Source organism: Varanus komodoensis, unplaced genomic scaffold, assembly GCF_004798865.1.
Source record: "Varanus komodoensis strain SLA01 unplaced genomic scaffold, ASM479886v1 scaffold17, whole genome shotgun sequence".
Taxonomy (NCBI): domain Eukaryota; kingdom Metazoa; phylum Chordata; class Lepidosauria; order Squamata; family Varanidae; genus Varanus; species Varanus komodoensis.
The window spans coordinates 7,462,743-7,534,831 of record NW_025335505.1 but is presented as its reverse complement, the minus strand read 5'-3'; the positions used below and the strand labels follow the sequence as shown (position 1 = coordinate 7,534,831).

At 42.1% G+C, this 72,089-nt stretch overlaps 1 protein-coding gene across 1 annotated transcript; it reads right to left on the bottom strand.

The window, feature by feature from the left end:
- Positions 1-17,577: 17,577 nt before the first annotated feature.
- Positions 17,578-53,685, bottom strand: LOC123021656 (glutamate decarboxylase 1-like). The gene is made up of 15 exons (XM_044426630.1): positions 53,629-53,685; positions 46,919-47,053; positions 45,778-46,020; positions 42,934-43,024; positions 34,572-34,684; positions 33,373-33,488; positions 31,850-31,929; positions 30,200-30,254; positions 27,651-27,767; positions 25,636-25,700; positions 24,945-25,023; positions 23,789-23,938; positions 22,313-22,420; positions 19,328-19,417; positions 17,578-17,804 (listed from the first exon to the last, which is right to left on the bottom strand). The coding sequence occupies exons 1-15, from the start codon at positions 53,681-53,683 to the stop codon at positions 17,631-17,633; spliced, it is 1,671 nt and encodes a 556-aa protein (XP_044282565.1). The 5' UTR covers positions 53,684-53,685; the 3' UTR covers positions 17,578-17,630.
- Positions 53,686-72,089: the final 18,404 nt, after the last annotated feature.

Here is a 72,089-nt window from a genome sequence, read left to right as displayed (position 1 = left end):
TGTTCCTTTCACATGTGCTTACGCTAAGTCCATTCTGTTGTGTTTCCATGCAAATCTTGAAGGAATGCCTGCTTCCATATTTGCCCTCCCGCCCCTTGAGATCAGCATCAGAGGCCCTCCTCTGGGAGCCCTCCGTGAATGATATTAGGAGGGTGAGTACCCAGAGAAGGGCTTTCTCTGCGGTGGTGCCCCATCTATGGAATGCGCTCCCCAGAGAAGTCCTCCTGGTGCCATCGTTATTTGTTTTTCGGCGCCATGCCAAGACCTATTTATTTAAACAATATTTTAACAATGTTTAATATTGTCTATAAGCTTAACTTCCAGCCAGAATGAATCAGGGTTTTTAATTTGTGTAATTTGTATTTTTTGTATTTGTATTGGGCATTATGTTGTCTATTTATGTTTATTTATGTAAGCTGTCCCGAGGCGTTAAGCGATGGGACGGCGTATAAAAACTCCAAATAAATAAATAAATAAATCTGTAATTTTTAAAAATACATGGAAAACCATGTTTGAGTACAGGTATGCAAACATAGGTTTCCGTCAAAATATGCATCTTTAATAGTGTAATCTTTTACACGTTTAACTCAAGGTAAGTATTGAGTTCAATGTACAGTTATGACCATGTCAAATTTCCCTTGTACAAATCATATTCTTCCTATACAAAACCATGGTGCAACTTCATTTACAACACTGCACCTGAAAAGAATATAGTAGATTTGGAAAAAGTGCAGAAAGGGGCAACTGAAATCCAAAGCATCTCTGCTACAAGGAAAGGTTACATCATCTGGTATTTTAAAAAGCTGAGCAAGGGGAGACATCATAGAGATGTACAAAATTATATGTGGTGTGGAGAAAGTAGGTAAGGAGACACTTTTCTCCCTCTCTCATAATATTAGAACCTGGGGTCATCACATGAATCTGATTGTGGGAGAGTGAGGACAGGTAAAAGTCAGCGCTTCCTCACACAGTTAGATTGAGAAATTATGGAACTCACTTCCTCAAGATTCCCATGTCTGTTGCAGCAATGGTCACCTATCTGGATGAAGAAGGAGATCAGATACATTCCTGAAGGATATGGCTATTGATTGTCTACTAGTCTTGACTGGCTATATGCTACCTGTGCTATTTGAGGCAGTAGGCCTCTATGTTGCTGAAGAATGTGGGCAGGAGTGTCCTATTGTACTCATATTCCTTTTGTGAGTTTTTGTGCGGCCACTGTGTAAACAGAATGCTTCAGAATAATCTGCATATTGAGAATAATCTGAATTCTTGGTCTGATCCAGCAGGGCTCTTTTTACATTCTTAAGTGGGCCTGAATTCATTCATTCATTCATTCATTCATTCATTCATTCACTGAGCTGATAATTATGTAAAATACTTGGGAATCCAAAAACATTGGATACCTAAGTTATAATCCATATATTAATCCAGAAACTACAGGTCACATAAATTCATACCAGAATTTTTAAAGATCAAAACTGTCAGATATCTGTAAAATCCATTGCATGCTTGAGGATTCTGGGGCACTTTCTAGGAAAAATACCTTCCAACCCTTTCAGGCTTTGGGCATAAATTTCATTCTACCTGAAATAAGGTGCTCTGTTTTAATTTAATAATTTATTTATTTTTGGGTGGGGGAGGGTATGTCTCTGGGCATATCCATACTGTAGACAGACTGGGTTCACAAAGGTTTCTTCTCCCTAGGGATCTCTGGGAATATCAGTCTGGAATAGAAGACAAAAGAATTCTAGAATTCTTCACATCTGCACAATTTCCAGTGTGGTGCGTGTGTGTGTGTGTTTTAGGAAAGCTACAACAGTTCAACAAGCAACATCAGTATGCATGTATAGTGAAGACACATCCTGTTCTCTTTCTTCTCCTTTCCAACTTTGTCTTCTGTTCCCCTGCCCCAATCTTCCTGTTCTTTAGAAGAGAAAGATGGAGAGACTTGAGCTACCCAGTTGTAACTCCAGAGGTCTGAAGTTTTAGGGCAGAGGTCTGAGCAGTGTTCTGTCACAGCTCAGAGAGAACAACAGCCCGACCTGTTGGGTCCTGGGCACTTTCTGGCAGGAACATCAAGCTCACCCATGGCCACACACGAGTTCTCTGGAAGGAAGGCTGGATGACTAGCAGTGGCCAATCTATCTTTGTCTGCCATTAATGATTTAAGGTAGCCCTGACGGTTGTTCAAGGAACTGCAGAGTTTCTTAGAATACAGCTTGGAAGTTCCTGCTGCAGTGCCTATCTCTGTGAGAACCCGGAAAACTGATTTGTTTACTTATTCCCATGAAATCCCCCTTATTGGCATGGTTAGTATTTTGAGAAAGGGAAGAAAAAGTTGTTCAATAGGGCATCTATCAATATGAAATGTCTTAGCAAGCAATAGCAAATTTCATTCCAGTAATTTATCTGCCTGCATCAATGACCATTGACTGCTTGAAAATCAAGATCAATATTAATGATAGATTTTCAGTGCTGTTCCTATGAACATATATTAATAAGCACAGCACAGAAATGATTCTTGACCCTGTGGCATAAAGGACAGATAATCAATATCCCCATGTCCTTGCCTAGAGTGAACTCTGTACTTGGATTATGCTAATTAAAAACTAAACAAACTGCTGAGGTTTTGTATAATTAAGAGTTGGAGGAGTAGAACAAGGCAATAAACAGCTTGTGGGTGATTTAGTGTTGGAACCATTTGATAATAGCAACAAATTGTTTTGCCCAACTATTATTTATTTTACTCACCTGGAGGAGGGAAAAGGGAGAACTGGTTGTCACATGCAAGATAAGCAAGACCTGTTCAAAGTTCCCCTTGAATTAACTCAGAAGTAACATCTACCTGGAAAAAAAAATCAGAAAACCTCTGGGTACTTAAGGAGAAAAATGCTCACCCTCTTTTACCCTTTGACAAAGCCTCCATTAGCAAGATAACACTAGCAAGATATGTGTGGATGGACAAATCTGAGGGTGGGTGGAGAATGCGGCTACTGCCCCCTCCCCCATTTTGGGCCTGTTTGTGGTCCTGTCATTCCTTAATCATGTAATGCATGTAATGGGGCCAATATGTTCTATCGAATTCAGCAAAAAGAGAATTGAGAAGCTGGCAAGTATTCTCTGGATTGAATCGAAACTGTAGAAGGATTTGGGGGCTTTTGAAAAACTCATCTCTTAGTTGAAGCAAATGCTTTCAAGCCTGGCTCAGATGGACTTCTTCATTTTCAGCATTTACTGTAGAAATTTGGGTGGGGCTCCACAGTAAGCCAAAGGCCAGTCCACATGGCCCAGATTTGTTAGACGCATGTTGTCATTCCTGAAGACATGGAGGAAGACAGGAACTGAGCAAGGAGACATCTAAGTGAGCGGTTCCACCTGCACCTCTCAGGTTTGCTTCCAACATTACAGAGCCAGAAGGCCCTGCTGACTCCTTGCGAATCCTCCTTGTGCATGTGGCCACTGAGTTATTTGAGTCACTGGATTGAAAAGTACAGCATTTTAATCTCCAGTTTAAATCAGTTCTACAGCTATATATTTAACTCATGATTAATGCATTAATCACACACTTTATCAACTAGATATTCTGGAAATGGCCCTTATTGATGGTGACCCAATACCTGTGGAATTTCTTCCCTAGGGAAAGGTGTATCCCTTCTTTATTGGCTTTTAAGTGGACCTTGAAGACTTTTATTTCAAGCAACTTCCAATCAATGGGTGCAGCGCTTTGGATTGCTTGAAGTGTTATATTTTTAATGTTTTTAGTTTTGCATTTTGGTTTTGCCAATATCTGATAAATTAGATGCTCCCATTGTATGTTTTCAAGAGAAACAAAATATGATTTTTTTATTTTTCAAAGTTGCCTTGGCAGCTCTTCATCCAAAGCTGATGCATTAATAGTTTTAAAAAAATTAATAGACACTGTAGGAAACATGGCCCCATATGTGAATGACTACAATGTTTTCTTTTGCTCTCACCATCAGAAAAGCCACTTAAGGACTGATTGATTTCCCACCAACTGCAACAAAGCAATCAGAATGGTTATGTATTCTAGGCATGTCTTCATAACAAAAATCAAGTAAGACACAATGCAGATATCCTAATCTCTTAATCAAACCCTTATCAGAAATAATAAGGGTTCAATGACGGATTTCTAGAATTGCTTGAATCAGTTCCTTGCAATCTCACACAATAGGAAAGGGCAAGGGAAAATTTTAAACGTTGCCCTGTGAGTTGTTCCATGAAAACCTATCTTTTGCAGACAAACTGCATCCTTTGACAAATATTCACAAAATGTTCTTCAGTTTTGTTCTTTTAATTCAGCAACAGGAGGTTCTCTAAAAATGCTTTCAACTATGTTGAACGTACAAAGTGCTGCATATTGGTCTGATCGTGGCCTATGGAGTCCTGAGGTTGTCCATTTCAGTCCTAATACCTGAACTCCTATTATTGATTGATTAATTAATTAATTAACAGAGCATGGTAACAATTGAACTGAGAACTTTTTGCGCTTCCTATATTTTTCACTACGAAAACTGAACTGTGTGTTAGGGGTGGATGGTGTGTCTCAGTTTTGCATGAATTCAGTGCTAATCCGTTCCCATTAGTCTGAGATTTTTTTTCTAGAGCACCAAAAGCGGCATTTATTTTTGTATACTATTTCCTATAATATATGCATATATGTATAGAACATTTTATTAGCAATTTAACAAGCAACATTCCCCAATATTTGCAGCATTTTTGTGCTGCAAATTCTACTACAACATTTATAAATGTGCACCATCTGAAAAAAAAAACTTGTTCGTATCTGCATATTAGACTAGAAAGGATGGATTAGGTCAGTAGAGACCTGTTCTTCCCTGCAGAGGAAGGCAGGATGCGCTCCAACGGAGCAAACCTCAGGGAACCAAGGTTCCATTTAGATGTCAGGAAGCACTTCCTGACAGTCAGGACCCTGAGAGTGTGGAATGGGCTTCCACGAGAGGTTGTTGAGGCCCCATTGGTGAGGGTGTTCAAAGATAGGCTGGACATGCACATGGTGGGCATGTCGTGAGCGGAGCCAGCTGGAGCTGGGGGTCAGACTACATGGCCTGGGAGACCCCTTCTGACTCGCTGTGTTTCTATGTTTCTGTGTTTCTAAAATTTGTGGTTTAATTTAATTCTTCCCCAACCTTCCTTCAAGTATGTTTGTGTACACTGTTGCTATATTTGAGGAAGGATATTGTTTGATTATTTTTTAAAAAGAACTTACTAAAATTTGTAAATGTCTTAATAGATGGACAGAAACAATTGAGTTTTTTTTTTTAATGTCAATGTGAAGAAAGCAGATCTTTCACATTTATCCATACAGGTAAAAGACTTTGACACCACAGCCCAATAATGAACCATCACCATTGTTTGATGTGATGTCCACATCTGGAATGATGGCTTAAGAGGGGATTAACCATCCACAAGCCATGCCAAGAACCCAAGGCTTGTTGCTGGGTTGTTCAGGCTGGCTTGTTGTGATGGACAAACCTGGCAGCCTGGCTCTAAAGGGCTCGTGTGAAAGGGCTACCAAGATGCTTGAGAGGAGTGGCGAATACTTGGCTGCTCCTAGAAGGGGCCGCCACTTCATCTGACGGAGATTGCCTTTATGATCTTGTGAGCTTCTTGTTTCCATACTGAAACCACCACACCAGCTTTGGAATTATTAAAGAAAAATGACACTCCCCCCTCATTTTTAACCTCCTACCATAGGGAGGGTTTTGGCATGAAAGCAGGATAGGGGAAGCTAATCAGCAATTCCCAGCAACATGGTCTCAATCTGGGGGTGTGCGTGCTTAAGCAGAGGTAAGTTAATTACACATAGCCATGTGAGAGGGAGGGACCTGGCTCATTCCAAGCTCCGGGGAGCAGCTACAAAGGCTGGTATGCTTGGTTTTAAGTGTTCAAGAAAGGAGATCAATAAAACCCACAGTCACTTTGTTCTAAAATGAAAGGGAACCCCCCCCCCCACACACACACACACACTCACGCACCTCCTGCTCTGAAGATATGGCATATATTAGGTTGGGGTGAGAACTGGAAGAATCTGCCCCTCAGGCATTCACAGGCTTGCTCTTGTGCTCAGTGTGGTCTTAGAAAGCAAGCCAAGCTGCAGGGGCATCTGCCAACATTAGTGGAAGGCAGGATGCGTAACCAGTGACCTTCTTGCACAGCATGCGCAGCAGCACAAGGAAGGTCTCCTGGACGTGGTGTGGAAGAGGGATGCTGCTTGCATGGCGCATGGTGCCTAATTCAAGGTGAGTGCCAATCAAATGCTGGCTGCGCTTGCCCGGATCTCAGGCTCAGGGCTGTGGCCAAGTGGCGCGGAGGCCAGGGAGCAGATTCCCATTCCTAAAACAGATTCCGCACACATCCCTCGTGTGTTGTGTCAATGCAGCTGCTTCACAAGGCAGGACAGCTGTGGGGAGAATCTTATTGGAACAGAAGTATAGGTGAGTTGTGCTTACAAGGTGTCTGGGTGGGAGACCAAAGATAAAAACAAACCATGGCATGCTGGTAAGCATAGAAACAGAGAATCTAAGTCAGAAGGGGCATCCTGGGTCATCTACTCTGACCCCTGGCTCTAGCCTGGTCACCTGGCAGCCTTCTGGTGAATAAGAGATTCAGCAGCTCACCAAGGCTTATTTTTAGTGTGGCTTACTGAGATGTGCAAGCCAGCCCTTGAGTGCTTCACTTTTTAAGTCAGGCTTTGAATCCCTGTATATTCAGCTATATTTGTGGTGCTTCATTGGGTTGCCATGTCTTTTCTTCTGACAGATTCCTTGGGCTTAAGAGTGCTGATGGTAGGCAGGTGCATCATGGCCTTCTCTATGCTAAGAATAGCTACACGTATTGATATTAGTCAGGTCAGAGATGCAAGAATTTAACATGAATCACTTCAGATAACTTATCAAAAATCACATATGTCTACATACATGGAATGAAAAGAAAACTTGAAATTAAAAAGTGAATATGGCTAGAAACTGAAATGATAATTTCATTGATCAGCAATGGCCATACATATAAACTTGAGGAGACCATAATTTGCAGATGAAGGTCAGAGGGCATTGTAGGAAGAACCAATCAATATGGTTCTTTTCTTTTCCTTCCACAAACAGTGGGTGAAGAGGATCACATGCTCTCTCCACAATTTCACTCCATGTATCGAGGGAATGTGCGATTTTTCTGTTGTAGGTGCATAAAGTCTTGTTTCAAAAGGATGGATCCAGAGAGAAAACGCATCACAGTTTTGTCTATTTTGCCACAATTGAACTGGCAAATTTGTGTTCCAACATCCAGGCACACGAAATGGAAGCAAACTAGGCACAAGTTTAATTATCACACACCACAGTGTATGTAGGCATATTGTGCCTCTTCCCCCTTTGTGAGGAGGGATAGCACATCAAAGGACTTTGAGAAACTAAGGTGGATTAGCTGAGATCATATACAGGTTTTACTTGAGTAAGAATAAGAATTAGTACATTGAACTTCTTTGTTTCCTTTTAATGCACTCATTTGTTTCCCTGAAATGGAGCCTATCAATGCTACCACGGCGTCCTTGAGCATAAGGTGGTTACTGCGGACTAATTGTGCCACCTGGTGCTCAAGAATGAGAAGTGCAGATGTTTGCCAAAGTTCTGCCAAATGGTGGCTTAGAAAGATGTCTGGACGAAAACTTTTCACTCAGGCAGTGCTGGTCTGGTCAGTTACTGAAAATTCCATCTGGGAAGAAGTTTGGTGGACTAAGAGTGGCGTTCTTAACCAGGAACATTGTGACAAGAAAGTTATGGAAGTCAACACCCATTCCAAAACTTTTCATCTATAGTACCATGCTGTTTCTGTGAACACAGTGGGTTATAACCAGATCTATAGGGAAGCCACGTATATGGTGGGCACATGGAATATTACATTGGATGCAAGCAGGGTTGCTGAAGATATACACAGTACGTTCAAATGAATTTTGATTTCTAGGATTCTGACTTGTGGATCAGTCATTTGGATTCTATGACTTGGTTTTTCACTTTTGGGGAGAATTTATGCTAACTGGCATCAGCCCCAATTTACATTAACAAATGTGCAACAGCACATGAATCCAACTATCCATAGGTGTTAATTATGCAAATTAGCATTAAGAATAACAAAAATAACTCATGCGAATTAGCATTAAGAATAACAAAATTCTGGTGGAAGAAAAAAAATGTCAATGAGAGATCAAGGAAAGGAGAGATGACTGGCAAGTTCCCAAACAGATCAAACAGATTCCACAACATTGGTATATCTGTAGATGGGAGCCAAATGGTGTCCATCTTGCATTGGTGCTCATTTGGTGATGAACCATTCAATATGTTATGAGAGGAGGAACTTGAGAAGTGCCATGCAGAGGACATATTAATGAACTTCAGTGCCCTATCATCATATAGGAAATATTTCACTGCAGCCCTGCAAATATGCGCACTTGTGCACTGCAAAGAACTTAAGTGTTTCTTTTTAAAATTAAAAACCATCTGGCAAAATATGAAGGACTGACTTAAAAAAGAAATAAAACATTGAGCCATTTTCTGCTAATTTGAAGAAGTGTGTGGGTGGGAGGTGGGGGAGTTTGCCAATGTTAAAATTGTCCAGAAGCAGAGTAGCGATCAGATGGTGTGGGGAGCTGTCTCCCTGGGGGAATATAAAGGTCCAAGTTTGTATGCAGTGCATCTTGCAGATTAGATAGTTTTGCAGTAATTGGGAGGGGGCCGGGGGGTGGCTGCCGTCAGGGATCTGAGGCTCTGAGAGTGGTTGTGCTACAAAGGCAGGTTGGAGGTTTGCCCTACGAAGGTGTGAGAACTGACTGCACAGAAGCCACAGCAAGCCACCGCATATCTAAGCATCTGTCACGAGTTGTTCAGTGACCCACAGTCATTCCTCCTTAGGGTAGTTTAGCATAAAATGCAAACTTGTCCAGTGTAAGCTAACAGTGATGGATGTTTGTCATGCAATTCTATTTAACATTTCCCTCTTGGATGCACGCATTAACATTGTGAAGGGGTCTGAGAGTGTTGGAGAAGCCAAAAGCAATGCCACCAGGAGGTCACACTCTCTCCCTAGACTGGTCTCCTAGCAGGGACACTTAGGGCAGAACGGTCAAGGCTGAGAATTCAGACTAAGCTGCTTCACAGAACAGTCAGGAAGCAGCTACAATGCAAGGTCCAACTTAATAATACCAATCAGTATTTGTAGAAAACCTATCACCATGACCATTATTCATGTCTGTGCTCCAACAGCAGATGCTGCAGAAATTTAAAAATTTATACAAGCATCCAGGGGAAAATGGATGGCACACCAAAAGAAGGCCTGCTGCTCATCATAGGTGACTGCAGTACAAAAGCAGGAAACAAAGTAGAATCAAATATGATGTAAGAATTTGGCAAGGGGTCAAAAACAAAGAAGGACAATGACTCAGAATTTTGTGAAGCCAGTCTTCTGTTTATTGTGAATACATAAGTTAGGCAACAAATTAGATGATTGTACACATGGTTATCATGAGATAGGACATACAGAAATCAAATAGACTACATAATTGGAAGCAAAAGATGAAGAAGCTAGATTCTTGCTGCCAAAAGAAGATTGTGGAGCAGATTGTGGAAGTGACAATGAACTCTTAATATCAAATAGCTGTCGTGAGGTCATAACTTACGTCTCCAATTAACTCACACAGCAGCTGGCAGTGAAACTAAAGACTTTTATTGCTACTCACTACAAGATTTACAATGTGACTGATAAGCTCTAATAACAAGCCCCTTACAGTTCAGTTGCTGCTTCCTTTCTGAGCTACCTCAGGAGACCACGTGGCATCAGACCTTCGTGTCTCGTCTTTCCGTTCATGGGTGGGACAGACCACTGTCCTGTTGTTGTAATTGGACTTGTCACTGTAAAGATCTCCTAGCTTGTGCATTTGCCAAATTTCCCATTAACTCCTCTTGTTCTCCTGAACTCTGCTCAGCAGTTTCAGAGTCAGGAGCCGGAGGAGGGGTGGACTTGTTCAGGCAGCTCAGAGCTGGAATGAGAGGAAGCTTCTCTTTCAGATGCCTCCCCGTCAATCTGGAGGGAGGCTATTCTCTGAGAGGCTACGGGGTCAGGCTGTAGAGAGGTTCCTTGCTCAGCAGTCTCGGAGTCAGGCTGCAGAGGGGCTGTCTGGGCACTGGGCCTCAAATATAAGTCCCCTTGTTCCAATGCCTGACTCTCAATGTTAGCTCCTGCCTCTTCCTCATGAATAGACATCTCTGTCACGCCGTCAGGCACGACAATAACAGATTAAAGCTGAGATAGATCACTAACAAGATTGTGCCAAATTCAACTTAAATAACCTTCATGAGGAATTTAAAGTCCCTATAAAGAATAGATTTGTTTTACTGAACTCAGCTGACCACTAGCCAGAAGAAACACTCATGATTGCTAAGGACACATGAGAAGCAAAAGCAAAAGGTGACAGAAATAGGGTGAGAATCCTGAATGACACTCTTCAGTGACTCGCAGGTAGAGACAAAAAGAACTATTACAACAACCAGTGCGAAGAAATAGAAAAGCAAGAGAGGAAAAACACAGGACCTCTTCTAGAAGATGCAAGAAATCAAATAGAAATTCAAACCTAGACTAAGAATGCTTAAAGGCAACAGGGAGACATACTATCTCACTAACAGAATATAAAGAGAAGGTGAAAACAGTATAAAAAGGACTACAGCCAGCCAGGAGTAATATAGAGGTTAAGGGTGTGGGACTGAGATTCAGAAGATCTGGGTTCTAGTCCCCGCTCAGCCACGGAGCCAACTGGGTGACTTTGGGCCAGTCACAGACTCTCAGCCCAACCTACCTTACACGGTTGTTCCTGTGGGGATAAGATTGCGAGCAGGAAGAGCATTATGGAAGCCACCTTTAGTTCCTTGAAAGGAAAAATGGTGGAATATAAATATTATTTAAAAAATAGAGAAGGGATGAGAGGGTGACAGACTCTTTCAAAGAGGAATCCCATGAAGAAGAGCCTGCAATATTAGAAAGTGAAATGAAAGCTGCTCTGAAAGAACTTGGAAGGGGCAAAGTACTTGGAGCAGATAGAGTACCTATAGAACTATGCAGCAGAGCACCTATAGAACTATTCAGCAGAGCACCTATAGAACTATTCCATGCCACAAAAATGCAATTGATTCAAGTCCCAACAAGAATGTGCCAACATATATGGAAAACAGAGCAATGGTCCAGAAAACATTCTAATCCCAAAGAAAGTAAATGCAAAAGAGTGCAGCAGCCCCAGGGCCATTGCACTAATTCCAAGGTGTTGCCAAAAAGAGCATTGTCCTATATGGAGCAAGAAACGCCTGATGTTCAGACCAGATTCTGAAGAGGAAGAGGCACTCAAGATCATATTGCAAATACACTGTGGCTGCTGAAGTGCATTGAACACATCTTAGAAGAAGATCACTCTATGTCCGTAGGTCACAACAAAACCTTTGACTGTGTGGATCATGAGAAGCTATGGATGGTCCTGAAAACCATGAGTGTGCTGCAGCACTTGATCATCATGATGTGCAACTGAACAATGGAAAAGAGCAGTGTTAGGACAGACTATGGAAAAACAAAATGGTTTCCTATAGGGAAAGGCAACAGACTTGGTGGTATTGGTTTATTTATTATATTTATATTTTGCATTTTTTTTCCTTTCAAGGAACTCAAGATGGCTTAAATAATTCTCCTCCTCTCAGCCTCATCATCACAACATCCGTGTGAGGTAGGTTGGACTGAGAGTCGGTGACTGGCCAAAAATCATCCAATGAGCTCCACAGCTGAGCAGGAACTAGAACCCAGGTCTCTCAGGTCCCTGTCCAGCACTCTAGCCACTACACCACACTACACCACACAGACAAGAAGGAATGAAAATTGGCAGATGATACATCAATAATTTAAGATATGCGAATGATAGCATATTACTGGCCGAAAGCGGCAATAAATCAAAATAACTGCAGATGAAAGTGAAAGAAGAAAGTGTAGAAGCAGAATTGCTGCTGGAAAACAGAAATCATGACAACAGTAAAATTGCACAACTTTGATGGCAAGGGTGGTAAAAATATGGAAAATTTTGCATGCCTTGGCTCAGTTATCCATTCCAAGGGAGAGTGCTACTTCTTATTAGAAGACTGAGACAGGAAGGACAGCAGTGAAGGTGCTAGGAAGGATCATCAAGTGTAAGGACATTTCGCAGAAGACCAAGGCCAAGGTCATGTGCATTATTGTATTCCTGCTCACTGCAGATGGGTGTGACAATTGGGCAGTGAAGAAAGCTGATGGAAGAAATTAAATGTGTTCAAAACATGATGCTGAAGGAGAGTTTTGCAAATACCCTGGACTGAGAGAAAGGCACACAAGCAGTTCCTAGATCGATCAAGCCAGAATTTTCCCTGGAAGCAAAAGTAACAAAACTGAAACTGTTGAACATCGTAAGAAGGCTAGGCTCACTAGAAAAGAAAAGCTAGCCAATTCAGAGAGTCCAAAGCATTGTTTGCAGCTGTCTTGTCACAACAAATGTAACTCCATAATGTTGTAGTTGATTTCTTCTCTTCTGGCATAACAGACTCATTCTCTGAGTGTAGCTCCCATCTCTATGAAGAAATGAAGTAGCACTCCTATCCATAGTTACTTGGAAGAAAATGAGTCCTTGTGCACTCATTGAAACACACTAGGAATGTACCGTGGGACTCATGCTTTGGGGTGGAATGTGCGTGGCTGGTATACTGTGTACATTTATTTGGAACTAAAGCCCTCTTAGGAATGTCCCTAATGGCTCCACATGCTCAATGAGAAAAAGGCCCCTTTCAGAGCATGGAATTCCCTGCCCAGAGAGATTCGCCCTACCGCATACCTGATATCCCTCACCAGGAAGGCCTCTTGCTCAAGATTTTATTTAACTTTGCTTGGTGGACTTTTCCTGTTTGCTTTCACTAATAACTATTTATGGCTATAATATGGCTTTAATACACGTATATTTATGTTTGGCTTTTTATGTCTGGAGAATTTATAATAATCAGATGGTGTGTAAGACATTTTAAAGAAAGGAAGAAAGGAAGTTTCAGGTTCCTCATTGTTCTTGATTGTAGTTTATAACTAACTGTGTAGAGATACATTTCTCCGCACTAGCCACCCTTGGCTACCTTGAACTTTCTGCAAAGTGAGGCTTTCAGTTTTTCAATAAATGAATCTCTATTAAATGGCTGGATGCTGCATAAGGGGCAATGCAACAGTCTTTGCCCTCTATGCACCCCAAACCTCCTAGATCCTTGATCACAGAGGGAAATGCCTAGGTCTGTACAAGCGTGTGTCCGTAAGCGTGTGTCCATAGGCATGTGCTCTGCCTTGTCCGTGTTCACCGAACACACAGTGGCCCAGTGGAACTTCCACAGAAGGCTTTTACTGGACTGAGTTCGCTGGTGCTGGCTACTGAGGGGATATGTTTAGCACTGCACTGCACATCAGAGGACAATTTTAGTATCGCGTCAGTAAATCACATTTTACTCCCTTGTTTTTCCCACCAAAACGCAGAGATTCATTAACTAGGCAATGTGTCAGATTAAAAAAAGATGCTATACTGTTAATGGTCAGTTTACAGCTTGCAGCATGAGCACATTAACAAAAAGAGGAAAACTATTAGAGGAAAACTATTTCTAGTGTGTATAAAGGTTCATAGTCCTTTAAAATATCTATGCATGCTGAATTATGTGAAACTATATCTTTGAGGGACTCTTAACAGAGCAATCCTAAACATGTCAGAAGTAAGTCCCATTGAGATCAATTGGACTTACTCTTGCATAAGGGTGTTTAGAATTATAGCTTCACCATCTAAGAGCGAGATGCTCTAACAAAATGTGATGAGCCCTACATTAGAAATGGTATATACTAACTTAGACAAATTAAATACAGGCTGCAATATACACTGGAAAAAAGTAATATACGCACCCCTTGAGATCTGGATAGGGAGTTAATGCTTCCATAATCATTAAAAGCATTAATAAAATTTGAACTGACATGTTTTATCATGCAGAGCGCAGATGTGAAAATATATGGGCAAGTCATTATTGTTCAGAGAAGTTTCGTAAGACCATAAAAGAGCCGCCCAAGGGAAGTGTGTATCACCTATGAGAATGGAAGAAGCCTCAGAGAAACAGTAAAAACTCATCCTCAATTTATTTTATGCCTCATACATGCTATATAGATTCTCCCCTCGGTGCCTCAGCTACTGCTTTGGCAACTGCTGTATTTCATACCCTTATGCTGTACAGGCAAGCTCTCACAGGCCTGACCTGTCCCAGTGTCTGATAGGGAGGATCAGAGAAGCCCAACACAAACCAGGAAAACTACTGACAGGGTTCACACAATGCAATCAGCCATGGTAGCTTCTAGGCCAGGGGTGCCTTGTTGTTTGTTAATTACTCTGGCTGGGTTCAGAAACAGCATGAGCCACCCTGATTTACAGTGATGTGTTCAAGTGTTCTGCTCCAAGTCTCAGGTCACGTCTCAAGTCTTTGCTTTAAAGTCCAAGTGGAGTCTCAAGTCATTGCAGGAAAGTTTCAAGGCGAGTCTCACGTCTCTTCCCAAGTATCAAGAGCCAACTTCAACAGAAAGAAGGGAAGTGGTGGCGGTGCATGCATGAGTGGCAGTTGTCATCCAGCCCCTGCCAAAAAGAAGAGCTGAAGCCTGGCTTTCCCCCTATTGCACCACCTCTGCTTTCTTTGTGCCTGCCTTCCAGCCCATCACAGATGCCTTCTGCCAAGATTGCCCCAGGATATCCTGCCACATGTTGGATGCAGGCAGTAAGCCCTGGAGCAACTTGGATGTAAAACAGCAGAAATGTTGAGCCAAGTCACTCACTCATTACTCCTGAGTGGAATCCGAGCTGAGTTGCTAACGTGACTTGAATGGGGCATGAGAATGAGTGTCTCAACTTGAGTCCCCAACACTGCTGATTTATAAGCCCGCAAGGCTCATCATGTTGTGCGAACCAAATCACCATCCCATAACAGACTAATTATCACCTCACTGAAGGAGCCAACCCTTGACCAGTCTGCAATGTGACCAAATGAATCTTCCATGAACCTTGTCGGACCCTTAATTCTTCTGTGGTGCTTGGTGGCAACTCTTCCATTCTTGGGGTCATACTAGATGAAACATGGAGATCTGTTAGGCTGAGATTTCTAAAGGATGTTAATAGTACCTGTAGGAAATGACCATTTGGCTCACCCTGGCATGGACAGGTTCCCCCAGTCTCCAGATTCTGCCTTGGCTCTGGTCCCAGGTGCCAAATTCCCGGAGGATTTGGAGCATTTTTTGGAATCAAAAATGGACAGCTCTACACACCAAATCAAGAGGGAACGTACACAGATGACCATCAGAGCAGCCCCTTCTCTATTGGACAAGGCATGTTTCACATGGAATATCTAGGAATGAAGAATACTTTACACGGTCAGAAGAGTATTTGTGAACTTGTTGATTTATTAGCATCTCTATTTAAACAACGATAATGTAATTAGTCAGGGTTCCCTGCTTTACATGAGCTAATAATCTGAACTTGATTTATGATTCTGTGCTTGCTGCCCAGGCCCATGTTGCAGTATCCAGTATCAAGGTGGTGCAAAGGTCATGTTCTAATAAATACACAAAGTCTTCCTCAAATGTTAAAATATTAAAAATGTATAATTCATGCAACTCTTATGGGAAGAAGAAATGGATGCATTTTCAATTGTTCATATAGCTTATTTCATTTAATGCTGGCATTGTATATTGTATGCACTGGTCAATTTGGCCCAAGCCAAAGGCAATGAACATTTCATCTTCTTGTATATCGACTGTTCATTGTAACAAAATCATACATGGATCTCAGCCTGTATAACAAACAACATCCCAAATTAAGAATTATGGTTAAGTACACAATCCTATGCATATTGAAAAAGAAAAAAGGCATGAAAATCTTATCGTTCCACAGCCCAGAATTGGCTTTTTTCTTTCTCAACAAGTGCAGGATTTTGCCCTACATGAATCAGTCCTATGAGACTAAATTAATGACCATATAGTGGAATTCTATACAATGAATTGTATACTGCTCATACAGTTCCAACTCTTAGGTAGTATAGACGAGGGGGGCAGGGGGAGAGGGAGGGAGAGAGAGAGAGAGACAGACAGACAGACTGCCTAAGAGTAAGTCCACCTTAGTTTAATTCCTCCTAGAATACTGGGTGTAGAATTTCATGGATTTAATGATTTGGTATGCTCAGAAGAAGGGAACAATGAAGTTATGATTAACTGCTCAACAAAAGCAGTTAACAACAAATCTTGCATTTGATTGGAAACAAATATTGTTTTGGGCAAACAACCATGGCTTCTTAGCTATGGGCAATCTGTGCATTGAACAGTTGCTTCAAAGCAACCCTGTCCACATTTCCCTTCACAACTAAAGCCTATTCACATGCAACTAAAATTGGATAAGAGAGTAAAGCTGGATGTGCAACAAGGAAAAACTTGTGTTTTTGTTTCTTTGATGCTATGGTTGGCATTTTAAAGGGCAGTCTATTTACCTATGTTTGCAGATCCCGTATTGTTCCTCTCCCTTTCACACATTATGTATGTGTTTGCACATCTAAGAAAGACGCAAACTGATATAGAAATTATGGTGCCATCAGCAATACTGTATGTGAATTTGCCCACTTCAGATGCCACTGGAAAGGGCCTTGGCTTGTGAAACTGCTTCTTTGACACCTCTGTGACCTTGTTCAGCAAGGCAAGAATACCCAAGACACCCTGTAGATGTTCCCTATGTGAGAGTTGTTCAAGATAAAGTGCAACATTCCATGAACGTAAAGGAACAGGTTTTACACATCCCTTTATATTAGTCCATCTGGATGCCTTTAACTGTGTTACTTATATTTGGCCCCAAAGAGTAATACACACAGACAACAACCACATAAAGTTCCCTTGCCTGGTCACAGGTGACCAAGCAAAGCATGGGTTACATGATACATTAACAGACTGTATGATTGAAGAAAGTTACACAGGAACAGTTACATCATCACAACAACCACCTGTAAATCCCTTCCTATTCTAAACAGTACTACCATACCCAGGTTCTGTGGACTTGGTGCTACTCTGAACCCTACTCTGTGCAGGACTCTTTCGCACAATCCGCAGCTTGGCAGCACGTCCTCAAATGCCCATGGGACCACCCAGTGTTGCAGGGTTACATGGGCATTCCAGAGTGCCAGCCTCTATGAGAAGAAACCCCCACTGCTGGCACCCCAGGCACAGGGGGATTTTTGAAAGTAAGGAGAAGGTGAAAGACCACTTGGTCCCATTTCCTTATTCAAGTAAGCACAAGCCTTCATGCCCCCAGTGTGAAATTTAATCTACATTCTCTCCTTCTTTGCAACTCTTTTTGTTTCACCCACAATTCAACATGAATTGTTAAGGGGGAAAGGGAGAGAAAGGTTCAGTACGACACAATGTGGAAGAAATAACAATGAATGGCTATTCGGAATCTACTATACCAATGCAATATTGGTCCTTTTCCCAAGATTTAGTGCCAGCCATCACAAATCCTTCCCAAGCCTTTCTATTTCTTCCAAGAGGAAATTGACATCTGATTTCTTGGTTGCTGGGTTAGAGAAGACCATTCTGAAAAAATTCACATGATCCCCATGAGGTTGATAGCTAACCATTGTAGTGCCTTCTTCTATCATCCTTGCTTTTATTTTTGGAGCAACCTGGACATATTAAAAAGAATAAAAGTTACGGTTACTTTATGGTGTATCATTTCACAAGTGAGTGAGAGAGCAGCAACAGTTCATTGATAGAGGTATGATAGAGTTCTTTATGTGTACTTTAGAAAAAGAGAGAAGAGGGGCCACACTGGAGTTGGGGGACACAAAGTAACAGACTGCCATCATGCTACTTTGAAAATTGAAGTGTTTCATGATGGGACTGTGATATTCTTCAATAGTGTATGGCCCTTTAAGGCTATCTGGCCAACTTTGATTATATCATTGCAAAAATTGTAGCCAAAGCTTCAACCACATGATCCAAAACCTTTGATTGAAATGACCCAAGATGTAATAGGATCATTATTATACAAATCTGCCACTTGATGGTAGCTGCACAACACGGGAAAATTTCCTGGTCCCAACCCAGGCAGCTACTGAGAGGCTTGTCCTTCCTAGGCTCATTATTCAGGGATCAAACACATTTGTTCATTATGTAGGTGCCAAAAGCAAGGATTTGTAAGTCAATTGCTTTTTCATTCTACCTTGTCAAAAGTGGAAAACTGTACATCTCTCCCATCAGCAAATATGCAGAACAAGCTGCACATTTTATCCACATTGGAGATACACTATTCTCCAGTTCACACCTTATCTTAGAAACTTGGAAAGAGACTGTGTAATTCACTCACTTTCTCATCCAGCTCTTCTACCTAACATGGGAAGTCCATCTTAGATTAGACTATCTGCACCAGCTCCACTTAGCCAGACCCTGCAGATGTGTTAGCCTACTGATATAGATATCCAGCACTACCATGGTGGCCAGGGTTCTGGCATCTCCAGTGTAACACTTCTGGGGAACTCATGGTTGGGGAAACCTGATCTGTACAATCCAGGATACAATACTGAGCTTTTCTCCAAAATCAGGGCTGGTGCAAGCAGTGAATTGGAGAAATTTCTCTCCAGACATGTTCATAGAAGAGTAAAGAATGCAAAACTAGAGAAACTGTCTGGAAGCATTTGCAAATGCCATTGCTCTGATAAAAGATGCATCAAGAATTTTAACTGTTCAGTTTCCTATACAAAATTATCTGATCCACAACTCTCAAACTAATGTACTGGTTATACTGGATTCCACACTTCTCTGAAGGTTGTGATGCCATTCTTGACAGCTTAAGCCTCAAATACATGTTCCATTATGCATTTTGAGGTAAGTAAGCATGCATGCATTATGCATTTTAAGAATATTGTGTATCTGAATTGGGTATTAAAATATATATTTAACGATTTTAAGAGGATTTAAAAACTTACAAAAGACACAACTGAATGCAGAAAAAGAATTAAGGAAAATACATGAAAAAGACTTAGACAAGAAACAGACAACCTTGTCCCTCCCTTTCTCTAACATATAATTGAAAAAAAGGGGTGGGGGGTAGAATAGATCTTCCACTTCAAATATTACTTGCTGTGCATAGCCCAGGAGCTTGCATATTCCATCCTGACTGATGGAAGATTTGTGTGAGACTGTTTACCTGATGAAGTCTCTTTCTTCTCTCTGGCCCATTTGGGAAGTGTTGAAGACTTGGTGGGATGTACCAGAAACAGACGTTGGTGAGTTCAGGCTTTGAAATAAAAATACATTATAAAATATAATCCTTAAAATCTGCATATGTCTGCAGCATGTTTCCCTTTATTCAATGCACATGTGCTAAACATCAATATTCCTACATCTTACCTGGGTAAATTTTGAATAATGTGTCTGGTTTTGCAGAGAAAATTTGAAACATGAAACAGAGATTGCCATTCTGAGTAACAAAATAAAATATTTTAAAAACTTTTCCAGCACAATCCATACTTTTTTTTTGTATACCTGTGGACTGAATGGAAGTGAAAAAACTTCCTCAGAGGGACTTACCATCTTCGCAGTGTTGGTAAGAGCTCTCATTTCCCATTTAGTGCCCAGTGTGAAAGGCCATTTCAGAGCTCCAGTCACTTTTCTCAGCATGCCTTCATCTGTGATGCAACACCAGGGGTACAGAACCCCTCTGAGTCTGAGGACCAGCCTCCACTTCAGAGAAGCTCTCAGGACCATATTTGAATAGTGGGTGGGGCCAAAGACAAAGTGGGTGGAACCAAAATACAATCCCCCCCCCAATCTCTTACTGTTAAGAACACAGCTAAAGGAAAGGTGTTTCAGCCTTTTAGAATGGGAGGGAAACATTCAAAAACCAGAAAACCACCAAATAACTGGTAGCTGGGAAAAGGAAGAGGCTTGGTCTTCTGGGGGTTCATGGAGGGCTGAATTGGGCCCCAGGTCTGGAGTTCTGTACTCCTGCACTAAACCCATAATTTCATGCCAGTTGGGTATTAAGAAGGGCAAAAGTACTCCCACCACCAGCGTCCAGATTGTAAGTACTTCCTTCCCCTTGAATATTACAAAATGGCTTCAAGGCCAAGCTACTTCCTCTAGAAGTGCACCTCCATGATTTCCTGGGGAAGTCAAAACTCCTCCCATAAATCTGGCCCAAGCTCTTTTTTCAACTGAGTCTGCTACAAACTTAATTCATGATTGCTGCAGCACCATAATATTTCTATTTGAGTTTGAATTCTTAATATTTGACATTCTACCAAGAATGCTGACAAGTTGGCAGGTCTATATTATTGACAAATTTATGTTATCGAAGGATTTTATGAGATAGTTATTAATAAATGATTTGCAGTGAAAGCGTGGGTCTAATGTTTCCCAGTTATAATCATCGCTCTCAGCTCTTCGGCACATCTAAATGATTTATCTTCACTTTGTAAACTTGGCTCTTTTCCAGAGGCCAGACTTTCCACAATTCAGGAGGAATTTGGATTTCAGCATAATAGGTCTGAGTGCAATTTGTGTTCTCACTGCATGGGAATAGTCTATAAACAAGAGCAAGCCAACTTATTCTGAACTCTTCCGCTACTTTTTATTTATCTTGATTCTTTCCAGAAAACCTGAATGTATTTTTTGTGTGTGTGTGGTATAGTAAGAACTAAGGATTGCTCCTTCATGCCTTATGAAACATGTTACTTGTTCCATAATAAAATTTCCAAAATCTTTATCACCATAATACCTTTGTTATGGAAGGAAAATGTTGCAAGGTTCTGAGTTTAAGTTATCCACTTTGATTATAATTTTAAGATATAAACCAGAAGGAGGCTGTTACACACTGGATAAGTATGCATCTATATGCAGCTCATTGCAGAAAAAGCTGAAAAATAATTGAAAGTCAAAATTCCATACAAGCTGAAGCTAAAATTGGTTACCCAAGAAAATCCTTAAAATAAGACAGAAGTGGATCCAAGGGCCCAGCTTTGTGGCTGATAGATGCTATCTGACTGGCCACAGGAAAAGCCTTCTAGAGGTTGCAGTGAGAACTCTGCCTTATGAAGGGTCCCTCTCTGCCTTCTCAGTTGGCGCAGGTCTTTCCATGACAGCTGAGGCCCTGGTATGGGGGATGCAGTGGGGAGAATTGCAGAGGGAGGGAAGGAATGAGGCATTGCCACTGTCCTCTAAATCCAGGGTGTGTCCCAGCTCTAACTCCTTACAAAGAAGGAAAAAACCCTAGACAGCTCAAATGAGCTGACTGGATGCTTTTGAGGGTGAGGGAAATGTGGGGCCAGTCCCTGCTTCTGTGCTTCTTCCACGCATGATTGGATGCCCATAACCTTCCCAGTCAGAATGCTACGGGCAGCCGCATAGCATTGCACCCTGAATTGGTCATTTTGTTCAGTTTAATCGGTATCTGTTAATCTCAGGAAAGGATGTATGGACATGCAGAGTGCTAAACACTGACTTCCTGGCTGATGAATGCTGCAGCCCCTCACACCTGTATATGATCGATTCAACTACAATGGTACCTTGGCTCACAAACTTAATCTGTTCCAGGACTCTGGTCATGACCCAAATTGGTCGTGAGCCCAGTTAAATTTTCCCATAAGGTTCAATGTAAATAAGGCTGATCCGTTCTGTAACCATTTATTTTAATCAGAAAAATGTGAATCAAAGTGACAAAGAGCAAGAAAGATCATGGCCGTCTCCCCCTCCCCACCCCAGGCACAAGCACGGCCATCTCCCCGCCCCCCGCAGCATGACCGAGACTGTGCCTCTCATCCCTGCACGCAGCGTGCTGGGGGACGGAGAGACCGGCGTGATCTCATTCATGTCCCCCCCACTGCCCCCAGCACGATTGCGAACATCTCCCCATTTGAGGAGTGGGGAGTTGGCTGCGATCGTGCTGGTTGGCGGGGGCGGAGAATGGCCAAGATCGTGTCCATCTTTCCTGCAGGAGCATGAATAGAACAGAACAGAACAGAACAGAACAGAACAGAATAGAATAGAATAGATAAACCTGCACCTTGACAAAGGTGCTGCTACCTACTGTGACTACTAACTATCTGAGTTTTCCAAGTTATCCTGCATTTCAGTTGGAAAACAGGAGTGCTGTAGCACCTGAAGCCTAGTTCAGTCCTTGTTCAGTGCTTACCTCAGCATCAAATACAAGTTCAAAGCCTTCTCTTGCCTTCAGTTCCTTATAAAGGTATTCTGTGAGTTCTAGAAATTCATTGATAACCATTTCAAATCCTCTTGTGCCCTGTATGATATCAGGGGTAAGGAAGAGAAAGAGAGAGACTGAGCATGGTCTCAGGATGCTTAAGGTGCTTTATCATACTATTAAGGGAGGGGAAATCTATCCAATGCAGCCTCCTGACCATTCTAAGATAGGCCTACACAGGTTATATGAAGAGAGCAGCTGCATTGCTTGGGCCTGCGGAATAAACCAGTCAAGAAAAGTCCGAGGAACTGAACCAAGTCGCACAATGTGGGTCAAGCCAAGAAGGAAAAGTGCTTGAACTCAAGGAAATGGCAGTCTGTGGCAGTTCTTCTTTGGCAATAAAAAAAGGGCCAAGGCAGTCTTGGAATGAACTATCTGGAATAATACTGTATGTAGACTACTGAATATAATCTTAAGACATTTCATTTTATTTTATACTTAATATTGCATTGTATTCTTCCAAAAGATCAATGTCAATAAGGTGTACACTGTGGTTGAACTCTATTTTAAATTGAAATATAAATGGCCCTTAATGTCAACTGCGTTGCACATTCTATTTTTGCAAAGAAAAACCAACACTCATGTATGAGGATGCGTGTGCTTTGTACCTTTGCAATGACCATACCTGTGTTTATCTTTTTTTCCCTTTTCGCATCCTGATAACATCCATTGGAAGGTGGATGATTTCCTGACACCACATCATGTAAGGAAATTACATCTGTCTGTCTGTCTCCACCAAATAACTCAGAAGTGTATATTTAACTATCACAGCAACCTCATGGAGAAAATTAGACTAAAATGAATGACTTCCCTGTGATCACTTAAGCATCTTCATGGCAAGGCAGGTATCTCCCTATTTTAAATGCTATCCTATCTGCTAGACTAGTGATTTATAAGCTGCATCTTGGGAAAGCCAGGGCTTCCTGCTCAGACACTTACAAGGGCTTCCTCGGCTGAAAGATCAATAATGACAAAGCAAAACAGCATGTTCTCCATCGATGACAGTATTTGGCATGCTGTGGGTCGCTTTCTCACTTCATTCAAAGCAATGAAGCAATGTATGATTGCTTTGTATGAAGTAACAGTCCAATGCCCTGAACCAAATGCGCTCTTTGGAACATCCCCCAGAAACTTCTATGGTTCTGCGTGAGAAGCGCTGAGGTTCCTTGGCAGGTGAGTCACTGTGGAAGGATTTCTATGGGCTTGCTTTGGGCAAGAGGACAGCAACCTTACTTCAAGGCAGTTTCTCTCCTTTGCTCCCCCTTCTCTGCCCTCATCTCAACCCACGTGACTTCATCACCATCATTTTATTTTCATGCCTGGAATTAGAGCCAAGCGAGCCGGGGCTGCCGTGTATCTCAGAGAATTTATCCAGCAGAGAATTCTCCATTGTAAGATGCTTCCTACCTTAGCTCTCCACATCAGCCATAGTTTGAAGACATCAACATGCCGACCACACTGGATTGCCTTGTCCCCGGTGTCATAAATGGTGTCATACTGTTTGTCAGGCTGGAAGAGATACTCAGCACAAAGCTGGTTACAGGCCTGGAGAAGACCCTAGCAGAGGGACAGAACTGTCAGTAGGTGCTGCCTTTGGAAATACACTTTGCCAGTCAATGGCCCTTCACAGCTGTCATCCGGTGCATTGTTTCCTGGTGACCAGTCTAGGGTGTGTGCCTAGTGGTGGTTACTGGGATCAGAGCAGAATGCTACCTGAGATCTGGAAATGTTTGGAGAAGCCTTTGGTAATAAATGTATTATTTATCATTACATTGCTAGCTAATCATTTTTTTTTTCTTTGTGGAAGAAACCCATATGATTCTATCTACTTTATCCTCACAGCAGACTTGTGAGTGTGGCTAGGATGAAAGGGAGTGACTGGCCCAAGTCACCCCGTGAGCTTCATGGCCAAATGGGAGTAGAACCCCAATCCCCTAAAAGTTAGTCCAACATCTCCACAACACTGAACTTACTTTTTTTAACTGGTAAGAGCTTTACTAATATTTACTGTTCAAGTTTTCCTGAGCAGCCACAAAAATGAGCAATACAAGTAATATACCATACACAGAGCAATCCTTTTCTGTCCCAGAAATCACCTAGGACAGTCCTGGAACAACTTGTGATTTACTGACTGTGAATGCTATTCACTGCCCATGCATTATGGCCTGCTAGGTACTTGATCAACCCTGTTTTGTGGTTCCACAAAGCAATCACATAGATGGCAAACACCTGCCTGGCTACAATTCATGGCTAGTGCCCTGCATTCAGCATGGTAGGCATGAATATACCTGAGAATCCCACTTACAAAGAAATTAAACTTAAGAAAATGGCAATTTTTTAAAAAATCACAAATCAATTTCTTTTGGTCTTCAGTGCAAAAAAAGCATTGCAAGCCAAATCCAGGTTTAATAGGCCTTATATGAGAAAGATGGGAGACCTAATTATTCTTGTGTGAAAATTATCCCACTGATCTTTCCCTAGGTGATAGTAGTCAGAACGTGTTATGGTAGGAATCCTGTTGCTGCCATGAAATGTTTCGGTCTGGCAAGGGAAAGGAAGTTACCTTCTCTCGGATTAAGAAAGCTGAGCACTGCAGTGGAACACCCATCAATTTGTGAGGATTCCAGGTAACAGAATTAGCCCTAGATAAAGAAGAAAATTAAAAGAGAATGAGTATGTCAGGCTTGATCATATCATCTGAAACATATAAATGAATGCATAAATAGGAGCAGGAAGCAATATTAAAAAACCATTGACCTAATAATGCTTTGTAGAGAAGTTAATTATCAGCAACTTAGATCAATAAAGTTTGCACCTAGCTCTAGCCAAAATTATTTCTAGGCTACCTTTAATGGTGGGATCCATTCATTAAAGTGATTCAAGGGAAGAAAGCAGGGAAATAAAGCAATGAACTCTGTAGGGAGATGTAGCCTTTGGTGCTGCAAACCCTTTATAAAATTATGCATACAGATATCAGATGGTCAAGGAATGTTAAGATCGTATATACAGTTCAAAAGATTGTTTCTTGTTCTTCTCTCCATTTTAGAACTATATGCATTGCAAAAGCATTTGGCTGTGTATAACCAAGTTGATGATGAGTGCTGTTGGTCCTTGTCCTTTCCTGATACGACAGTTTAGATCCTCCAAGACTACTATATGCAGCTGCAAAAAAAAGCAGTCTGAAGCTCAAGGAATGATTGGAAGATGTTAATATCCCTGCAGTACATAGAAAAAAATTACAGCAACATGCTTACCTTTCAATGCCATTCAATTTGTGGGAATGTCTTCTTGAGAGTAACAGACCACTGCCCCATGCTGCCTTTTGGAATTTAAACACATATTTATCTTAATTGGGGTATTCCTTTTTTGCCACATTATTTATTGCAACATTCCCTCAACAGCTTAATCTATCATTTTACAAAATGGCTAATAATCCAATTTATTCAGAGTTTATGATGGCCACCTATGATCCAAACGTGGATGGGTATCTCCTCTGTCCAATTACAGTAAAATGACTTTGGCTGTTAAAATGATGCTTAAAATTACATATTTGCCTACCTAGGCATATACATATTGCAGGAAGCTTTATGTGCTAGAGTAACAATTTCCCACGGGGCCAGAGTGCTTGGTGGAGGAATAATTCCTTCCATTCCTTTGTTTTTGCCTGGAGTTCTTAACAGGATTATCCTTCAGTCACTGAGCAATATCGATGGCCACAGGATTATCCAGGGCCCCGGTCCTGGACTCAGAAACCTGCTCCAAGACTGAAGCTGGGACTCCAAACACCTGTCCCCAGCCTCACAGCCAATGTGAAAGAACTGGCCAGGCTGTGGCTGCAAAGCTGGAAGCGCCATCTTGGAGATGGAGCTTTGGGACCGGGGGAGGAGTCCAGTCAGAGTATGCTGTATCCTGGCTGCACTTCTCTCTCCTCTCCTCAACCTCCAGGGTACCACACTTAGATCGGCCAGCTAAGTATTTGGCATGGCAGAAATGCAGAGGTGATCTTTGTATCCATGCTGCTTGGCCATGCATAGGAGGCATGTAATCTTCGAAGTTTGGAGGGTTATGAGCAGCCTCATTGGATTGTGCCCTAACAGTATTTTTCTCTGGACATGAAGAATCGCAGGCCTCCTTGACTGATTAGATTCCCTAGTTAAAGGGAGAATTGTTAGGCATTTTGAATTCTCCATAATTACAGGGTTCTTTTGACTTATTGAAAATTCTGCAATGGGTTTTTCATCAAAGACTTATGTTGTGTTTAGACTTGATGGCAGCTGATCTGAGTGGGTTTTAGGTTGAATTCAACTTCAGGTTAGAGTTTGGGTTAGGAAAACCTATGTCACTGTGTGTGTCCAAGGACCTGGGAATAGTCTAGACTGGTCAAATGAACTGAGCGGTCAACAAAACAGAAAAAAGAACAAACAAACACAACCCTGATAGTGGTTTTCTGCCTGATGTCCTAATGTATCAGGAGCTGCCTGGGCGTTAAGGTGGGGGTTAAGTTTAAGATAGGATCATGGATAGTGAAACCTGTCTCCTTGTACTTATTAAGAGGTCTGGAGTCATGTTAGATGGTTCAAAAAAGTGAGAGAAGTGCCAGGTACCAAGAACCTCCTGGGTGCTGCCATTCTGCATATTGCCTAACTATAGAGGAATTATACAAGAGTGCTAGGGTTGCGGTCACAGGTCAGGTTAGGGTTAGGAAAACCTGGATCCCTGAGCAAGTAAAGGTACCTGCACTTGTCTGGTTTGGGAAAACAAAGCAAACAGTCAGCCAGAGACCTTCCTTCCCACAGAAGGCCTAATTTATGGCATAAAAACCATGTCTATTTTTGAAATCATACTAAATATAAAGCATTGTTTCAAAAACAGTGTTGCACTGTGTCTTGAATAAGCAGTTAGTCAGAAGAGGAAAACTACTGACTCGAAAGAATAATCTTTCCATTATCCCATTAGACTTACCATGATTTAGGGGGTCATTCTGATATGACAGAGACTGTATTTTAAAGCTATGCTTGCAATAAGTGACGAACATTAGGAAAGGCAGATGTATAACTTTTCTTCACCTTGAAGTAGATGCACCCTCAGTAGCCCTCCGTACATCATACATGTAACAAGTTGATTTGAAAAGCCACGAACTCATACATTGTTTTCTTGGTCATCCTAAAAATACCTCACTGTGTTTCTTTGTGAATAACAAAGTGAACTTTTAAACTTCATTTGAGTAGCAGGAAATTGCATACACGATACAAAATAATGGAGATCTTACATCTACATGCATCCAGAGATTGTACTTCTCACAAATGTCAGCAATGCTGGGAAGAGGATCAAAGGCTCCATACACCGTTGTCCCAGCTGTGGCACTAACATAGAACGGTACCTTCCCCTGAAAAAGGACACTGTATTAGTGCACAGGAAAAACTGCCTCTTCTTTTACTATATGATCATACTGAGAAAATCCACTCTGCATAATCAACAGGCATAATTATGGGATGTAGCCACCAAGGGCTTTGCAAAGCACCCACTTTTCAATGGATGTTATCAGAATAAGGAAAGGATGTAGACAAGACATTGTAATTATATTTTGTCAAACTGAATTGGAGCATCAGTGGGGAAGCATCCTTTTTACCTTCCACTTGCTTCTATACATTCCAAGGCTATAGACCAGGTCCATTGATTTTGATGTTTTGGTGCACATCAAGGGCCATAGTTAGCAACACAGTTGCTGCAGATGTGTTGGCACCTGCCAAAACACCATGTGACACCTACACTGACTCCATCCCAATAGGGTGCATTTTGTACATCCCTTCCTGCCTACTTCACCTTGGTACCATCAAAGCCCTAACAAAGAAATGGGAAGCAGAACAGCAGATTGGGACTGATCTGTTGCTTTCCTGCTTCTTTGGTCTGGCTTTGTGGATGCTGCGACGGTTGGGAGGAAGCAGATGGGGGAATCCAAAGCAAGGGCCAGGGAAGAGACAAGGGTGGGTGGGTGGTGGGTGTGTGGGAGGAATACCGAATAACGCACTCTCCAGGGAGAGTGGGAATTGATGGAATGGAGGAAAGGGGCAGGAGGAAAGGGGCAAAATGTGCACTGGGCTCGCCATAGTCAGATGTGCCTGCAAGCCCAGAAGAAAATGCCACATACGCTCACGAGCCTGAAAAGATCTAGGCTCCTCAACATTTGAGATATAACTCTTTTATTTATGAATATTATGTCACTGTCATTTAGTGCTCTGCCAAAAAGCTGTTCTCCAATTTCCTGAGAGACCTTTTCCTTTGCAGAAGTAGTTGCATTTTTCTGCCTCATTTTTTGGGTTCGTGGGGGCTAGAATATTTTTGGCATTCTTTTCTTTTGTTTGATTAAAATATTCATAAACTGCCATCATCATGTAAAGCATGATGAATGATCAAGTGGTCATACAACCACAAAATGCAAGAAAAACAAGAAAATATAAGCAGAGGACATTTTAAATAGGTGGTAAAAATACAGTACAACTGGCTGACCCACTTAAAATGTGCTGGCAAAGCTCTTAACCTGATGTCAAAGGGACCGTACATGCACTCGCAGCTCTATTGCGGTGGTTTCGTGTGATGGCTCAGGGTGCACTGTTATTTTTTACACATCTTTCCAGGCACTGCAGCCTTCTCAGATGTCCACATTTTCTGATCTCAAAAAGCCCCATGGGAGGTGTTACCCCATGACATCTTTTCCTGGACTTTAATTGCAGTGTGGACAAGCGAGGTGGGGGTACAGAAAAGATTGTGCGGTGAAAGGCAGGTCTCCCCCACCCATCAGCCACCTCATATCTAAGGTAAGTGCAAGAATCCAGCACTAAGCCATGAATACATCCTTTGATTGTTTTCCCCTGAAGGCATTTTTGTCACATGGAGTGGCTAGTTCAGCCGTATGCCAAGGAAGTTACTCTTGCTTACAAAAATATGATCGTGATCGCAGGACTAGTAAACTTGGATTCAGTAGGTTTGCGGTGCAAGATCTTCAATCAGTCCACCTAAATGGAGATCTTCAACAGTTTATGACTGTATTGGCTCCTCCAAGGAAGTGAATGGGAGCCTTTGTGCTCTGAGAGCTGATCAAAGAAGACTGAGCAGAAGCAGAAATGCAGAAATACCACACTAGATGGACAATCAGGAGAAATCTCATTTCTTATTTTTGTTCAAACACAACGTTCCCTTGCTGGCATCGGGCCTAACCTGCCTCACAGAGTTCATGTGCAATATGAAGATAAAAGGGGGATGAATAAAGAGAGAGATTGAATTTGTACACATATACATATTTAGAAGCAGGTACCAGGCACATGCAGGCCTGCATCACAAGCTGTAAGGAGACAGAATTAGGTAAGGTGACCTTGAGGCAGGAAGATATATTTGATGTTCAGCTTTTTTCCACTCATGAAGAGACTTGCTGGACTGAAGCTAATGTATTACCAAAAACCTCTAACACTAAGTTGACTTATTGTAAGTTACAAATATATTAACTACCATAACTTTCTAAAAATCTAGGCTAGAACGCTCAAGAGGAAACCTTTGTCCCATGTGAAGAACAGTATATTCCTGGAATGGCCAATCTTTCTCACCGATGAATTGCACTTACTATAAGTAAGAGCTAAGTTGTCTCACTACTACAAGCTATAGACATTTCTCTGAAAATGGCTATAGTTCATTTCTCTCCCACAAATTGATTGGAGCATGAGCTTTTGTAGGCAAGAGTGTACTTCATCAAACTCAAGGAGCTGTCCTGAAGGTAACAGGTGCATGCATGGGTAGAATAAGGGGAGGGCAGGGAGGGAAACAAACCTGACTTTTGACTTTGAGGATGCTTCCCTCCAGTTCCGATGGAATCATCTTCCCCCTGTTAAGAAAAATAGAAATTGCCTTTGCCAAAAGTTATTAATGATGCAACATGGAAAAATGAAGGGTAGGTTTCATTCCTTCTTTCAAGCAAAACTGTTCACTGTTTTGCATGCTAGAAAGCATCCCTGTAAGACTCTGTCCCTGTCCAGATGTCCCCTTCCCAATGCACACATACACAAACACCACATAATCAGATGGGCATGAGGGGAAGAGAAGGACTGAGTTCAGGAGCTTCACCATCTCCAATGTATCCTCACTAATGCCAGGCTGCAGACCCCATGTGTTGGAGGGCAGCTTCTGCAGTGGGGGCCTTTCTCCATGTGACCAGGCTCCCTGCCCAGATTAGAACTTGCGCTGGGTTCTAATTCACACTGCATTTGCCTGAACAAGGAGGCCTCATGGAGGGTTGTGGGGATGCACAGTGAGGATGCTGTACAGGTTGCAAAGCCAATGAGCTTGCCCCACGCCCCCACTCAGAAGGTTGGTGCATAAAGCTTCAGCGGAGTCCCTTTTCCTTCCTCCCTTGGAGCAAAAGTAATCTCTCTGCACTGCTTTGCAGACAAATAGAATACCTGGAGTTACATTCAGTGTGTCAAAGATTTTTCTTCTAATTGTACATCTGTTTGTTTTGCTTACTGAGTTTCTAATGCATTTGGTTATTCATTTCATGATACTTTCATTTTCTTCTGCTTTTGCCTTTACTACTTCTAGCTGCTAACTTTTTGGGTACTAGCCAGTATTTTATCTTCTCAGAAAGCCCTGGAATGACACAAAACCTTGAGCATTCTGGGAAAAGAAAATAGAAGCCAGAAAAATCTCCTTGAAAAAGTAACCCTTCCCTCACTCATATCTTTAAGTTTTAGTGCATGGGTCCTCAAACTACGGCCTGTGGGCTGGATCCAGACTGCCATGCCCATTTATTCAGCCCACCTCAGAGGTTTTGGACTCCCCACGCCCACCACTCAGAGATCATTTTGGACTCACTCGGACAAAACGATCTCCGAGCAAGGAAGCACCACCTCGTCGCATGTGCGCCCACCGTGCCACTGCCAGTGGCGAGCAGTGGCTTGCTCACTCAGAGATCATTTTGGACTTGCTTGCAGATCACTGAGTAAGCAAGCCACTGCCTCACCCTGCATGCCCACCGCCGCCTCACTGGCCCACACCCGCTGCCGCCACCTTTCAACTGGCCCCTTGTTGAAAAAGTTTGAGGACCAGTTTTAGTGGAATGCTTCAAAGAGACAGCAAGTTTGAGAAGTCATGGTCAAATCTCTGAAAAAAATGGCTACTGGATGCACAAGCTGTTGCACGACAAAGGCAGTTGTTTATATTGATGTCCATCCATTTAATTTCATTTGGAATTTGAATCATGTTTCATGCAATCAAATGAATGATAACATGCTGACAAGACTCAAAATGATTTCAAACTTAATGGCATAAATGGTGCATTTGTTTTCACGGGCATGTGTTCCAAAAATAGGAAGGTGAAATGGTCTGAACGGAAAGGTTTCTGTTCTCAACAAATCCATACCAGTAATTGCACAAAGGCAGATACACATAAAAACATGGACTGGAAGCCATCGAGAATCTTACCTTTCATCACACTTGACAGCAATAACATTATCTGTCCCGATCCCCAGAACTGCTGCAGCTTTCTTTATAGAATAATGGCTCTTAGATATTTAAGGATGAAAAGGTTAAAGAGAGGAAAGCTCACACAACACACATTAGAGTCCACAATATTGCTTCATGATTACTTATGTCTTAAAGAAATGTAGAAAAGATGGCACTGGCTTTTAAGCTATTTCGGTTCAGTTGACATAATGGGAGTGCAATTCAATTTAAATGCCAATTAAGTTGCAATCCTATACCCATTTACATAGGAGTATGTCCTGTTTTCCCCCTCAGGGAATTTTGTTTTATTGCCAAATCAAGTTAAAAATAGAAGTTAAAAATACATGTAACAGCATATGAATGGAATTCATAGATAATATTTCTTAGTGTATCATGGATATAGTTGGGAGCTAAGCTAAAGTAAAATAGCATAAGGAGCATTTCATTAGACAGCTAATGTAAGCAGTCATTGATACAGATACTTTCATGGAAAGGGGAAGAAGAAGCTTGCAGGCATCTGTATGTAATCTTCATTTAGCTCAGTTACTCAGGACTAACATCTAAGCATTTGTTTATATATTTATTTATTTACTGCTTTTGTATACCATTCACAGCTATCAAAGTTCTCAGAGCAGCTTGCAACAAAACACATAACAATAAAACCTGTTGCTATGTTGTTATGTGTGGACATGTATAGAATTGCTCTTTTAAATAGTTATATTGAAGGTTAGATTGAAAGCCAAGGGTGGTAATTCTACTTGCCAGAGAATTCTGTGGCTGCTAGTGAAGGATGTTCAAATAACACCTCCATTACATGTAATGTCAAATCTTGTTTTGGTCTATAGCAGGGGTGTCCAACCCATGGCCTGTGGGCCACATGTGGCCCAGGATGGCTATAAATGTGGCCCGATACAAAATTGTAAACATAATTAAAACATTATGAGATTTTTGGTGTTTTTTTTGTAACTGGTTTGTGTGGTTCTTGAGTGTGAACTGTGTAGACGATCGTTGTATCACAATGTCACATAAACATACACGTGCTCTCTTAGGATTATTATGTGAGGACTGCTTTGCTTATGTGTGCTGGCGGATTTCATGAAAATTATGCACAGACCTTTTTTGCTCATCAGTTACCATTAGTGTTTCCATATTTAATGTGCAGCCCAAGACAATTCTTCTTCCAATGTGGCCCAGAGAAGCCAAAAGGTCAGACTTCCCTGTTCTATATAGCAGAGTATACTTATATGGTACTTAAGACCCCGCTTTTCAGGCACCTGGCATCTCACAGCTGGATCTGGCTCTACAGTTACCGCGTCTGACTCAGAATCAGTGTTAGGTGCCATAGACCACCCCCTACCCCCCCAGATTGGAACAAAGTCTCACAACAGTAAGGTAATGAGTGCTAAGACTAGGGACAGCAGACAGAAAGGCCAGCCTGGGTAATAACACACCTTTACATGATCAACAGCTTTGTGTAAGCTTTGTTGTGTACGCATACTCACATGTTCAGACACAAACAGTGCAATGTTTGGAAGGGCTGCCATGCCCTTTGTTTTAATTTCAGGGAAGCGTTTATAGCGGGCAACTAAAACACTGTAGAGGTTTGAAATGCTGCCTCCTGGAAGACAAAAAGGTAAATTATGCCTGCTTGAATCATCTAGTCTTATTGGGAACAAAATAGTCCAACCTACCACATCAGACCCAGTGCCCAGGTTGGAGTCGGCCACTGGAAAATACTTTACTTGCATGCAGTGGTATATTCCACCCAGAAAGGTCCCCACTTCAGGCAGTTTTCTCTATCCCCACCCTATCCTTGCCCTTCAGTGACACACAGAAAATTAATTAGCCTGCCTAGTAAACACCACAGATGAAAAGCTTGCTATGTCATATCCGCCATATTCTGAGAGGAGCTTGGCTCCACAAAGCAGAAATGATATGCCCATCAACTTTCAGTGCTGGACTTGGTAATAATAATCAGGTCACATAATGCTGTGACCTGGTGAGTACTCTGGTGTTAAATCATTGCACTAGCCCAGGAATGTAGTTTCAAGCACCACTGATATGGAAGTGGGTACCACCTGGGGGTAAATTGTTGTGGCAGCATTGCAAATGGCACAGAAGCATTTCAAAGTAGGGAATAGGGTGATCTCTGAAAAGGCTGAGGGTGATCTCTGAAAGTATTTTGGGTGCCCTGGAGCCTTTTGCATCAGTGAAAGCCATGAGTAGGAGCAAAAATGCAAGGTCAGCAATGCTCACATCATGTGTATACTGATGATCTGTAACACTTGGGACTGCCGGCAGGGTATCAGATGTACTTCTCAATATAAAAAACACAGAAGACAAGTACAGTATTTCTAGACCAGACCCAGAGATGAAGTAAAGACATTGTAATGGTTTGGATGCTGCAATGATTATCTTTCCTGAATAATATGGGACTGAACTCTGAGGGCAGCTAGAGGAAACATAAGAAACTTTCCTCCCATGAAAGTCCTGAAAACATGGTGGGATGCAAAAATACTTTCTTTTTGATCAAACATTTTCTGTTCTCAGCTTCAAAGGTACATTTCATGGAGTACACAGGAGTATATTTTCTATCTGTACACAGATCATGCTCACATTACTGTCCAGATTTAAAATGTCACCACATGATGCATGTTAGTTCCTGGATTTTAAAAGGTGCAATATTTTTTAATCTACATACCAGGAGAAAATATACCATCTGCTTCAGTTTCTGCCCATCCAATGATTTCATGCATTTTCTTAAGCAGGATTTCTTCCATTACAATGAAGACTGGAGATATTTCATAAGTAAACCTAGAAAATGTTTTAAAGCAAGTGACACATCACAATTAGAAAAATAAAAGGCTCAAAACTGTATTCAGATGAACTGCAGGGAAAAGAAAAATAAATGAAGAAACATTGCTACAAAGTTTAATTTCAGTCAAGAAAAAGAGATTTCCCACATAGATTTCAAATCTTACTGAAAGAATGATTTGTCTTGCAAGACTATTCTATTCTATTGTAACAGACAGCAGTCGGATCATGCGAACTCACGCAACAGATATTTATCAATTCAGAAAAAAAGTATATCATTGAGATGATAGAAGTGACTGTATGTATGAGTGCTGAGAAGAGAAGTACACTTCGGAAATTTGAGAACCTGGGCTTAATGACCTTACAGTCCCTCCCTGATTTGATGCTGGTGTGTATTACATTGCTTACTTCAAAATGTGGTAACCCAACCCTGCCAAAGTTGGGGTTTCAGCCACACATTCTGTGCAGTGGAGCCTCGGAGTTCTTTCCCAAATGCTCCAATGTTTCTGGCCACTTGCAGGCTGGACTGGGGGTGCTTCCTCTCCTACCCAGAACATGGCTGTTAATTCAGTATGAGATTCCAGTGGGTTTTCTGTAAAACACAGTAACTGGAGAGGAGTTGTGCCCTGGCAAGGAGACACCTCCTTCAGCCTGCACATGTGGTCATACTGGCTGGGAATCACAGGATTGGCAGTAGAAAACATCTGGGGAATACCATGGCTTTGGGTGGGTGGATTTTAACAATACTCATTCACTAATTTTGAATTTATTGCTTAGCCATCAAAGAATAAATCTCAATAAAGCAAATATGAATTCCTTCTGCACATGTAACTGGATCCACACTCAGTTATCCTTATCGAAGAAAAAAAAACTTTAATAAATCATGTTTAACTCATCCTATTCATATGAACAGGTGATTAGGTCACCAGCTCTAAGTCACCAACTCATAGTCAAAGAAAAATATGAATTTCTGACAACCTGTATAAACCTTTTCAAGGGGTTTTTAAAAAATTAGTTTAACAGAAAATATTCTTCTGAAAAAACTACTTGGCGATGCACAAGGAAAGGGGAAATCCTTTGATATTAGTGCTATGATCCACATGTTCCAGAAATTGTCCTACTCCACAGTTTGGTTACTTGTACCAAACAAACTGTCCAAATAATTTTCAAGGGTAGCCCCACTTACAGTGCGTTACAATGACAGCATCCGCATGAGCGTCATCTGTGGTTCATTCATTTCAGCTGCATTATGAAAAGCACACCCCACTGCATTCCATTCTGGGCACCAGGTTTAAAAAAGATGCAGAAAAACAAGAAAGGATTCAGTGGACAGCAACAAGGATGATTCGGGGACTGGAGGCAAAGCCCTTAGAGGAAAGACTGAGGGAACCGGGCATGTTCAGCTTTGAGAAGAGAAGACTGAGGGGAGCTATGATAGTACCCTACAAGTACTTTAAAGGCTGTCACAGACGGGAAGGAAAGGACCCCACTCATCGCTGAGTGTAGGACACAGAACAGAAGACTTAAATCGCAGCACACCAGATTCAGGCTAAACACCAGGAAAAACTTCCTGGCTGTCAGAGTAATACAACAGTGAAACTGGTTGGCAAGAGAGGTCTCCCACACTAGAGACATTCAAGGCACAAACTGGGCAGTTCTCTGGGTGGGGTGGTATAACTTGACAACCTGCACCATCTGGGGGTTGGAGCTAATGACATACTCGGCCCCTTCCAACCCTACTATTCTATGAATCTATGACTGCCAAATAAGCTTCACTGAACTCTGTGGGAAGTTCTTACCTACATGGGATTGCACACTTATTTTATTTGTATTTCATCCATCATTCATTATATTTATAGTTCGAAGAGCTCAGAGTTTTATTTTACCCACACAATAATAAACTTACGTGGTAGGTTTGGCTGGTTTTCCCAAAGCTTTAACTCCCACTTCATGGCTGAGCAGAATTTGGATCTGCATTTCTTATATTCATGCCCAATGCTTTAGGCGCTCCCTTGCAAAGGTAGTGGTGTATCCAAATAGGATGACTTAGGACATAGACACAACAGTAAAACTGCAAGAGAACGGTGACAGCCAGTGCGGTATGGCAGTTGGAGTGTTGGGAGATCCAGGTTCTAGTCCCCACTCAGCCATGAAGCTCATTGGGTTATTTTGGGTGCTCACTCGCTCTCAGCCTGACACACCTCACAGGGTGGTCGTTGTGAGGATACAGTTGAGCTATGTAATGGTTTTTGGGAAAGAAGGTGGGGTGATGGTGATGACGATGTTACTATGAGTTCATACATTGCAAGTGTGATGAACTGAGGAAGTGACAAGGGATTAGATAGACAGAAACAAGCATACACCCTCCTAAATCCGTAAAGATTTTCTCTCCATATAATCTGTAAAACTCTGAGAGTTTCAAGTGAGTTAAAAAAACAAATACCTCGAAGAGGAAGTTCTGCTACTATCAACATTTAGGAGTGCAAGCAAATGCCCTCTTTTAAATTGCAGAGTTAACTATCAGGTGGAAGGAAACAAAGGCATTGTTCTTTTGCCTTCCAGGTTAGCGTAGATGACTTTGTCCAACAAAGTGATATGAGTGTTTACCAACTGACAGGTGAAAAAAGATCTGCTTACACTAACACATAATAGGACTCAAGTCCAGAGGGAATGCAATTGAGTCTTCCTTGGCCTTTGATCAAAATTCCCTTTTGCTCATGCTGCATCCTGTCCATGTGCTTTTGTCCTGTTATCCTCTTACAGTCATGCTACACAGTCGTAGCCAAAATTCAAGTTCAGGGAGTAGCAGTGTGAACTAAGTGCAGTTGCATTCAGTGTTTTAATCTGCAAGTGCAAAGAGAATTATAGATCACTGCACAGGTCCAGCATGGAGTGTCTATCTTGCCAAGAACACAACTAACTGTGCCATATCTGTGTCATTAGCAGAGAGCTGAACAGTCACAGAAGGCAGGCAGAGATCCATTTCTAATCAGGAAGTAAGGAAAGGGCCGTTCTAGCAGCAATTAATACTGGTCCCGTTGAACAGTTGCCATATGTCGGACTGCTTGTTTCATGCTTTGGCTTTGAAGTTCACCTGAACTTCAAAAGCAGTTCACTAAGAATCATGGGGTGCTGTTTGAGAAACATGAATTCAAAGGCCTTCTAGGCATATGAAATAACTTCCAAGGTTCTTTTAATCTCGGCCTCCCAAGGGAACTATATAATTCCCAGTGATTCGTTTTGATTATTTAATTGCACTACTCAGAGGTGTACATGCACCTGGCCCTTCTTCAGGGGGACCTGCTTCCCAGGCTTAGGGTCAGTGGAGTCCAGGAAGAAGTTCTTAGTGGTGGCACCCTGTCTGTGGAATACATTCATGAGCATAATGTCACTTACATTTTGGTGCCTAGGCGATTCTCTTTTGCTGTTTGTTGTTTGCAGTCATTGTTACATTGCTATTATACCCCACCTTTTTTCCTCTTGCAAGGAATATATTTTCAAAAACTCCATTTATCTGCACAGCAACAATTCTGTGAGGTAGGTTAGGCTAAGAGGGAGTGGTGGACCCAGAGTCATCCAGTGAGTTCCATGGCCGAGTGGGAGCTAGAACCTAGATCTCCTGAGTGCTTGTCTCGCAATCTCACCACCACACCACTAGCAAAAGTACCTGCCATCTTGCTGCAATCATTTGCAAGTTTAATGGCTGTGACTTGATCATTTTATTGACATTGGTCCTTTATTTTGCTCTGTTTAGAAGTTCTCTCTCTTTTTGTCCCCAACTATGCAGTTTTATTATAATGTTATAGGTATTACTGAGAGCCTCTTTAAAGATTGTGAAATAGAAAAGTGGAGAAGGGGAGAAGGAGGAAAGGAGGAAATTAATGAAAAATGAATGTCTTGATAAATAAATGCAGGCAGTTGACTACTCTGCAAGCATTTATATCTTAGTTGTAGCCACCTCAGTGACCCGTCACTGGACTGCAGTGAGTAAGTTCATCTGAGTTTTACAGGAAAGCTACTCAGGCTGTACTACAACCAATTTACTATGATTATGTGATCCGTGTTCAGCATTACAAACACTTTAGTTTTCATAACTATGAGAGTAGCAGCCAGCACAGCAAAGCAAAGTTTATCCATTGTAGAATAGCTTGCGCAAGCAAGTCTATCAGTATATTGCACCTGACTTTTTTGCAAACACAAAAACAGGGTTTCCACAACTAGAAGAAATTTTGTGCTAGCAGAATCACACCTCTGGACTCAGCCCTGCGTGTTTTGCATGCTGGTATGCAAAATGGCACAAAAGTTTCTGCTTCATGCTATGAGAGTTTTATATTTGCAGGACAGTGGGGTTTTCTCCCCTGTAGTTTCCACCTCTGCATCTTTATTGTTTCCATATTTTTTATTCCCTCTCTTATTGAATGCATGACTTTTAGATTATGTTACAGTTTTAAATTGCTTGTGAGCTTCTCCGAGTCATGCACAGTATTAGGAAAGCAGGATATAAATCTCCAAATGAAGAAATAAATGTAGGGTGATGTGAAGAAGGTGATATTCACGCCTACAGTCACATTCCTCTACCCTCTCAGGACTTTATCACTTCATTTCCACCTTATTCTGCTCCATGAGTTGAATGGAATAATAGGTCTGTTGCCAGGGTCTATTCTGTTGGTAACTAGATATTTTGTAGTTCCTTTGAGGAAGAATACGGATATTTGCCTTGGTCAGTACGTAATTTGATAGTACGTTCTTTTATTCACTGACTTCATCTTGCCCCATTCCATTGGCAGTCTTTTGCAACTTCCTCTACATCTACAGAAACTTTGTGCTAAAAGGGAAGAGGGATGAAGAGGAGGGAAGTTCCTTCCCTTGGACAACTGTGTACGAAGTATAAAACAGAACAAAGTGTTCTGTTAGAACTCTGTCTAACAGAAGTCTAACAGAAGCATCCTGGTTTATGTTGCATGAAGTTTTCCAAAAGGATACAATTTTAGATTGCAGATTTGAATAGAATGGGAGATAAAATCGGTTGCATTTGGATACAAAGTACATTAATTTACTCTTTCAAAACTAATGTTGGGGTACAATTATCCTTTGGTTTTTGTACTTCGCTGATAGAAACATGCGTACAAAATACCTTTGGTAGGAGAAATTTGTTATAGAAATGCATATCTTAGGAAATAGAAGCAAAAATGACAACACTGAGGTTGTCGCACACTTCAGACACATCGTGAGACGGCAAGAGTCACTGGAGAAGACAATCATGCCATGGAAAGTTGAAGGGAGAAGAGGAAAAGAAAGACTCAGCATGAGATGGACTGACTCCATATTGAAAGCAAAGCTTTGAACATAAAAATGCTGAGTGGTGCTGCTATGGACATTCATGGGGTCACCATAAATTGGAGATACCTTGATGGCACATAACAGCAACAAATATTAGGGCAATTGCTTAAAGAAATGCATATTTTAGGAAAACAATGTATGAAGACACAGATAATGAACATAAAGGAGAGCCAGTGTAGTAGTTAGAACTATAGGGACTCAGGAGACCTGGGTTCTAGTCCCCACTCAGTCATAGCACTAACTGGGCAACTTGGGGCCAGACAGTGCCTCATCCCAAACTACCTCAAGGGGTTGTTGTTGTGTGGATAAAGTTGAGTGGAGGAGCACTTTGTAAGCTGCTCTGAGTTCCTTGGAAGGAAAATAGGTGAGACATAAATGTACCACATAAATATATACATAAAATGAAATTCCATGTCATTTTTCTGCCTATGAAATGAATACATTTTAAAAACATTGAAGCACAATCCGATGCCCTCCCCATTGCTGGATGGAGTAAGACACAGTGGTGGTCTTTTGTACTATGCATTTTCCCTAGATAGCAGCTTTTGGCTGTCTAGATTAAGCGCTGAGGAGAAGTGAAGGACGCCGGTGTACCAATCGGAATCAGCATAAAGTGTTTCTAGCCTCCTTCTCTCCCCACCCCTGGTATACCCCTTCTCATTCTCTGTGGGTCCAGTAGTGACCTCAGGGAGGCAACTGGTATACGCCTTTCTTGCAGTTGTTCTTGGTGCATGTTGTCAGAGGAGGGCAGCTGCAACTCTGGACACTGAGATGATAGAAGTGGAGTAGCTCATCCCGAGAGCACCCTCTCCGAGCTGACATGAGGAACAGCCAGGATTGACAACTGTTGGGAGGGGGCATGCAGCTGTAGGACAGCAGCTCCAGGAGCCAGATGAGGCTAGCAAGCCTCTTGACCCCACGGTGCAGCACTGGGAGAGAAGGACTAGCCAACTAGACGGTTGGCATATGGAGCAGAAGCTAGCCAGCTTCCAAGGAGCCTTACCAGGGTGATGGGACACAGACTTACTCAAAAGGAGGGTTCTTGGAAGCAGTTGCTAGATTGTGTTAAACAAACAGATCTGGGCTTGCCCAGAGACTCATTCTTTCCTGGTTGCGCTTACTGGAAGTGCATTTGAGAATAAAGAGCCTTCTGCCAAAGAACAGTCTGGTTTTTTGGAAGGGTGAAGGGGAAAACCTAGCTCATGACACCTCGAAATATTCCTGTGCCCCCACTCCAAGACAACATGGGGAAGACATAAGACTGTGCCCTTGGAAACTGATATGGAAACAAGATGAAATAATGCATGTTAGGAAAGAAAAAGTTAACATTATAGAAACTGGATCAGACAGATTTGTTCAATGCTACAGATTCTGAGCAGCCTTTAGGTGCCTGATCATCTAGGAGGTTTAAGAAGGCTTAAGAATATTTTAATCGGTACTGTTCAAAATCAAAGATTCTGCACAAGAAAAAAAATCCATTGTGGAAGTCAATATCTTTAATTTTGAGTCATAAAAAGGCCTTTTCGAAAGCTTCTGAAGATCGTGTCTTTGATGTAGCCCTGCAGTCCAAATGTAGTCAGAAAGCTACCTTTGTTTCAAAGTCATTGCTGGATATTCAGGACAGCAGAGGAACACGACTGCATGTGTGGACATTTTCCACAGGAACCTGAACATAATTGTTGTCCATTACTGGAATTACCAACAGCATTCACATTGAATCTGATGGACTGATATTCTCTAGATGCTTTCCAACTAATCTTTTAACAAACCAAAGCCCATTTTGCTAAGATGTTAACTTTCAAGGGTATTCATGATGTCACTGATACCAGTCACATGGAGAGTGCTGCATAAAGTCATAGATGTTACTCAAGAAAGAGCCACATAATGTCAAGATATTTCTCAACAACAAAAAGTGACTTATTGATGTTGTTAACAAGAGGCACTGCTCTGAAGCTCACTTACAGCAAAACTTGCCCAATCTATGAAAGAATACCTTTTGTATTTGTTTTACCTGAAATGAAGATAAGGATTGAAGGATTAAAACGGGTAAGGCTGCAAAGGATTTAAACTTTCATAATGTTTCAGTTTCACACAAGAAGGAAAAAGGACTGCACAAAGAATTGCACAATGTTTGCACACCACATCTATAGCCCACCTTTCTTATTATGTACTATTAGGCAAATAATAACTTGACCTAGCGCAAATTATTATTATTAAGCAGAATCCAAATTATTATGATTTGGCATGACCTAGTGCAAATTGTTATTATTAAGCATATCCATTACTATTAAGTCTCAATGGGACTTTGTTGATTCTCCTGGGGTGTATAGGAGTATATGCAGAGTTCTCCTAGTGTTTAACTTTAAATGGATTGTGTTTCCCACCAGCACCTACATGACATATGCTACTATTTGCCCTAGAAAATTCTGTTTGGTCATTGAGCAAAAACAAATTTACTATAGGAGAAATTTTCAATGGAAGACTGACTGGAAGGAAAGGGTTGCGTGAACATTTTCCGGTGCTATACTCAACATCACAGACAGATTTCCTGTTGCTGCTTTTTGTTTTAAAGCAGATAGGGCATATCTTACATATGCTTTGTAAAAAGACAACACCTGGTTAACATGGTATGTCTTTTGGGAAAGCCTTAGCTATTGGGCAGAATAGAAAATAAATAAGCTGACGCCTTCCTTATTTTAGCAGAAATCGGACTCCTGTTTCCTTTCTGTTTGTTCTGGCTCTGAGGCCAATTTACCAGCCCTCCTGGTGTATTTCAGAAATGGTTAGCCTCTGTTTGCTGCTTCACAATAAGACAATTGCACTTAAAGAGCTATCAAAGATAGTTTCAGCTTTCTGTTGTTACATGAACTCAGATTAATCTTGCGTACAACTAAGATTACAGTACATACATGTTTGTATTTGCCGTTGCTGTCAGCCATTCCCCAGCGAGCCCTATAATGTCAAGTCCACTGGAAAGCTGGTTGAAATAACGAGGATGTCCTTAAAAATATAAATAAATTAAAATAAAATGGTTGCTTTGGAAGAAATGTTACAAACATGTTACATTTTGGTGTGATTTCCAAGCAGAGATACAAGCAGGGATGGGAGAATCACGTTGCAGATCAGTTCACATTGCTTCTCATTTTGTTTACCGCATGTTTTTCATTCTGATGAGAAACATGTACATTTCGAACAGGGAAGCTGCATGTTTCTATGTGCCCTTTTCAAATGCCCTTTTTGTCATTTTCATGATTTTGTCAAGTGCACATTTTTCAACCGAAAGCACAAGTTTAGAAATGTACATGCCTTCTCTGACAATACTGTGCTCACGTTTCTATTCAGGCTTTCAAAAAAGGCAAGTTCTGATTGTCTGTGATCTGAAATATAATCCTGAACATGCCTAGGTATAAGATGTCCACTGACATTTAGAATGCATTGAGAAAAGGAAGCAATGTCTAAAAATTCAGTCTTGCAGGCCTGCTACATAACTAGATACCAAGTCTTGGAGGACTGCTATGTAATTAGATAGTACCTTATGGCACGCATGGCATTTTGTCTGTGTGACGCAAGTACTGGGAGATGCGCAGCGGCTGCGGGACAAGGATGCTGCTGTGTTCTGTGAACGGTCCGCACTGAAGTCTGCATACCACGGAAACCAGAAATGGACAAGACAAAGGAGAGGTCTTCTACTTAATTATTCTACAGGGCAACAAGGCCCTGCTCTTTCAGGATGGTTATTATTAAAGCTACCCTTAGGAGTGAGGTACAGCTATCCTACTCCGTGTGTGTTTTCTAAACCAAGATCAGAGCTGCTGCCTGAAAAGTGCCTGCAAGAGAGCATTCGTCATGCGATCCCTTGCCTCCAGTCCAAGAGGGTCCTTCCAGGTGCAGGCTTACTACCTCATTGTGAGGAGCCAAGCATGCATCTCCTCACCATGCTGCAAACATGAGTAGAACCAAATGGTTCATTCAGTAAGTTCAAATGAAGGGGACTACATTTTTCATGGTGGTGCCTCAAGCTTACCTCCTTCCTCCCATACCCTCCTTTGTTTTTCTCTGCATTTCTCTTCTAATACATCAGTGGTGAATTCCTATTCATTAGTAGTCGATTGCATTTTATTCTGCCTTTGTTTCTCTTGGGAGTCACCCATTTTTTTCCTCACAACAACAACCACGTGTGGTAAATTGGGTTAAGAGTCTGTGACTAGTGCAAAGCCATGCAGTGGGCTCCATGGCCAAGTGGGGACTAGAACATGGGGACTCCCAGGTCCCCAGGCCCACACTCTCTCCACCACACCACATTGGCTCTCCCAAAGAGGCTCTGAAAGAGATCTGGAAGTTCCTACAGTCCCTGAATTTTTTGCACTCTTCAGTTTCCACTCCCTTGCCAGACATTGTCATACAGATTACCAAGGTGTTTGAATGGGCCCCAAACCCATGTCACATCTGGCTCTTGGGACCAAAACACTTCTGCAGTTCTGTGTGGTCCCCCCCCCCCCATTTAATGAAACTGGGCAGAGAAAAATGTGCTTAATATGCAGCTGAATGTGCAGAGAACTGTAATCACACATTACGTAATGTGCAGAGATGAGGAGAGTTGTATGTACAGCTCTACCACAAGATTAGCGTATGAATTAGCCAGATGTCTACCCTGAAGGTAGAAAGATCAAAACCACATAAATATATTGTGCTATAGATAAGGGTGTGTCAAGTATCTGATGCAGGAGTGAAAATCTATAGATTATTTTCCACTCAGTCTAGTGAATTCCATTCTGGGAGTGTGCGTGGAATCCATTTGGGACTTCCTGGACTCCCATCTGCTTTGTTGCAGCCCTGAGCCCCTGGTAAGCACACCCGGCATTCACGGGGCACTCACCAGGGATCATAGCTCAGATGCCGTGCAAGCAGTGATACCACCTGCACCACCTCTGTGCTGCTGCACCTGATGAGGAGGAAGGTTGCTGGCTGTACAACCTTCATTCTGTGAGCATCCGAAGACATTCTGGGCTTGGCTCACTTTCTATGACTGGGTGGAGCATGGAAGTAGGTCTGCAAATGCTTGGAGGGATGGATTCCACTAGGTTTCATCCCAACCCTCTTCTAATCCATCAACTCTGCACTGGCACCAACTCAGTCTGGGGCTCAGACTGAACCAACTCACAGATTCCTGTTTTATAAATGGACCTCGATTTGTGAAATTCATTTATATGTAAATGTGGCAACGGATTAATCACACTTGCATTTGGTATAAACCTGAAACTAAGTATCATAAAGTTCAATGCAGAGAGCATGCATAAGCAATGAGAGGAAGACGTGTCTCATGGGAAATGCTGCAACAAGAACAAAAACAGCTTAAATATGAAGTGTTAGCACAATTTAGACTTGCGCCATTTATAAATTTGCACAAATTACACTACACAGGCACAGCTCCAAATCTGCACAAATATTCAAGTCTTTCCACAGAGATCGAACTCCCACTGCACTCCCAACTTGGCCAGCTTTTGGGTGTTAGGTCAAAAACTCCATCAAGCTCAAATGGAATGAGGTTTCCAGCATTGCACATTCCAGGGGAAGAACTAGGAGACTCACTGGATCAGCCCGAAAGCATGCTCAGTTCAACATCCTGTTTTTTACAGTGGCCAACCAGTTGTTTCCTGAGAAGTCCCAAACCAGGAAAGGTGATCAAGAAGTCACTGCAATGATAAGACATCTCTTTAAACAATGCTCCCTCAAGACAATAAACTGGTCATTACCTGTCTTGACTCCATACTTCAATGTATCCCTGCAATCCACAAGTATTTGTTCCAGAGGTTCTGGGTGGTCAGAAAGTTCCAAGCTGAAGCCTTCCAGCCCTTCCAAAAGCTGATGAGGGTGATGGAAATCCAACACTTTACTCTTTCGATCGTAGGTCTTTTTAATATAACTCAGGAAAATATCCACCACTTCATGTAGGAAATGTTCTGTAAGTTCCTCACAATTCTGAGCCGGCAGCAGGTCTAGGAGAATCACACCCCAAGGAAGTTGCCATTAATGAGCACCAAATTTAAGGAAGGGGCATGTGGCAAAGGCATTTCCATAGGCCGGCCACACAGCCAGGAGCTTCCCCTTGTATGTTCAAATCTCCAGCTGAACAGTGAAACTAGTTTGCTTGAGTATCTTCCACTCATTGTGTCCTGTTTTACAGATTTCAAAACCCAATAAATTTTTGTCCTGCCTTGCAAAATTCAGCACTTCTCCAGGTGTGCCACAGACATGTAAGTGGAGCAGCTTGTGGCTGTGACAATACTGAGGGAATTTCCTGGTTACGGTCCAGCAACCTCCCTTTGTCAGCATCTCTTTGGAATGAGAATGAGGACCAGCTCTTTCGAAACCCAGTTACGCATTTCTGCTTCACTGGAAACTGTCACATTCTTTTCACAAAAGGGGCCTTGTGCTTGTGCTCTTATTTCATGTTAGTATTTGCACTGTATGTTTTTAATGTGTGCTACATCACCAGGACATGCTGGTTATTGGGTGTTTCTGGTTTTTTGCATAGGGGCCCTGAACCTATTAGCCATGAACTGTTTTCCTAAGTCATACATGAGCCATCCTGAACCCACAAAAGGGGATACAGATAATGCAAATCTATCATGGAAGAGCCCAGGGCTGTCTCCCTTCCTCCCTCCCTCCCTCCCTCCCTCTCAGGTTTTCTGCAATCTGCTTATGGCTTCAAGTATATGCTCCCAGAAAGCAACAACAAGGACACTTAGCAAACCAATTCACTCCTACACTTTCTGCATTTCCACTGTCATGTCCAATGAGAAGCTCACATGAAGGAGGATTCACGAACTGTATAAGTTGAAGTTATGCACAAGCATATAATGTATGCATATTAAAATATTATATTAGCATTACCTGATCCATAAATGTTTGAAAAATTTGTTGCAAAACTCTCAATGGTTGCACCTTTTTCTCTTTCCCCATGTTCTTCTTGTAGGCTAGAAAGATGCTTTTTTCTCCACTGCTGAGGTTCAGTGTGGACCTGTTCATCTGAAGAAAGCAGCAAGCAGGAGAGTCATTAGAAAGTCAAGATACAAAGGAGAAGTGGGCTGCTTCAGAGCAGCCCTGCCAAGCCAGAGCTGCAATTCCTTTGGTACAGAACATGGCAGAGGGCACTGCAGCAGGCTCTGCTTTGCCCAAGGAGAGAGTCCCCTTGCAAATGAAATAATAGACGGGGAAGTGGGCACAAAAGGTTGCGATTTATCTCTGCCCGCCCTGAGAGAAATGCCTGAGTTCATAGCTCTGAAGCAGAAGAATTGTAGCCCATGCAGCCTCACCTTTCTGTCAAGGGCTGGTGGTATGGTGGTTTCTTTCTTACCCTGGAACAGGACTGGCAACTAAAGGCTTCACCAGCAAATTTCTTCTGGGCGTGTGTGCTGGTTCAATGGAGTCTAATGGCTCCCAAGTCTGCTGGATGACGTATCCATTCTGGGTGCCACTCTGCACTTTCAGGGAGGGAACCCTGGGGGTGCCCCCTCCCCAAAGTTCAACACCAGGGATAGCTCCTTAAAAGGTCAGACTGTAGCCCAAAGTGGATGCTGCCCCACTGATAACAGAATAATCATTTTCACTGCTTATAGGACCGGGAGAGTGCCCAAGGAGGAGGCTTTCCAGGGGGGCAGAATAAAGAATTTTTGTCTCCTTCTCTGCACTCCTTGCCTCAGGTCCTTATCCTGTTGTTCCATATAGTGATGGAAGGATGCTAGCCATCATTACTGGCAGCTACATGGAATAGTTGTGGAGAAGGAAAGAAGAGTCTCCCTCCTTCCACTTCAGGATTATTTTTCATTGTCCTCCATTTTAGGCCATAATCTTCTACATGTTTAGAATTTCTGAGAACTGTAGATTTTCTTCTGTCTAAACATGCAGAGCATGGCACCTTTAGTTCTGCTTTCAACCAAAGCTCAAAGATTCCCTGTATTAAACTGCTCTTGGCCCTGAACTCAGTTTTGAGACTGACAAAAGCTCTCAGCAGGTGTTGGCATTCTTGCCTGAAAAAGAAAGCCCTCCTTTCTTGCACAGCTTTAGGGCATTTGAGTGAAAAAGTCCAGTCATCACCTACCCTCGTCCTGTTCCATGATCTCTCTTTTTCTTTTATGCTCAGTGCATTTCTTTTATGCTCAGTACAGCAATCCCCCTAAGCTGTTTCTCACCACAAATGCACACATATCTGGCAAGAGCTGAAGAATAGCAGAATTCAACTTTCTCTTGCTATTCTGCTGGATTTCTTATATAATTTCCTTTCCATATGAAACAACAGCTGAGATTTAGTGTTGATAAGAGCAGCATTAAGACCAAACCTACTTTAGGGAACTTGCCATGCAAGACTAATACGTTTTAAAGCCTCTTTACTTCCTTCTTTTCCCTTTTCAGTAGCCCTTGTGGTTTTCCAGACCTAGCAAATCTTTTTCAACATCACTGTATACAGCCCATGGCTTTGTCTAATGTTCCAGATCACTTTTCATTCCCATACTGTTAAATTAACTGCCCTGCTCACCACGCCTAATCATTTTGGAGTGCTTCCTGTGCTGCAGCAGCTCCCCCATACACACCTTCTTCAGGGCAGGTCCCCTGTGAAGTGTTGGCCAGCATAGCTTCCTGTTGGCTACAGGAATCAGCCTGTACCTGAAATGTAAGACTTAAGGAACAGGGTCCTCAGGTGTGTGTGTGTGTGTGTGTGTTTGAGAGAGAGAAGGCAGAATAGGGCAGTCACATGTTCTTAACACAGAGTAGTCTGTTTGAAGGATTTGCAGAGGACTGCCCTTTATTTCCCCTTCATGGATCACCACCTTGCATGGTGAAGGGGCTTGTGTAGCGCAATGAAGCTATGAGCTATGCCGTGCAGGGGCACCCAAGATGGACAGGTCATAACAGAAAGCTCTGACAAAACGTGATCCACTGGAGAAGGAAATCAAGGAAACTAAGAACATGGCATCCGGTCCTCTCACTTCCTGGCAAATAGATGGGGAAGAAATGGAGGTAGTGACAGATTTTATTTTCCTGGGCTCCAGGATCACTGCAGATGGGGACTGCAGCCAAGAAAGTAAAATACACTTGGTCCTTGGACGGAAAGCTATGGCAAACCTAGGCAGCATACTAGAAAGCAGAGACATCACACTGTTTCTTGTCAGTCAACTGGATTTCATATTTTACAGGCCCCACTTGCCTGGTCGTCTCGTAGGGTCCTTGCAACTGTGCATATAATTTGTGCTGCCTGAAGGTAGCAATAGAAGGACTTGCCCTAACAACCTCCTTATCATTTATTTGAGGGTCTTATTAAAGTGCTTGCCTACACCCTTGGTCTGTGGATGGTGCACTGATATTTGGAGAGCCTTAATTTTCAGGGTTGTCCACATCTGTTTCAACAACTGGATCATGAAATTTGCTGCCTGGTCTGTTAAAATCTCTTTGAGTCCAAGCAGGGCTATGTTCCTAGCAGTTGGGGTTGGGGTTAGGGACGAGTGAATGCCCTCTGGTACCATGCAGCATAATACACTAGGACTAGGATATACAAGTGTCCCTTGCAGACCTTTCCAGGGAGCCCACCAGTTCTATCCCTGTCAGTTCAAATGACTTCCTCATCATGGGCATTGGCATGAGGGTTCTGGTGAGACCCCTTTCTCCTGGGCTTTTTGGCATTCTGGGCAAGAAAGACCACACTTTTTGACCTGGGCCAGTAGAATTTGTGTAGTAGTCCCTCTGTGATTTTCTCTACTGCCAAATGGATGTCATGCACCAGCTTTAGCACTGCTAAGCAGAGGGGTTCAGAGATCCAGGGCTGCCTTATCTTGGGTCAATCGCACTGGCTACTACCCAGTAGCTACTACCCAGTATACTAAGTCTCTGGGCAGCTCAAAATAAGGTCCCCTACCTCAGCCTGGATTCAACCCCTTGATCTGCCTGGACTTGCCAGAGGGCCTGGCAAGTGAACTATCAATTTTGCTGTAAGAAGACTACCCAGGCATGCAGTACTGGAAGGAAAAGGAGTCCTGTGCCTTCATCTTCCCTGACTAGCACCAGCCCGCTCAATACCTCCCTCACTAGCTCCTGAAAGCAGGGCCAGTCCTTTCCTATGAGCACCCTGGAAAACAAACTTTTAGGTAAGGAAACACAAGAACTCACTGCTTTTCTTTACTTCTTTACCATTCAAGGGATCCTTGTGCTTCCTTAGACATGGAGATGATGATGGATGTATTTATATTTCCAAACAGGGACTTGACATCTGGGGTTATGCCAGCAGTTGAGATGCAGCCTAAGGGAGGATGCACAGCTTTTTCCAGGAGGCCACAGCAATTATTATTATATTGCATGGCATTTATAGCCTGCCATTTTTTCAGTTTTGAGAGGAACCCAAGGTGGTTCATGCACCCCCATTTTATCCTCCTGGCTGAGGATCCATGATTGGCCCAAAGCCACCCAGAGAACTTTATGGCCGCGTGGGGACAAGAATGCAGATCTCTCAGGTCCCCAGCCCAGCATTCCATTGCACTGGCTCTCAGGCATATTCAGCTTCCCCCTCCCCTCCCCTTTAATGTTATGACTAAATGCAGATGTTCAGATTTTGGCTTTATTAACCACAGTTTTTATCTCGCCGCCTGTTTTACTGAACATCCAGAATTTACATGAAGCATTTACTTGAGGCATTCTAGAGAACTTAAAACTTTGCTCATTATTTTGTGACCTTTTGAGAAATCCTAATAAAGAGATAACTCTAATGTGAATTTTAGAATACTTATAATTTATTCACCAGAAAGGACCTCATTGTGAAAAACAGCTTAAATCATGACAAGACAGATGTTGTGTTGCTCAATTTGATTTTTGCTGAAGTGTTTTCTGTGGCAAAAACAACAACAACATTTACAGTGTAATTGCTTGATTTTACCTGCAAAAAAGCAAGTGCCTCCAAAGATATTTGCACATCGTTATCTAAATGTGCAAAATTGAACCTGCTACTAATGGAAGCCTACATTATATATGTCAATCCCAAGGTTTATCTAGTGCAGTTTGTGTATTTTATAGCATATATTGTAACTTGGATTTGTTATTAAAATATACTGTATTGAAAATGCAAATCTTTTCTCACTTTGCCCAGAATCCATTTTTGTGCATTCATATATTAAAAGAAAGCCCAAGAATTGTAAAGTGACTTTTTCACTTATGCAGACTGACAAGGAAGTAATTGCAAAGATACAATCTTTTCCTGCACAGGCTCCTTTTAAATACTTGCCAAGAACTTGCTAATGGGAATGAGAGTGGGGATAGAGAGAAATGAGAAGTAGGAAATTGTTCTTGTCATTCTGCAATTAACTATCTGCCATTTCATGAATTCAGCACTGCTTTTCATATTCCATTGTCCCATTGCCTTTTCATATTTATAGCACACTTGGATACGCTGGTCTTAGAAACAGGCATGTACAAATCAGTCTATATTTGGTTTAGATCAGTTTCAGATGTATTTAATTTTGGATTTGTTCTGTCCAATTTCAGTATCATTCTGTGATTTGTAATTAAAATGCATACAAATTCACATTTTATTTTATTTTTTGTCATGGCCATCCCTGACGTACACTTAGGGTTCCATCCTGTGTTGTCTTTAGAGGAGACTCATCGAAATGAAAGGGAGTTGAAAGGGAATAGATGCAATTCCTTTTTATGCTCCTGTCCTTAATGTACACATGTTGATATATCTTTCCCTAAGTTTTGGATTTTTATACACAACTTTTGAGTTGACACCCACATCGCAAAATTCACAGAAGTACATCATGAGAAAGATACTTGTCTCTGGATTTGCACATCGGCCCACAAAGTATAAATTAGGATGGTGCTCTTTAAGACAAAATTCTACAGAATCCCTCCACATATATTTGCAAATGTACAGCGGGGAAACCTTTCATGAACTGAGTTGCTCTAGTAGTATGGTTACATTCCAATGTTTCCTGTGCTTATCTCTCCCTGGCTATGAGATATTTGCTTGGATAAAAAACAAACAAAGCTCTGGCAGAAGATTAGAAATTTTGGGTTCAACTTTAGGATGGAACTGCACAACTGTAGATGCGTTCAGCACCAAGAATACTACTCAGTGTTCCTTAGGCACCCACTCCAATGTATGGCTGGTACCCATATCGGAGCATCCCTGACGGATCTTACCGTTTTCCTGGGCAAACACAGAAGAGCACTGTCACACTCTCACAGCACAGTCCATAGATCAGTCAGGACTCCAGGTGTGTGAGCATCACCTGGTGTTTTGTTTTCCTTGGAATGAAGTATGGAAGGCTTGTGGTATCTTTGCAATATGCAGTCTACAGATACTGTATATACAGGTTGTGCAGAAATGGGAATCTACAACATGGTACTGCGCTCCCATTTGCTTTGGGGGCCTGTGTGCCTTAACAATGCCTCCAGAGATTCAGCTCAACTGTCTGCTGTTCTCTAGGTTCTGCCATTGCAACGAACTCAAACTTTTGCCTACATCCTACAGAGAAGAAATTGGCACATGCGTTCGGAATGGGAAAGGTAAGCCATCCCCAGAAGCCCTTGTCTTCGTCCGAAAGAGTCCATCTCTAGGCTGCCTTCCTATCTCAGTAGCAAGGAAACATTCCAGCTTATGTTGCTAGAGCTCTGCCAGCTGCACCACTAGTTTCATTAAATTGTTCCTTGCCACATCATTGGAAGCATTCTCCAAGAGATCATCCAGACCAACCCCAGATCTCACCACGATTTCAAGTTCTATTGCCTAATAATATTGCCCTGAATAATATTGCCCTGAATCTAGGAGCATATCATAGGGCCTATTCACATGTTACTTCTTCAAATATCTGCCTTTTTCTGAATACACACAAAAATGTAATATCTGGATTAGGCCCTTGAGGAGGCACCTTCCCATTTCTTTTATTTCAGTACTGAAATGCTGCTATAGCCAGCTCAGCAGCAAGCAAAAACTGCCCATAACTTCTTGAATAAGCATTCCCTTAAATACTGAAAAACACAAGTAGGAGGGATGGGGTTCTTGCAAGCAAGAAAGCATTTCATATTCCCAGTAAAATATGGTTTTGCAGTAATTTACTAAAGAAACTCATCTGATATTGATCCTTCATGATTATTTTTACATTTTTTTCACCAACTAAAGAGGAAGGAAGAAGTTTTTAAGATGCCTTTTTTCTTTGAGATGTCTGGCTCTTTCAAAAAACAAATGAATTGCATCAAGTAGCAGAACATTTGTGTGATAAATCCTTGGTGAGCAAGAAAGCTCCTTTCTGAAAACAAGAGGCCAATGTGTGCTTCCTGCATTGTCTCCCTTAATTAAAGAATCAAAGATCCTGATTCCAAATTTCTCGAAGCAAGCAATTGTCAAGGAGACCCTTCCTTGCCAAGGAGGTGTCTCACCGCCGTCGCGAGGAGTAACATTACAGGGTCTCCAGCTGCTGACACCTTCCCCTAGCTGCAAAACACTCTTAATGCAAATTACTCTTTTGGAATGTCACAAACAACGAGAGTTGTACGTGGATGTGTGTGCAGGAGTGTGTGTGACATGTGTGCATGTCAGCAGGTGACCTCTGTAGACTTACTTGTCGTGTGAGCAACAGTCTGGAGATCCATCTCTTTGTCTCTCTGAATATTCATGCCTCACGGGAAAAAAACATCCACGACAGTACTACAATTTTGCTTTGCAGATGCGATGCGTGTGCTGCCGAACTCATTTGCTTTCTCAGGCAGCGCACCGTTTTGTATGTGCAGAATGTCAGTGCCTCTGGGTGTTTCCAGCTACTTGTTCTGCAAGATGGGTGGAGACAAAGAATTTTATCTTGTTTTATATGGGTGTTTTTTAAATTGATATTGCTACTCAGAGTTTTCTGATAGTTTGTTGACTCAGGTGTAGCACCTTGCATTTCTCCATTGTGTTCTGATGAAAATACAGCTTTGTATTTGGAGAATATAAGGCATGCTGCAGAAACTGAATATGGCTATTTCCGTAGTCCATGTGCTATCATGTGGACAGCAATGGGTGCCATGGGTAAAAATATGGCTATTTATCGACTCTGGCTTTGTTCCTAACTAATCAGATATTTATAAGCAGCATTTTATTTTATTTTATTTTATTTTATTTATTATGCAGAAGATGCTGTGCCATATACTGTATTGTGCTTGCAGGAATACATTTGTTGAATTGTATAAGACAGGGCATTATGATTGTTATTCTCTATTTTAATTTCTTCTTATTATTTGTGCATTATTTCAATGGCATACTGTTAAATATCTCCCTACCGCCCTCTCTCTCTCTTTAAATGGCTGTAGTCGCACTTCTTCTATTCTTACAAACTTTTTACTTTAGGAATGTTCGTCCAGAGGTAAATAATAGCCAGTTAACTGGCTATATTTTATCAGTCAATTGACAATCAATTAGCATCTTAAATTCTACACTAAATCCAGAGTGTGGCTCTCAGCTTTTCATCTGAATCTCCTGAAGTTGGAAAGCAAATGAATGAACACATACTTTTACATTTTATTTCTTTTTTAATCATCCTGAAATTATCTGTTTGCGAATATTGACAAAGAGCACCTCAACAGCCAAGGGAATGAATATTATTAAACAAATAGCTTAGAGTAAGAAGGAAAACTCTAATCTGACTTTGAGATTCACATAAGTGATGGATGAACAACCTGGCTTCTTCTGAGCAAGACTTTCTTCAGGATTCCTTAAGGCAAAGAAATCTTGTATTCCTCAGGGCTTGTTAAGGGGTAGCCAAGCAAACTTCCTTTTCAGGGCTACTCCAAAGGTTCCTTCCTGTTGATCTGGGAACCAGGGTTACGAAGGAGGGACAGAGCATATGAATAAGACAGTACTGGCACTTCAGCTTATATGAAATGTAAGTCATCTGGAAAGACATGGCCCACTTCTTCCAGCCATAGGCTTGTGATGAGAAGGAAAAGCAAACACCACAGTTGTGGGATGGGATAAGAAAGGGTGTTAATAGCATTTGATCAGCAATATAAATATACATTTATATATATATTGGTCTGGTTGGTCAGAACTACAGAACAGTCCAGGCCAGAGCATGGAGCCTAGGTTTGGGACCCCAAAAGCCTGGAGAGAGATCCCCAATAACCCTTAATAGGCAAAGGGGCACCTACACTCAACTCACTAGTAAAAGGAAGGACCACAGCAGCCAGCCTATCGAGGCGGCAGCCAGCCTGCGACATGCCGCTTCCCAGCCAGCCCCTCTTAAGACAGAGCAGCACTGAGAAGAATCAATCAGATCCTGCACTGAGGGAGACAGGACCCATGGGAACAGAGGAGGGATGGAAAGTCCTTCTTGTGGGCACTCCTGTGCTGGCCTGATTCCCAAAAAGCAGCCTGGTGAGTCATGAAGTGACTCACAGCTTGTTGTAAGTGGAAGAGACCTGCCTCTTCCCAGAAGCCATCGACACTGCTCAGCCCCACCCTGTTAAAAAATAAAAGGCGGGCCAATGGCAGAGAGGGAGGGGACCCACGCTCAGAGAAGCAGGCAGCGAGGCCATGTTCAAGTGCTCTGAGCAACTTGGAAGCCACTCCCCTTAGGAACGCTCCAGTCCTTGCGGTGAGCTGGAGTGGTACTTCTCCTGAAGCTGCATCCTGCGGAGGTTCACGTCAGGAGACCCTCCGGTGCACCATCCCCACTGCCAATCAGCAGGTGCCTTCTGTCTTGTTCTTTGGGCGAGACTGCAGCGCTCCTAACCCATGTCTGTAGACGTTCCCTAATGGTGACCAAGCCAGTATTATCAGGAGTATTTTACTCCTTTTATCGTTCCACTTCATATTTTCATTATTTTTATAAACCAACAGGGTAGGCCAGTGGTGGCCAAACCAAGGGAGCCACACGTGGCTCTTTGAGTTTATTTTGCAGCTCACAGCTTGCCGCTGCGGGCACCCGCTTGCCACTCGCCACTCGCTGCCACTGTCTGCAGGCGCCTGCTTGCCACTCCCCACCCGCAGCCCATGGGCACCTCTTACAGCTCTCAAACATCTGGCATTTACTGTATGTGGCTTTTCTGTGGAGCAAGTCTGCCACTATTCACTGGAGATGTATATTAGAATGCTCAATAGATAGGAAAGTAACTGTGGGGCCTGTGCAGGCAATGACTGGGTTTGTACATCATGCGCAGTGTGGTTACTGCAGCTCACATTTTTTTGCTCCAAGCCACAGGTCAGACATCCCCACAGTTTCCAAGAAAACATGGCGTCCATGTTGCCTGCTCCATCCTCCCACTCTCACTATGAATCCCAGCAGCCGCCATGGGCAAAGTGCCTCTGCTGCCTCTTCCAGGTTGATCCAGTTGAGGCTTTCCTCCCCCGATCTCATCTCTATCTGATTTTATCTCTTACTGGTTTTATCTCTTACTCTGGCTGGTTCCTAGCTAATCCAGTCATCAAAGAGTTGTTTTTAGCAGTAAATAAACACTCCTGCTGCGATTCGTCCCTTCTCTCCACCTGTTGCTGAAAGCACACCCTCAGCCAATAGGATCTAGGAGGATGTGGGAAGTAGACACTGGGTGTCTAGAGTAGCCCCTTCACTCCCTCTCAGTCTGTTGTACGAGCAGGACCTACCACTCATACCACCAGAAGTGAACAACTGAAGGAGTGTGCCAACATTTGCACAAACCATTGCTTGGAAAATGCCAAAAAAATGCCTAAAGGTGGGGGTGGGAGAACTCCAGCATAATTTGAACTGTGAAATGGCCACTTGTGCATCTTTATAAACACTGATCCATGCAGTGTAATCTTTATGTGCTGTGGTAATTGCCTAGAAAGCTATTGGATAACATAGAAAGAAAAGAATGATATTAACAGTTCATGTTTACTGGGAAGTGAGTGCCACTGTGTTTATTCTGAAGTGAATGGACATTAGTTCAAAACTGCAGCAACAGCACCTGTTGCTTAATTACCTATGAAAAGCCCCATGAACCTCAATAGAGATTACTTCTGAGTAGATACATACAGGTTTTCACTGTGAATCTGGAACCCCTTGCACAAATGCAGCATAATCAATGCAGCAATACAAATTTAGGCTTCATCCTACAGTTTGCTTGGTGCAGGACCAGCTTGTCTTAATCAAATACCTTTTCAGTAAAGTGTCCATCCAAGAATCAGTGTGACATACTTGTCATGAAGCTCACTGAGTGACTTTGGACCTCTCACTGACACAGGTTGACCTATTTTACTGGGTTGTTGTGAGGGAGGAACTCAGAGGACTATAAGAACCATGATTGCCACCTTGCGTCCTTTGCAAAAGGGAAAAAAGTATGGGATGTGCATATTATAATAATACGTGTTGCATATTGCAACAAATGGCATTTTATATTTTCATGCTGAAGAAAAGATAGCAGCGAAGGGGAGCTAATTCTACTCTGTGGCCCAAGGGCCAGCCTTGCATGTGTGACTTGCTTTATTCCTTGCATGCTAAAGCCAGAAAAGCCAATTCCCAATGGAATTCAATTTACTCAGAAGTAAGTTTCATTGAGTTCAATAGGGGTTTACGTCCCAGTAATTGTGCATGGGAACTGCTGCCTTAATAAGGTTATATTATCTATTCATGCCTTTCAGATGCTCTCAGAGGACCACATAATTCCTCACACCTTCCTTTCATATTTTAAAAATGTCTGTAATCTAATTTCCTATGGCTTTATAGATGTTCCTTTCATTTTGGGGATGATTTGTCAGGTTTTGATCAAAGTTCTTTGTAATTTCCCAGCTAAGCAATCACATCTGCTTTTGTTTCATGGGAGGAAATGAAAGTAATCAGCCAGGCGTTAACCACGCATCTCTTAATAGTGGGAGTACGGCAATAAAGAGAAGAGCAGGAGATAAGATTCAGTGGTGATTTTTGTTGTCCAGAGACTGCTTTAGGAAGCCTCTCTTGTGTTTTTCAGGATGAACAAGCAACTTTCAAAAATTAAGCCAACAAACAATAAAATGTGGTGTCATTAAGAGACATCATATGGCTTTATCATTAGAAGTTTGTGTCACATCTTAAAACATGAGATGTGTTCACCTACAGAAACAGCTGTAGGCAATCAGGAACAGCAGCAAAATCATGCTGCTCTCTCCCCACCCTAATGACCTGTAAAACTTCCATATTGCAGAGATGGACTGAGATGCAGAAATCCAAAATGCACCTTTAGCTAAAAAACTAGATTTTAAATCAACGGTCTGGTGCACTTGAATAGTGGCCTGAATTATGCCAACTGCTGCCCTGGCCTGCATACTAATAAGGATGATCCTGGATACAGAAAGTGCTGTGCAAGCTGAGTAAAAGGGCTTCTTTACGAGGCAGATAACCTGGTTATTCCATTGCATCTCATTCCATTTTCTTTGTGGGAGGCTTAGTGCATCCTTCACAGGGTTTTTATTTTCCCCAGGGCTTGTTTTCTCTGCCTTTCTAGATGTTCCATCACAGAGCCCAAGATGCTATGGTGGCATTCCTACAGGCTTCTGCAGTGAATGAAAGTGCTGTCAAAGGAAATTGCTGCCCTTTCTCCATGTAATGAAAGACAAAATACGGCTGAAATATGGCTAGTAGGGCTGGAAGGTGATGATGATGTCATGAAGAGGTCTGCAAACTTCCATGAGAGAAGGCTCATGATTCTGCAAAGCACGCCTTGTGCAGAGAAGCTCGGTGTCTTTGTGCCCTGTTGCATGTGCAGGCTTGGAAATAGAGTGAGTGTCCAAAGCAGGCTGGGCTACCTGACCCATTTCTTGATTTCAGGGATTATGCAGGGATTACTGCCAAGCGAGCTTAAGGGAACACTTGGAAGGGACTTTGGAGGTTATCTAGTTCATACCAATCTCCTGTTCAGTGGTGGGTCTCTCATGCCAGTGGCTAGTATAGCATCTTACAGATCGCCATCCAGCTTCTTCATACCTCTGGTGAAGAAAATGGCACCTCTTTCAGAGACGGTCTGTTTCCATGTTGGGTTGCTCTTAAAACCTGCCCAAACACGAACCTTCCCTAACACCAAGTAATCATCTGAGACCTTCCTCAAAACATCTCTGATGGAGGGTTGGAAAATGGCAAAAAGGGAGAGAGCCTTCTTTGTGCTGGCCCCTGCTGAGGCCCACCTGGCAACAGCATGATCAGTTTTTTGGTGCCAGATTGGCCTGCCTTGTACACCTAAGGATTTGTCAGCATATGATGCGGCATCTGTGTCCACAGTTTTTATTAAATCCACCCTCTTACAATAACTGCATTGTTTTAGATGTTGTATTTTAAAGATTGTATATTATGCTTTCATTATCCTGAATTTCTGGTTTTTATTTTTGTAAAATTAGGAAGATGATGAAATTAGGAAATTCTTCCTAATTTTTAACCAAAAATCTGTTCTCATTAAGGTATACTTCCTGGTTCTAATCATGTCCTCTCCTCCATCTTCTGCACGGTGAATCTTCAGCCATTTGAAGACAATTGTCATATCTCCTCATAATCTTCTGCAGGCTAAACATAACCAGCTCTTTCAAAAATTCCTCATAGGAATGCTTTCCAGGTTCCTCACCTGCTTGATTGCCTGGACATACCCCAGTTTGTCAATGGCCTTCTTAAAGTGTATAGCCCAGTACAGCACACAGCAATCCAGAAATTATCTGAGTCGTACAGACTAGAACAGGACAAATGTTTTCCTTGATCTGGACATGATGTCTGCTTTTTACAATCTAAAACTGTGTTTGGATTAGGGCCATGGTAATTGGACAAGACAAACCTTCCCACTTCATCACTTCCTTCTTAAATTCCTCACACCTTGTGGAAACTGGGGAAAAATGAAAAACCTCTTGGGGGTTAGGGGAAAGTAGCTGGCTGAGTGGAAAGATTTAAACTCCCTCTAACCATGTGCAGAGTTCCTGATCCAGACTGGGCCTTTAGGCACTTAATCTGATGTAAAAATGAAAAGGAGGGAGGGAGGGAGGAATAGCTTCATGCTGTGTATTGATTAATTTCTGAAATGTATAAAATATATATAAATGTATAAAATGGAATGGCTGACAGACTGAATAAAAATCCCTACATCACATATATACCAACATATATTAGAATTCCAGCCAGGGTCAGGACAGCTGATAGAGTGAATACAGGGATGAGTTTGATGAGCTTGAATTAAGGGATCTGTACACTTGAGATCTCTGTCCTGTTTGCCTTGCTTAAGTCTGAGGGTCTAGTCCTAAACACAAGAGGTCTTGGCATTATTTCTCTCTACTACTTGACAGGTATGTGTGAAGCTAGCATTGTAAAGCTATTGGTGATGCTATAGATAAACACTGGGCTTCCGTATGACAGATATTGTGCACCCAGGTTCCTCCACTCAGGAGTCTTTACACATTATCCAAATCCTCCAGGGCTTATCCTGTATTTTGCAGACATTTTGTATCTTTTTTTTAACAGCAAAGATAATAAGCTGGTATTTCCTAGTGTCATAATATAACACTAGGAAATGCCTGTGTAAATACATAATTCTCTATATCCTGGCAGCACTTTGTCCTTGTGGAATGGAACAAATTGAAAGGCAGAGAAATCAATAAAAACGGAAAAACAACCCTCTGGGTAACAGAAGGGAAAGTCTTACTCCCACAAAGATAATGGAGGAAGCAGCCTCGGAAAGCAGCAGGATGAATGCCTCCTGTGGAGAAGCCCACTGGAAGGCGTGCCTGGCTGTCATTAGACATTCAGGCTGCTTTTCGGGGTGTACTTCCTTATACAGCATCCCCTGCCCCATTCTACTGAGGTCCATAGTGCACAGTGGAAACCAGTTCTGCTGGTGATCAGCTTTCACGTTTATTGTACAGCTTTAGTATGATGTTCTCCTGTTGTTTCGACAAGAACGAGATTGTGCGTTCACAGAAAGTGGTATTTAAATTGGAGCCATAAAAGGAACACCTTATGAATTGCTGCAGCAAGGTGTTCAGACTGTGAAGCCAAAGTTAAACACTCCAGTAGCAGAGTTTTATGAGTGCATGGGGAAATTGAAGAACCAGTACAGTTTGTGTGTGACAGATGGAATTCTCATGATTCTGCCAATTGCACTTTTAAAGCCAATGAATGTCAAGCGGTGAGTGACAATTTTTGAGAGATATCTCATTTCAATTGTCATAAAGGAAAGAACACGCATTTTATGGTTAAGTAAATGTGACTTTGCCTGTCAAGTTCTCTTAGGAATTGCACTTGTAGTTAAAGGCTGTGCCTTACTTCATCCAGAAGGGCAATTAATCCTCCCTAGAGCTGCAGTAAAATCTAAGTTATTAGTTATTGATTTAAAGTTTGGACATAAACTTCAAAGGTCAGATTTGAACATCCTAATCCATTACTTGCTAGAAGTGTAAAGTTTTCCTCTGGAGAAATGTTCTGCAGCATTGAACTTGTAATTATGCATTCCCTGCTACACTTACTAAGATATGGTATAACAGTAACTCTGAAACGTCGTATTGCAGGCTCTTTCTGTTGCTTTCGAACTCAGCTCCCCCTTACAGCAGGCACTCAGGGGACCACTTGTACGAATCTCAGACTTGCCACCCTCTGCACCCTAGTGAGAAGAACTTGGGCTCCTTCGAAGCAAATATTACGAGTACCCAAACCCTGTCTCATGGTCTGAGATGGGTGAGGTTTGCCAGCTGCTAGTTGTTGGGACCAAACCTACCTCTTGGAGTTATATTCTTCAGAAGGCAGTCAGATTAGGTCTTCTAAAGATGACAACTTTTGTACTGCAGCAAAGAAGATTACACTAAAGATGCTATGCCCAGCAACTTGGGCTTCAGCATACGTTCTGTAATAAAACTGTGGGGTGTCACATAAACTCTGGGCCTCATGATGGACTGAGCTGAATTTCCCAGAAAAAGGTTGTTCTGATAAATGATAGGATTTTTTTTTAAAGCTGTTTCTGAACTGTTGAAGAACTTCAGCCTTCCCTTTGAGGATATTTGGAAAACTGACCACTTCACATCATATTTTAAATGCACCTCTAAAACATCGAGCTCATTGAGAACTGAAACAGATCATGCAGAAATGCAAAACCTTTTTATCTCTGAGGACCACTTGGCTTGCTGGCTTGGGGTCTCGGGTTATAAATGCGCATGCACGCGCATACACACACAGAGAGAGTTATTCCATTTAGTAACTATAGCTAATCTGCCCATCTATATCTCTATATATCTAGATATATAATTCAGAAAGAACTTTAACTGTCTACCACAACCATTAGTGAAGATAACTGCTTTTCAAACAGCTGCTGTGCTCATAGCATTTTGCTCATCAGGGCAAAATGAATCTTATATTGCTTCTAATAAGCTTTCCTGAATTTCTTCCATATACAGGCAGTGGGGCAGCTAGTAATTTAATAAGCTTACTCTTCCTTGGGGCACAAAGAAAATGAGAAATTTACTAAAAATGTGCCTTTTATTACACTGTCTAATTAATTCCAGAGAGTAGATTGAGTCAGAAAGGTGCATTAATAAAATTCTATATTGGGCAAAAGAAAAATCACTGGTGTCCAGCAGTATGATCCCAATTTATCCCTGATGGTGGACTGTCTCCATCAGGAGGCTTCACCTAACAGCATTAACTGCAGGTAACAGGATTCCTGCCAACACTATCAACCACAGAATAAGATTTGGTGAGTGCATATTTTCCCTTTATTTCCTCTTCCTCCTCCTCCTTCTCCTCCTCCGCTGGTGCACTGTGATTCCCACATTTGCTGAATGGTGACTCCTGAACCATCTTTCCAAGACTTCTATAAACAGGGGGATCCAAATTCTGCTTTAAGAATAAGCTACTTACCTTCTCTTTGCTCACAGTTTAGCTGATAAGAATTAGAGCAGAGAGCTTGAGAAGCTGCTTTACAAAAGCAAGATGCGAGAGGAGATATCCGTGTGGGGTGAAAACCTACAAAGCAACTGCTCCCTGCTGAAGGTTGCACCTCCCAAGACACCAGCCTCCAGTGAAAGCTGGAGCTTAAGGGCTGCCTGGCATGAATTCAGCCTCCCTACAATCACCCAATCCACAATGAGAAGGGGAATGCAAGGGAAACTAGATGCACAAGCAAGGAAGCCTCTTGATGCCTGTGATATGCTGTTCAAGATCAGACCTCTCCGCTAATTTAATCTTTCCACATCTTCAAGGAAAGTTAAATATTTTCCAGCTAGGCTGTAAACAAGGGATATCTGAAGGAGTGTGTGTGTGAATTATCAGCGCTGACACCCTTAAAAAAGACTTGGCTGTTGTTCATATTCATTCACAGAACTTCCATATGAGAAAAATGTTGTGTGAGCTGCATAAACAAAAGTGGCATTTTCTGACGGGACGCCCTGGGTGCAAGCTAAGTGGCAGCGCCAGCTAAGCTGTTCTGGGCAAGATTTTGTGGGTAGCCAAGGCCAGATCTGTGAGGTGCACAATTTTTGCACTGAAAAGAACTACAGCAGTGGCCAATAATGACTTGTTTGAAGTGAAGAGAAATGATATTGCTAGAATTTCTTTTTGAAGAGATATTCAGTGCACCTGTCTTTGACTTTGACTTACCATTGGAAGTGCCATGACTGTAATCCCATATTATACTGGGCAGTGTCTTAATCTGGGAAATTTATCACAGGGCGTAGCAAAATCAGTCAATGGAGTGCTGAGATGAGGTCATGCCAAAAATACCCAGGTGCCCGGACACGTGGACTGCTCTGAAACAGATGCCTCCTTTATCAGCCTGCAATCTCTCAGGCAAAATGGCTCCTTGACTACATTCCAGACCTAAATATGTTTGTTGTCACAGGGAACCACCCTTTGTGCCTCCATGTGAGGTTTAACCACACAATAGCATGAGATAACCACTTCCTTTGCCCTGAAATGAAACAGCTTTTGTGGTACTCATTAAGGAATGCTGTTGTTGAAAACAACAGTACAGAACTTGAGACAATGTAGCTTGTGAGTAATGTGTGTGTGTGTGTGTGACAAGCCCCTCCTCAGGCTCCAGTTTGGTCTTCCGGGGTCTCCAAGATGTCCCCAGCCCCTTTCTGCTGTCAATATTCATTTGGTGGTTTTCTGGCTTTGGCATAGTTTTTCTCCATTGTAAAGGTTGGAGTGTCTCTGCTGCTGGCAGCAGGAGCTTTAAGTGGCAATACGCCGGTGTTTGGGGTATTTTGGGATCCACCTCTTTCCCCTTGCCTCCACTGGCCTTCAGCCTTGCCCACCACTGGAATGCTGGAGCCCCAAAAGAACTCAGCTCTCGGGCTCCAAGAGGTTCAGCACCCCTGTACTGCAGGTTGCAACTGGGAACACAACTGATGAACTCCTACTAGTCAAACACACACTGCATGGGCTCTGGCCATCCTCCTTTACTGGGAATAAGCATTCACTGCAGTCTGGTTCTTTCCCCTGGTGAATTGACGTTTATTAGGGTACGTTGCCAGGGTTGTCCATCTGGATGTCCCATTGAAGTAATCGGTGCTTAATACTGAGTAGACAAGTACGGGATGGTGTTGTAGATGATCTGACTTTGACAGGCAAATTCCAAATGGCCGACTGCTGATTTGAGTAGGACGCAGAACGCATCGTGACTGACCAGTCCTAGTCACTGGCACAGCTCATGCCTTTTTTTCATTCCCACAAACTGCTTTACATAATACAAAACACAGCAGTTGCTGAGCATTTTGATCTGCTCAGATAAGTCATGACCTTTAGAACAGGAGACATCTGACATCCCGAAGGGGATGTGAGCACAGCAGCTGCCCACCCTCATGGTCCATCCACATGGCGCACAATGGAAAGCCTACAAACCTCCAGGAGAAGACGGGCAGTTCCTGCCTCCTGCCCCGGGGAGCATTCCTTGCCAGAGGAAGCCAGCTGCGGATATTTCACAGCTTGGATCTGCCCAACAAGTGTTCCTATCAGACACATGAGCAAGAGGGGACCAGCCCAGGCTAATGTTCCTGGTGCAAGGAGATCATGCTTGCACACAAGCCTGCACAGCCCTTTAAATAAATAGCCCAGGAGGCCATGAAAAACAAAGGAGGAACATGGCAAGAGACAGTACAGATCGTGTGGCATCTCTGCTCTTAGTTATAGATTTCATAGCTGGATGTGGGGATGGGGATGAGTTGCCAGGCCCTCACACTGGAAGCATCCATCATGTATGCAAGGCTAATTTTAAAAATGTCCACTTGCTGCTTGCTGCCCACAGGCCCCCACTTGCGGTTCTCAGACACCTGACCTTTACCACTTGTGGCTGTTCTGTTGAGCAAGTCCGGGCACCCCAGATTTATAGGACAGCACTATAAGGAAATTGAACTGAATGAAGGCACATAGCTCAAAAGCAAAGCATGACACTACCTCTGATAGTAACAGAGGTAAAGAAAGAAAGGTGCCCAGGAACAATGGCTCCGTTGACTAGCAAGCTCAGTGAATGAGTGCCAGCTGGACTGCGAGGGAAACAGAGCTCAGAAACAAAGAGGAGCTGTCATGGAACCCAGTGTCTGCAGAAACACAACAACCCTTTTCAAAAGGAGCCACCTAGCAAAGACTACGAATGCTGAACAGTCACAAAATGTTGACTATCGGATAGAAAAGGAAAGCTGGAAACTGAGAGAACATGGGAAGGATGGCCTGTTGGAGGACAGCATGGCCGGCTGGGTGGCTGGATCCCCCACTATGGCCCACCAGCTTTTGATTGCAGGTACAAACAACGGTGGGCCATCCTTTAGACCAAGAAGCAGTGCTCAAGGGAGTCTCTGCATCAGCCTTTGGACCAGCCCAGCCCCAGTGGGTGTTTTTTAAAAACAAAGAGAGGAACAAAAAAACCCACAAATGGCTTTTCTCTTCCGTATAATTGCACACCAGTGGCAAATGGCTGCTTCTCTCTGCACCGTTTTCCCTTTCTTTGCTTGCTCTGGCAAGCTGTTGGGCTCGTCTGCATTGCCTGGATGTTTATTATGATTATGATTATTTTATTGCATTGCATTCAAAGCCCACCTTTCTTCTTCCTGCAAGGAACCCATAGCTAACATACATAGCTCCATGTTATCCTCACAACAACAACCCTGTGAGGTAGATTAGGCTGAGGGTGAGTGACTGGCCCCAAGTCACCCCATGAGCTTCATGGCCAAGCAGGTACTAGACTCCAGTTCTCCCAGGTCCCCAGTCCCTAACTATCACACCACACTGGCTCTCAGGATATGGGCCTGCATTTCCATTTCCTCAACCAAAAAATATTGAGGACAGGAAATGGACATAAAGAAGGACGCACCCATAATGGCTCAGCATCCTCTTTCCTTCTTCCTCAGTGAACAGCTTCAGCAGAGATGGAGCCCTGGCCAAGTTTCTTTTCCACTCAGCAGTAGAGGATGAGAACGAAGGGTTTTCAAAAATACAAACAAAATGGTAGTTCTGGCTAGTACAGTCTCCTTTGAACATGCCTGATCAGGCCCACTTACAGTATACATTTCAGGGTGTACATAACAACTATTCGAGAACAGTGAGTACACAAGGCTATATTGGAATGAAACCACTGCGACAAAGTAACTGCATGAACTGTGCTACAAAAAAGAAAAACATGTTGTGAACAATGCCAAGCCTTCTGAGAAGAAGAGTATATCACATTTGTGTAATTTGTTTCAGTCTCGTTCAGAAATCTGTGGTGACATAATGCTTTTCTCTACCCTGTCTCTCTGGTGAAATGGCAATGGTGAGAATTGAAACATGCCTTGAACTCCACTTAAGATATTTCTCTTCATTAGCTCATAATTAGAAGGATCCAGGAGCAAACAACTCAACAAATCAATGAGCTAACTGAGCCTTTTCTTTTAGTAGAACCAGCTACATCTATTCTACCAATTAACATTGCAGAGAGAACCTCAGCCAGATACACAATAAGAAATGGGACAAATAATAAACTGAGAATATCTCAATGCTTCAGTTTCAAAATATTTTGCCGACAGATTGCTGTGCTGCAATAAAACCAGCTGAAAACCTTAATCAGTCCCTACCCAAGCATGCTTCATTGCAACAGTCCAAATCTGATGTCCTGAATAAGCAGACTATTATTTTTGGCACTGCAAAATGTTTCCTTCAAACATCAACATTGCATTATGTTCTCCTTTAAACAACTGAGTCCGTAACTAAAAGCACAGAAAAACTCACCATAGGTAACATTTTTCACTGACTTCATTCATTTCTGGAATGAGCTCCCCAAAGCCCCCTTTGTATTTTATTTATTTATTTATTCATTCATTTATTGGTACCGGGTGAACATTTTTAATTTTCCCAGCATTTTAACAGTTTGACTTTTTAACTTCAGTTTTAATATTGCATGTTATTCCATTTGGCTACTGTGCTTCTCATGAGGGCAAAAAGAGTCCCTTTTGTTAGTTGTCTGACCATGAGAAAGACGGGCAACACCAGCAAGTAGCGTTATATACAAAGACTCTTTATGGTAGGTCCACGTAAACAATATAGAGAGAGCTCTCCAGTTGGGACCAGCTGCCACAGCTATCACGCATAGCAAATTTATCCATTTATATTTTTGTAATGATTCGTAACAGAAAACATCACAACAGGAAACATTCAGTTCCTTTTGTACATGGTTATCTTGATCTACACTTCCTTTTAGGACATTTGGTGTCTAAACCACTGCCTCCAAGCTTCACACACATCTACACAAAATTATTAGTAAAAGAATCAACCAATCTTCTATAGTTCTAGCAAACATTTTTAGAAGTTGACAAATATAATTTATTTGACTTGAAATATATGGTTCAGGTTCCCTCTCTGCTTCTGCAATTTCACCCAGCGTTACCCTGCAACTGACTTGACCCAGCTCCAGGTAAGGCATTTCTTGTTCTTGGAATTTGCTCCAGGTGTCAGGGCATCTGTTTTGCAAGCACAAGCAACAAAATTTCCTGCAAAGTGGTGGTAAGAGCTACAGGGCCTAACATAGGTTTGCAACTGAAGAACCTACCTTTCCTCCAGCCCCTCAGAGGCACAGCTTTCTGTTCCTTGACAGAAAAGCCGGATACAAATGTGATAACGAAACTGTTCTTAAAGGGGAAACCATCAGGCACAAGGTTCATAAAGGACTTCAGAACTGTTCCAGATTCTCTTAGAAAATTATCAATACTCAACTAAGAAAACAACTGAGCATAGCTGACTGCAAGAGTATGTTTACAATCTGAGCAGTTCGTTTTAAATAAAGCTTGAAGTAGCTATTTTTGGCCCAATTGAATAACGTTCTCCATTTTATACTTTTGATGGCTACTTATACATTTTTGCTTGCTTGCTTGCTTGCTTGCTTGCTTGTTGTAAACCAAGTGAGTGTAACTGAGCCCACAAATAAGCACAAATATCTCTTTCTGGTTCTTAATACTGAGCAGAGCATCAATATTTTCTGTTTGATTCAATTCCACAGCAAAACAAACATATTTGAGGGTGTGTTGAACTTTCTTGCAAAATATTACTTGTCAATATTTATTAATTTTGGCTGAAGTGTTTAGTTTCTTTCTGGGCAACCCTCCTGGCTTGGCCCTGCCTTTTCCTTGGTACTACAGTCTAATTTTAGTACAGATGACACCTGTCTTCTCCAGAAAAAAACCTAAGGTTTGGGACAAGATTTGCCACCTCTTTTGGCCCAACACCTCAGGGGTAAGCAGTTCAGGGTACTGAATGCAGAAATCTAGAATACAGAGTACAAATACCGAAAATTATTCAGTTGGTCCAGCAATTCCCCCTGCCCTTTCTCAGCCACGGTAAGGTGACACAGTTACATTGCAAAAGGGTATGCTTTCTTTCAATGAATGGACAGTGTTCCCAATTATTTGACTCAAAGTTTTCAAAGTTTTATTATTTTCTACTCACTAAACAAATGATTATTCCAAAGACTTCAAACATTCTGTGTACAAAGTCTTCTTTCTCTCTACAAATGGTATGTATTTCAGCCCAAATTAGAGTTCTGATTCTGTAGCCATTGATAGAAAAAGTCCCATGTTTGGTAGTAAACTGTATCTTCTTTTTCCTTAAGAGATAACCAACTATTTGATCAATCTCATGTACTTCAACACAGACTGCTCTCTCAGTCTGTGTATACCAGTCTCTCTCTCTCTCTTCTTTCTCACTACACACACACACAAACTTGGGCAACTGCTAAAGCCATTCTTTGGACTAATTGCCAACTCACACAGTAAATATCAAAATATGCATATTTTTAAAAAAGAACAAAAAATAAGTCCAATTCTTCTTTCCAGGAGCCCAATGAGGTAGTTATCTACTACCCAAATGAAGAAATGGGTAGTTATGGAGAGGCCTTTTCAGTGGTGACTCCTCCAGTTCTGGAATATCCTTCCCTCTTGCATAGAGGCCTTTGGTTTTTGCTTTTCAGTAACTGTCATTGTGAATGTCCTTAAATCAAAACAAACTAAAGGAAACACATTTTTAAAAGCACAAGTTTTCTTATACGAAATTTGAACATATAAATTATAACTGATACATGAAATGTATATTCTATATAAAGCAAGGTTGATGACTTTCCATAAACTAAGTGATGCCTAGGCTTCAGGAAAGGCAGACAAATTGTGTCCACAGACTCCCTCTGCTATAACTCCTCTAACAGTTGCCTGGGGTTTGGCAAATGAAGCAGGACACACCATAGCAAAGGGGTTAATGTAAGAGGTATTGCAGTGTACCTTTCTTTGTGGCAGAAGCTGCTATTGTATGAAGAAATACATTATATTCTAAAATCTCTTTCAATATTTCTTAAGATCTATACATGTATGAAGTGGAGATACAGTTTTCAGCCACTTGCTTTGTTCCGTGGTGTCATGAACATCGCATCACCTATGAATCAGTTCATGTTAAAGTTTCAGCTTCAGTAAACTGTCCAGAGAACTTCAGTGCCTGGGGAGTAAAGAATTAAAACAGTGCGAAGTATACTGCTTTTGAACCTGGCAGTTCCATACTGTTGTCATAACTTAATAGCTACTGACAGATCTGTCCTCTATGAATTTGTCTGATCTCCTTTTAAAGCTGCCTGTGTCAGTGGCAGTGACTTCCCTAAGTGAATTACATCTCTTGGGGAGAAATAATTGCTTTTCTCTGTTCTGAATCTGCTTTCAATCAGTTTAATTGGTTGATCCCGAGCTGCCTTTGGGGTAACCTGGGGGAAAAAATAAAATCAAAAACAAAAAACACATAATTGTGGAGACATGGCTAGAGCAGAAAGATATTTCTAGAGGCCTAGAAACTGAACATATTGTGTGCAATGCTTAACCACATGAACACTGTTTTTAATTGTCTCCCCCGCACCACCTTGTAAAGCTTGTTCAGTTTTTTTAAGAATGAGTGGAGTGAGTGTTTTGGTAGTTGCTTTTTCTTGCTGGAACCGTGTTAACAACTGGAATACACAGGGAAGTAAGTGTAAGAGCAGGATGATGGATGGAGAGAACCAAGCTTGAAAGCAGATTACAGCCACACTAATAGTCTTGCCTTATTGCTGGCCAGATTTTACCAGAGTTAGTCATGCCATCCAGTGCTGGTTTGCACCATTAGCTGACTCAGCTTGCTAGCTTTCTTTCTTTTTATTTTATTTCATGCTAGTTTTAAGCAAAGTCCTAGTCCTTGGAGCATGGGAGATACATAAAAGCAAAAATTGCAGAGACACTATTTTTTTCCCAATTATTTTGTGAAAAATGAGCTAGTTACCATCATTTAGTGAGCCAATGAGAGATGCCACACCTAAAACTGACATTTAGGGGACTATAGAGATCATGTGTTTAGCATGAAATGCCTCTTGTCTTGAGATGGGATTCCACGGTCCATGCGAAATCCATTTTGGCTGCCCTTTGGAGAAGTGACTGCTGCCACACAGGAAACCTCAGAGGTTAGTGTAGTCACAGTGTTAGTGTAGCTGGGAGTGGAAACATATCATCCCCAAAACAAAACAGAAGACAGGAACAGATTTATGCTGGGGCACTCAAGCTTTTGGGACCCATTGCACATTTGTGAATTTAAGAAACTTCAGTTTGTACCAGCACAACATTCCCGATCAGTGGATCACAACTGCAGCATCAATCTGTCATGTCTATTGATTTTAGGCTGTGTCTTATTCAGCAAAAAACGTTGTTTCATGTGTATTAGACACCATAATGTCTCTTTTATATGGAGATGCCTAATTTGGTTAATTATTGGCAGTGCAATACAGCTAATGCTGCTTTTAAATACAGTTTTTGATCATGTCTGGTACTTGCTTCTTTTTGCAAAGCAGGTTACTGCACAGGAAAAAAATACACTGCAACAGTCTTTGGAATTCACCCACATGTATGCACTTTGACATTATTTACCTGCTTCACAGAAATTAACAGCCAGAAGGGGAAATGATTCTCTGTGCCCTCTTGACACGTAAAACACCAATATTACAAAATTGGAAGGATAAACGTTCACCTCCTACACTGTAATCCACTGAAGACCTTACAATGCTTTTGATGTATGACGGTGTAGCATATAGACATCCACTTCAAACGAATACTAATGTGGATATTTGATCCTCTGTGCTGAAGTAGATGCATTTACCTGCTAGAAAGCTGGATGTATTTCCTACAAATCCAGCTAGGCATATTTGCACCACTGCGCTCTTGCAAAAAGCACAGTGCACAGCAAAAAGCAAATTTTGTCTGAAAAACTAAACAGACAAAATTTCGAATGCCCACAGGCATCATGCTGCACACCCCAATGGTTGTGAGCACAACACTGGAAACCTCTGATTTAGGCTGCTTCATAAATAAATAAATAAATAAATAAAGGTGGCATGTGCTGTCAAGTTGTCCCTGTCTTATGGTGGCCCCATCAATGAAAGCCTTTCAAAATGTCCTGTCCTTTACAGTCCCGCAAAGTTGTTCCAGATTCAAGTCTGTGGCTTCCTTTATGGAGTAAAGCCTTCTCATATTTGGTCTTCCTTTTTTCCTTCCACCTGCAAATTTCCCTAGCATGATTGTCTTCCCCAGGGAGACTTGCCTTCTTCTCATGATGTGACATGACAGTCTCAATTTTAT

Bases quoted from the DNA above. Each gene is read 5' to 3' on its own strand.
- LOC123021656 (XM_044426630.1), bottom strand. From the start codon at position 53,683: ATGAATATTCAGAGAGACAAAGAGATGGATCTCCAGACTGTTGCTCAC. The intron at 27,768-30,199 runs GTTTGTTTCCCT...GTCCTTTTTCAG, and splicing joins TCCTCAAAGTCAAAAGTCAG to GGGAAGGTACCGTTCTATGT. The intron at 23,939-24,944 runs GTAACTTCCTTT...TCCCTCTGCTAG, and splicing joins CTTTCTTAATCCGAGAGAAG to GGTCTTCTCCAGGCCTGTAA.